Source organism: Bidens hawaiensis, unplaced genomic scaffold (assembly GCF_021521415.1).
Source record: "Bidens hawaiensis isolate Kalapana, Puna unplaced genomic scaffold, B.hawaiensis_p1.1 tig00014142_1, whole genome shotgun sequence".
In the NCBI taxonomy this organism is placed as follows: domain Eukaryota; kingdom Viridiplantae; phylum Streptophyta; class Magnoliopsida; order Asterales; family Asteraceae; genus Bidens; species Bidens hawaiensis.
The window spans coordinates 389,312-461,400 of record NW_027492218.1 but is presented as its reverse complement, the minus strand read 5'-3'; the positions used below and the strand labels follow the sequence as shown (position 1 = coordinate 461,400).

Sequence of the window (72,089 nt, the reverse complement as noted above, 5' to 3'; positions counted from 1 at the left end):
TAACCATCAAATCTTTCACCTATCTCGCTGCCTTACTTCTTTTCTTGTCTCCTTGAGATTCTCAAGAAAAATTTCTTTAAATAGGTGAGGAACTCTATTATGGTTGAGAGATTGTTAGAGATTATTTGATTTTGATTCATCATTCAAATGGTTTGTTTGATCTATGTTGAAGTTACTGATGGTTGGTTTTAGTCATTGATTGTAGTTACAGGTTTGGTCATTAATGGTGAATAGTGGCATGTTGAAGATGATGAACAGTGCTATGAGGTTTTCGGCATGGACTGACCAGATTCTTCTGGTCAATCAGAGAGATCTTTGTTTTGAAGAGTTGTTAAAGCATTCTTGGTCAAACCTTGACCGAGGATTTGTTGGTCCTACCAAAGATACATCGTGTTTGACTTTTCTGAGTCAATCAAGCCTAACATTCGTTGCTCTCCGTGATGACGAACATCATGTTTATCTATTTCATATGGATAGTAGCCTGACTTGTGCTGGACTCCAAGCCAGGTTTTTAAATTAAGGCGCTAAATATGACACTAAACCTCCAAGTGTCTATTTCGAAGCCACAGTATATACACCGAATGGCCTAAATAAAAGTATAGATGGACGATGATTGTCTACCGCCAAAGCAGTTTTGATCAAGCAATAAACCAAGGGGGAGAATGTAGGGCTATATTTGTGGTTTATGCTTGTAGGTTGGGCTTAGGTAGGGTATATTATGTAAACAGAGAACTTTATGGTTCTCGGTGGGCTTTGAGCTTTTGTTGGGCCAGTATGCTGGTACCCTATATATATAGATGTCTTTGTATAGGGTTATGGTTGTTCATTCACGTGTGATTTTGGACGTCTAAGGGTTATCATAGACGAGTATTGTACTGTTAGTGCTTAAGCACCCGACGTTAATATTAACGTGTGTTTTGAAGCCATTTGTGTGTTTTACGTGTTTATGTTTGTTAGTGTTCTTGAATCATCTAGCGTTGGATTTCCGCACCAACACCTAGATTGTTGATATCATATTTGTAGTGATCCAGATTCGGGACTTACATCTAGTTTAATGGATATGGCAACTCCCGAGAAACATACACACTCTACATGCTGAAAATCCTTAAACCAAAAAATTAGCGGGCGTTACACCTGTATCACCATGACTTTTTGAATTTTCAATTTAAAACACACGAGATAATGAATATTGAAAAATCGACTATTCATGTATCACCATAACCTTTCGAATTTTTAAAATTATAATAATAACTGAATTTATAAAGTAAGAACATGGGTTGAAATTCAACAACATATGTACTAGCATGACTTTTAGAAATTTCAATGAATATAAACACAGAAAATGAATTGAAACTCGAGTATTCACATATCCCAATGACTTGTCAAAACCACAATATAATCGATTGAGTATTCGGAATCACACGTTGTATAAATCATAATAATTTGTATGTTCCAAAAAAATAATAATAATAAAAATGTGTAATCAAATCGAACCGAAAGTTGAGTATTCGTGTATCACCACGACTTGACAGTCTTTCAGTTAAAATGTATAAATCAAAATTCGTAATCAAATCGAACCAAAATCTGATTATTCGTGTATCACCACGACTTATCAGACTTTTAGTTAAAACACATTGTAAAACATTGAGGGTCGGAGTCACACGTCGCATAAACCACCATGACTTGTGTGACATCCTAAGGAGTGCAACCATATCCTTATCATAAAGAGGACATGATCACGGTTGAAAACATAAAGTTGTGATTCGTATGACGTTTGGTGTGGTACGTTTTGGCCTAATAAGTTTCATGCCCTTCCCGAACTCTCCAGGTAAGCAACCAGGTCCGACGTCTGATTGGATACATGCGCATTGCTTATCCTTAGGTTTCAATAACCTTGGTGTCAAGAGTTCGGAAAACAAGCACGTCCCCCTTCCAGTTACTACATACCCGCCACGTAGAATGATGTGCTAAAAGTAGTTTAATAATTATTAACTAAATTAACTAAAAATAAACACTAAGTAATACTCTAGACTCTCTAAATCTCGACTAAACTACTATGTAACATTCGAAACTTTTGAAACACGAAAACCCGACCCATTTTGAATTTTCGGTTTTGTATATACACACACACACACACACATACATATATTATAACGTTATTATTAAATTTTCATTGCATATATTTATTCGCCATTGCCTTACATATATCGAATTCGTTAAACCGGCCCGTTTGGTCGTTTCAATATAGTTTTGTTACTCGTTCATTATTAATATTATATTCCCAACGATTTACGATCATCGTTCATTCATTTTCTATTGTTTTCGATCAATAAACGAAACTCCGGGAATTTGCGTTTTAAGCAATTCGCAAACTTATCGAGTAATATATAAAAAGTATATAAGAATTATAACTTTTTATTTTCAAATACTTTCCAAAGTTAAAGGACTAACTTGTAATTATATAATATTCTGAATTAAATAAATCTTGAAACTTAGAGGGCCTAATTGCAAATTTGAATTATATATTTTTTTCCCAACCCTCCAGCCCACCGTCACCCCGTATTTCAAATCAACTTCCGGCTGCCGGCCTAAATTTCCGGCGATAATCAAAACCACATTCAACGAGCATTTTAACCCAATTAAATATTATAACGGCCATAGACTATGACGTAAAACCAATAATCAACAATCTCAGCGAGTATAACAGCCATAATCAGCGCGTATTAATCTCGTAAGTTCCGTAGTTACCATCCGGATTAGTTTAAAACAAAATTACAATCATTTAATCCTTTAACGGACTAATTAGTAGTATAAGTAGCTTCTAAATCTTCGTCTAAACTCGCCTCAAACATCCATTACATCTAAACCCGTTTTCCGGCGAGAGATGGTTCTTTTGTGTAGAAAATGAACTTTAGTAATATTATAAATATCTATGTTCTTATTGTTTAACAAAACAGGTAGTTAGTTCAGTTGGTTAAACACCTTGGTTTGGTCGTGAAGACCCGGGTTCGAACCCAGGTCAGTGTACTTATTTTTGCAAACTTTTTTTTTAAAAAACATTGACTTTTATCTTTAAAACCAATATAAATATCTAATAATTTATAATAAATCAAACAAAGTCTTTTTTTAAGACAAATAAATTAAGTTACCAATCTTTCTCATTTTCGTAAAGTTCGTAAAATTTCGATTATTATGTTATTCATCTTTTCGTTAACATATTATTTTTGCTATAATAAATCGTTTTCAAGATAAAACCCGTCAAAGTTTGTACTTCGAAATTAATTCTTGTATCTATAATAAATTATTAGTTGAAATAACCCTTAAACAATATTATATTGTACTCCATTTTCGTTAACTTTATAATCGTTTTCGTAACCCTTATAATCCATTACCATAGTCTTTTTCCAAGTTAAACTATAATTAAAATTCGTAATTCGCAAATACTATATTTCTTATAATAATGTTAAAATTGTTAAATAAATATTAGTTAAAATAATTAAAACGTTAAATTTCCGTTAGGACTTAAAAATAATGTTATATTATAAATGCTTTGTCAGAATAAAAGAACATTAAAAAATGCAATATTCCGTTAACCAAATTATTTAACTCTTATTATTCCGTTAGCTAGCCTTTACATTTTCGTACTTTATTTTATTTATAGTTCGAGATGTTCGGTTGCTTCGCTTTCGTTATTGTGCCTTCGATTTATATTTCAAGTTATCTTCGATTTCAAGGTTAGTTTTTCACAACCCCTTTTTAACGTTTTCATATTTTGGGGTAGCATATGTATCTTATTATAAATTCAAAGTATTATGATTTCGCTTACAAACTACAATTCACTATATGGACCTGTGTGTTACTTGATTACTTGCTCGAATTTACTTGCACGTGGTAGCCTCAATAAGTCTGATCATACCCCTTTGCACTCAGGTCCGTTTGTATCGAGTGGAAAAGGGCCTCATTATCCGAGTACGTTGGTTGTTACCAATTGGAAATGACCTTACTTGCGCGATTACCCGAGAACGTTGGTTAATACCTACTGGAAAGGACTTTACTTGCTCGTTTATCACTTGTCCATGAATTGTATGATTTTTACATATTATATCAAACTGTGGGAATCTCACCAGCTATGTTCATAGCTGACTTTATTTTATACATATGTTACAGGTGTATAGATACGAGGATGAAAGTTAGAAGACACATAGCATGCCTATAGGATATTCAAAGAACAACTTATTATTTGTTTATTTATTTGTTACATCTTGTATTATTTGATAAACTTGTGTTACATGAAGATTTAAACGAAATAATGTTATTATGTTAGTCTAATAGTGTCATGTGTGTTTGAGCAATCTGTACGTCACACTCAGGCATTTCCTCTTTAGCCGGGGTATTACAGATTGGTATCAGAGCCGTGGTTATAAGACAGGACATTAGACGTAGTGTTATAGGTAGCTATAGCTTATTTGTTTATTTGTTATGGTTGCATGATAGAATTATGTGAGCCTTTACTTGATTGTTTAAACGCACTTACTATTACTTTATTACTGTACTGCTGATTTCATTAACGCCTTATGAACACAAGTACACACATACACAAGTCCAAGGCTTAGGCCTAAAACAAGTTTTCTCAAAAGCAATTTCAACCAATTTTCAAATTCGGTGTTCCGATATTTCATCTTGTTAATGACCATGTCCCCTTTGTGATAAGGATATGGTTACACTCCTTAGGATGTCACACAAGTCATGGTGGTTCATGCGACGCGTGACTCCGACCCTCAATGTTTTACAATGTATTTAACTAAAAGTCTGACAAGTCGTGGTGATACACGAATAACCAGCTTTTGGTTCGATTTGATTATGCATTTTGATTTATACGTTTTAATTGAAAGTCTGTCAAGTCGTGGTGATACACGAATACCCAACTTTCGGTTCGATTTGATTACACATTTTAATTTTTATTGGAACATACAAATTATGATGATTCATACAACGTGTGATTCCAAAGAGTTAATTGTTCATATTACGGTTTTGAAAAGTCAATGGGTTATGTGAATAGTCAAGTTTTTAATCCGTTTTCGGTGGTTATATATTCACTGAAATTTCTAAAGGTCGTGCTATTACAAGAATTGTCGAATTTCAAGTTGTTTTCTTTATTTATATATTCATTTACTGTTTCGGGTTTAAAATTTAAGATTTGAGAAGTCATGGTGATACATGAATAGTCGATTTTCAATACTCATTTTCTCGTGTGTTTTAAAATTGAGAATTCGAAAAGTCATGGTGATCATGAATTTTCGATTTTCAGTTCGTTTTCTTTATATAATTCGTTTATTATTATGGTTTTAGTTGAAAATTCGAAAAGTTATGGTGGTACATCAACACTCGATTTTCAATTCGATTTCATTACTCATATTAAGTTTGTATTAATTCCGTATTTTTATTTCAAAATTTGATATATTTTTTTGATAATTTACGAGATCAGTGCTGACTCATGAGCACTTCGATTTCAAATCTTGTTTCATTCGATTGTATTTATTTATTTATTTACATATTTATAGATGGATTTCGATTTTATGAATCTTTTATGTAAAGTTTCTTTTGATTTTTTGATAAAAATATCATATTTATGTTTCGTGTCATATAAATTCTTCACGCTTCTTATCATGTCTTCTCGCTTTCCTCGATGTTGCCCTCGAAACTCAAACCACAAAACGACAACCCAAACTATCAAGCAATTGACCATAGCAATCCCGACCACGACAAACTGATACTCATTACAAACCACAATAATACATTCAAACCTCAAAGCTATACCTAAGTAAATCCAAACCCAACATAACTGTTGGATACTCAATCCCAACCCAACGAAAATACTTACACGGAAACCCACCCTTTGGTGTAACACGTACAATCCCACCACTCCGCTCCCGCAACTGTGATAATTTCGACCACCTTCTCAACTCTTGCCACGTAACTCAACACCACACATTTATTCCCAAGACCCACTACCCAACCATTTATCCCAATCATATGCCTTACCATATGCTCCTTCTTCAAGAGTGGTATCATTTGAGTATCCCGAGCACACCTGTCATACTCAGAAAGGCCTAACCTGTTTCCGCCAAGCAATACCTTACCCCGCATCCTTGTCCACCAAAAGTCTATTCATTCTCCGACCATCAATACTTTAATTTTTTTTTTCAAAATCATCAAACATGCTTAAATCTTTAAATAAATAAATTTTCCATGTATATTCTTACACACTCATTCTCTTATAAACATCTCTTACTTGAATTTAAAATCTCAATTATTTTAATATAAATTAATAAATATATATATTTATATATTCAGGAAATATTCTGTTATACGAAATATATTCAAGTTGGTTTTCTTCAAAACAACACTACGACAATTCAAATAGTTCATTATTATTATTATTATTATTATTGTTATTATTATTACTACTATTATTGCTATCAATACCTTTATTATAATTATTATTACTATTACCATTAATTTTATTATTATTTTTTTACCATTAATATTATTATTATTACTATTCCAATAAAACCCTTAAAATAAAATAAAATATTTTGATTTAAACAATTCATAAGTCGTGAGGCTATTATATTATCATCAACGAGTTAGTTTATCTAGCGACATCTATTTTACTAAAACATCGACCTAAATAATAATAATAATAATAAATCTTTTACACTAAATTTTTTTTCCTCTAAGTTTCCCAGCTTTAGCACTAGCTAAGGATATATTTTTATCATACAAATTATTATTATAATTTTCTTTAAGTTATAAAAGCATCACATTTTTTACAACCGATTTTCAAAAACTTGAACGAATCTCAAACGATCATTTATTTTCTTTGCCAATGCCAACGAGTTTTAGGTTAAGAAATGTAACGCCCGTTAATTTCCGACAAAATGTTTAATCTTGTAGTGTTATATACACCTTTCGGGCTTGACCCGGCATTCTCCCGAGAGCTCCTGCAAACCTCGTAAACGTTCTCACTTAACTTTCCACCCAAGTTGCTACACACTTCATACTGGAGGGACAAGAGTGTAATTTATTTTATATCATAATATTAAAAAAGAAAAACCCTATCCCTAACTCTATTCCCAGCAGCCGATCGGCCTCAAGACCCCCCCTGCTCGTTTTTCTTCTGCCCAGTTAAGTTTCAGCCGTGAAAACTTCTATTCAAGGTCGGTTTTATGATGCCCCATGTCTTTTACACCTTAATTGATCATGTTAACGCGCTTATTGGTCGTTAAGGTTGAGTTTTGATGATAACAGTTTGCTGACAGATTCGTATACGTTTATTGTAGGGTCTGTAACGCGATGATAATCCATTGTTTTTTATGGATTCTTGATTCCATGATGTTCTACTTTGAGTCTAGTTTCCAGAAAGGTATAATACGTAATTTTTGGACGAGATTTGAATGTTTTTATGAATTTATAAAATCGAGTGTCAAAGCTGATGCGGGATGATGGGTTCTGGTCTGTCTTCCCGACGTCATAACCTTTTTTCGACAGGCCCAAATTGGTTGGTTCCACTTCTTGAAGTTAGTATTTTGAGTTAGGAACCAAACCCAATTGGAATCGTTTAATTTGGTTCGGTAATTAATTTTATAAAAATAAAACCATTTAGTTGCGCACTGAAATAGCTGCACCTACCTTGCTGTGTTGGAGGAATTTTTATAATTTTTGTGCCCAATAGAAAAATATAATAAAAATATTTTTATAAACCTAAGACATTTATTAAAGTCTGTTAAAAATTTAATAATTTATTTCAATGGTTATCCTATGTAATTAAATGCATCTTCGCATGCTAAAATCTACACGTTTTACTCGTTATTAATCGATAAGTTCGTTTTAGGCTTAACCGGTAGATTTGGTTAGTTGAAAGGTTTTAGGGGCTGAAGTAAAGTAATTGGGTATGGGTTGGGCCTTGGGCCAAGTGTTGGCTCTTGGGCCAAAGTGTTGGGCTTGAACGGCCCATTAGGCAAGAGTGTTCTTACGGTCTAGTTTAGTAACGCGTTGTGTACTATTTACAGGCCCTTACTTGTGAGTGTGCACTTAGGGATTTCCTAGCTCGTTGCAGGTGTTCGATCGATTCCAGGTGAGTTCATGATGCCCTTTTTACTCTTTTTTACTTTTGGGCTAGCATACACACCGTAATACAATTTTACACGATTTTACTCGTTACAACTATTTGGATGGTATTACATAGCCTTATTTATATTTGTGCATTTATGAAACCATTTGTGAACTATATTTTATGCCTTAGGATATTGTAGACTCGCTTATGGTCTTATATTCCTTAAGGTTATACATATTACATGTGGTCTAGGCTCGGGGTTGCTATTAGGCCTAGTACTAATTCCTAGTATTAAACGATTTTTCCTGATGAAACGTTTAAACTGTTTTATATAGGCTTGCTAGTATATAGTTTACCTTGGAATGTTATAGTATGTATATATATATAAATTATTGTATGGCCTATATTTGGCGAATGTTGTAGTTGTCTCGACTACTGAATGTTGCGTATGCCTACTTTGTGTTTGCATGCGCTGAATGTTACGTGTTTGGGTTGTATGTTTTCTCGGCCCTGAATGTTATTATTGAATAGTGATCTTGGCCGGGCCAAACTATACGACTCAGGTTCTTAAATCCTGTGGCGGGCCCTGAAAAGCCCGTGAGGGGGGAGGCTCGTGTGGCATGATCATCATCGGAATGTTATGTGTTTGGGTTGTACGTGTGCTCGGCCCTGAATGTTATTATTGAATGTTATATATATATATATATTTATATATATAGGAATGCACGTATAAAGATGTTCATACGTAAGGATGATTATTTATTCAATGTGATGACCTAACTGGTGTATTTCCGTTTACAGTTTTAAGACCGTTGGAAAGATTATTAAGACTTTTGTTATAAATATATGGATGTACATAGATGTCTATGTACGAATACTTAGTGTTGATGATGGCCTAACTGTTCGTATCCCATTTTATATTTAAACTCTTGGAATGTTTTATAATCCCGTTTTATATTTAAACTCTTGGAATGTTTTATAATCCCGTTTTATATATAAACTCTTGGAATGCTTTATAATCCTGTTTTATATTTAAACTCTTGGAATGTTTTATAATCCCGTTTTATATTTAAACTCTTAGAGTGTTTTATAATCCCGTTTATATTTAAACTCTTGGAGTGTTTTATAATCCCGTTTTATATTTAAACTCTTGTAGTGTTTTATAATCCTGTTTTATATTTAAACTCTTGTAGTGTTTTATAATCCTGTTTTATATTTAAACTCTTGGAATGTTTTATAATCCCGTTTTATATTTAAACTCTTAGAATGTTTTATAATCCCGTTTTTATATTTTAACAATTGGAATGATTTATTTAACTATCTATTATTAAAACTTGAACTCACTCAGCTCAAGCTGACTTTGTGTGTATGTTAGATTGACTTTCAGGTTAAGAAGTGGATGCTAACGCTTGGACGTGCTGGATGCTACTCGGGAGGTTGAAGGCATTTCTGGTCAAGGATTTCAAATAAAACGGATATTTTATTTACATTCGATTTTGGACACTTGTACCCGTGTTTGGGATTTTCTTTAAATAATTACACTTTTTCCGCTGTTATTTACTCTGAACTTGTTTTAAATAGAAACGAATCGTTTGGTTTTAAATTTTTGTGAAATTGTGGATGTGATTACCAACTGTAGGATTCCCAGGATTCGGGGTCTTACAAGAAATCATACTACCACCCCCATAATAACTACCATACCCCAAACCCCTTTTCGAGAAGACAAGCACCACAAACTACCTTTTGATTTCCTTTCTTGTTTCTTTATATAGATATATGGTTATACATATTATTCTGTTTGAACATTTTCAAGATAAATTTTATGTATCAATTTTCCTTCAAAGGTTGTTTATGAAGTTAGTATCGAGTTTGGTTATTCGTTAAATAGTTAGCTATTTATATATATCATTCATAGTTGTATTTTCGAATCGGTTTACTTTTGTCATCTCAACTTTGTGGCCTACAACTGATTTCCCATAAACATAACCGTTTAGTGGAAATTGGGACTATGCACATACTGAGTCTATTATCGTTTTAATTGTTTGATTAGTTCTGTTGCCGCTCAATGTTTTATTCGAGTTATTTTATTATTCTTAATTTTAACGGTTTATTAATTTGAGACAAATGTTTCACTTTGATCTTTAAGTTTCAATTGTTTGCCTTTATTCACAATGATATTTTATTGAAAATTTTGATTTGTTTAACTAGTCATTATTGACTCCAAGAATTTACTCTATTCGATTATTTAAGTTTCGTTTATTTACTCTGTAAGACCCCGAATCCCGGGAATCCTACAGTTGGTAATCATACCCGAAATTATCAAAAATTTAAAACCAAACAAGTTCATCTTATTAAAATCAGTTCAGAGTAATTAAACTGAGGAATAATAAACATCAAAATTCCCAAAAACCAGGAAAAGTGTCCAAAACCAAAATTTAAATGCTTATAGTAATAAATTAAAAGAAACAGTTTGTATTATTAATTCATCAACTAGATGTGCCTTCAACCGTCCGAGTAGTCTTTAGCACGTCCAAGCAGTAATCTCCAATCCTCAACCTGAAAGTCAATCTAACATACACACAAAGTCAGCTTGAGCTGAGTGAGTTCAAGTTTTCAATAAGTAACATTCATTAAATAATTTAATTCCATAGGTATAAAAATGTAGGAGAAAATCATAAGTAAATAGATATATAACTTTCCTTGGTCAAATCATAAGTCAATAAAATCATAAATAACTCTTTTTAATCAAATCATAAATAAATAAAATAATAAGTATCTTTTCTTGATCAAACACGCAACACGGGCCTCCTCACCCCGGGTCTTCCCCGAGTAATACATTTGACTCAGCCGCGGTTTAACAAAAACCAACAAAATCATGCAACACGAGCCTCCTCACCTTCCCCAAGTAATATGTTTGACTCGATTACAGTTTAATAAAACAACAATCACGCAACACAAGCCTCCTCACCTCGGGTCATCCCCAAGTAATATATTTGACTCGGTCACGGTTTAACATACCTAAACACGTGATACGGGCCTCCTTACCCCGGGTCTTCCCCAAGTAATATATTTGACCTGACCACGGTTTAACAGAACGGCGGGCCTCCTCACCCCGGTTCATCCCCAAATAATATATTTGACCCACCGGGACATAAACATGCAACACGGGCCTCCTCACCCCGGGTCTTCCCCGAGTAATATATTTGACCCGGTCACAGTTTACCCACACATACACATTCACATACACACTTACCAACATCAAATTCAAACATTCAACCCATCCATATCATCACATTCAATCCATAAATAATGGATGATCTAGGAATTAATACTAGGCCTAATAGTATCCTCAAGCCTAGACCACAAATAATATTTATAACCTTAAGGAATATAAGACCATAAACGAGTCTAAAATATTCTAAGGCATAAAATAAATCACACGTATTTGCATAAATCCACATATACGAAAGAGGCTATGTAATACCATCCAAATAGTTGTAACAAGTAAAATCGGGTAAAATTGTAATACGGTGTGTATGCTAGCCCAAAACGTAAAAAGATTAAAAAGGGGCATCATGAACTCACCTGACACAAGGCACGAATTCACCACATGCTAGAGGGCCCCTAAGTATCCCCACAACTCAAACGTCTGTCGGTTAACATACAATCAATACTAACGACACCGAAAGGACTCGCTTATCCTACGAGACGTTCTAACACGGTTCGAGTTACCTAAAGCCTCGACCTCATCAAACTCAATCATAACAGCCCCCGGGGCCTTACATTTACTAACACGACCTTTAGATACTCCCGGGAATAAAGAATTCCCAAATTACCCCCGGAAGCACTAGGTGATACTAACACGCGCGTTTAAGAGTTGTTTAGGAGATTAACATCCAACTCAGCCCCGTGTGGACCCATTATAATAAATTCATAGCCAACGAGTCCACACAACGCTACACGAGTCGAATGGGTCGGCAATTCGCAAGTACAACGCATTAACTATTCAATAAACGCGAATACGCGTTGTACCGACCCATTTGAGTAACCGACAACCAATTCAGCCCCATTACTTATAAAAAAAATTTTCCAACAGCCCGTACATCAAACCGAGGTCCCCCCGAACTGAATTGGTCATTAATTACTTCAACACTCGTGTTAAACGCGACAATTCACTATTCTAGACAACCGAATCCTAACTTTCAATCTACCACTAGTTGACCAATCAAACGAGCACCAAAGTGCACGATACAAAAGTATATTATATTTGACATACCTAGGAAGATTATGGAGCAAAACCTCACTTAAAACAGCCCCAAAAGGTACTCGAATGGAAAGCCACCGGTTAAGCCTAAAACGAACGAATAGATAAATAACGAGTATAACGTGCAGATTTTAGCATGTAAAGATGTATTTTATTACATAGGAAAACCATAGAAATAAATTATGTAATTTTTACCAGAGTTGGATAAATGTATTAGATTTATAAAAATATTTTTATTATATTTTTCCAGTGGACAGAAAAATCATAAAAATTCTTCTAACACAGAAAGGTGTGTGCAGCTATTTCAGTGGGCAACAAAATGGTTTTATTTTTATAAAAAGAAGTACCCAACCAAATTAAACGATTCCAATTGGGTTTGATTCCTAACTCAAAATAATAAGTTTCAGAAGTGGAACCAACCAATTTGGACTTGTCAAAAAAGAGTTATGATGTCGAGAATACAAACCAGAATCCGTCATCCCGATTCAGCTTTGACACTTGATCTTATAAAATCATAAAAACCATTCAAATCTTGTCCAAAAATAACATATCATACCTTTCTGGAAACTAGACTCAAAGTAGAATATCATAGAAACAAGAATCGATCAAAAAAATTAAATTTTCATCGAGTTACAGACCGAACGATAAACGTGTACGAATCTGTCAGAAACTGCTATAATCAAAACTCAACCCTAACGTGTTCAACAAAGGGTTTAATGGTGAAAAATAGTTATATTAACATTATACTAACCTTGAATTGGAGTTTGGCACCTCGGGAATGGCTGGAAAAAGGAAAAAATGCAGGTGTGGGGCTGGTAGAGAAGAGAGGCAAGGTTAGGGTAATTATTATAAAATGTTACACTTAGACCCTCGAACTTGTAAAACGAGTTGTCTTGAGCCAAAAGGTGTAAAGCCCCGTTCTCGGAAGCCCTACTTTGGTGTTGGATTTACTCATAAACATAGTTCTTAAAAATCAGAGTTAATTAAAAAAACTTTTCGCGGAATACATAATATTAAACATTCTTACATAACATAAGTGCTTGTTTTTAAACAAAATACATTTAGTCTTAAAAGGTAACGTAAACGACACGTGAATTCTTCTTTTCTTCTATGCAGTCTTCACTTTGTTGTCACGTGTCTTCCCTCAAGTAACCCATCGCATTCTATTCACCTGCGTGCATACTAATAGTCAGCGAGTGAGTTCTAATTTAACAATTTACAGGATTATTCTTACACATTCTTTCATTTCCATACAAGTATTATTTGTACTACTCTTACACATTCTTACAAACATACAATTATATATACATTCTTGGACAGATATTATAAGGGTCTGCCACCCGACTTCTTGCACCGATATCGTAGAGTTGGTCACTCTATTCTTGCCCAGGTATTAGAAGGGCCTGCCACCCTGACTCTTACTATTTTTGCCCAGGTATTAGAAGGGCCTGCCACCCTGACTCTTACTTCACATTCCTTCTAGATTCTTACAAACATGTTAAGTTAAACAACTAACATATGCAAGTTCTAACCTCTTTCTTTCATTCTTACATTAATCAGTTATGTTAATCATATAGATATATATCTTTCTTTCATTCTTGCATTAATCATTCACGTTAAGCGCATAAGTATATATATTACTATTCTTACAAGTATGCACATAGCCCCGAAACCATCTCAAAGAGAAATGGGGCTAGAACTCACCTGGAGACGATTTCTCTCACCGTCAATGGTAATGCCCTTTCTTAGCTGTGCACGGCTAACTGTACAATACATTACGCGAGTCAACTAACCATTACTACTACTTCTTACATCTAAGTTAATGAAACCCTCAACTAACGGGGGTCCGGGGGCAGCGCCCCTGGTAGTGGGGTCTAGGGGCGACAACCCCTAGCAGGGTCTAAGGGGCAGAGCCCATGGCTGGGGTTGAGCTGCCAGGTCAGCTCGGAAAATTTTTATTTTCATTTATTTAGGTCCTTTAGCAAAGACACACCAGAAAATGAATCGGGTCACAACTTAAACAATTTCGCATGGGAGGTTTCGTTTCGCTTCACATGGCAGCGTTTCGCTTCACATGGGAAGGTTTCGCTTCGCATGGGAGCGTTTCGCTTCACATGGCCCGTTTCGCTTCGCATGGGAGCGTTTCGCTTTGCATGGCCATGCGATGCGAAATTTCTGCCTTTCTTCATTTTTACCATTTTAAAGCCATTTTCCTCCGAGACTCATCCTTAGGACCCGATTTTACCCTTTTTATGGGTTTTGGGTTGTACCAACTTTGTGTACCCGCGTTTATGAGGTCCGGACAGCACCTTTTTGTCATTCGACACACCCGTGAGGTTATAACTCACCAAGTTTATGCTGTTCTTACATTTCACAACCCGGTCTATCATCATAACTGGTTGCATGCCGGTTCTAACCATAAAACTTAAACATTTGAACCGAAACCTACCTTTTTGCTTCGGGTTCGAGTTCAGATCTGGATAACACGCATGATCTTCCAAGCGTTTCTTGTTGCTTGATGACGTTGAACACGAGATTCACCTTTCTTTTGCTCAGATTTGGATCCGGGTGTTTGAGAGAAGAAGTGTGTGTGTTTCTATTGTATGGGGAGGGAGACAAAATGGTGAAATGGTGGGTGGGTTGGGTTTATATAGTGGGTTATGGGTCCCACCACCCACTCTCCATTCCCATTCCAATCCTTATCCAAACATTTGCACACACAATTAAACTAACGCCACACGATTAATAGTAAACTCTCTGTTATTTATTACTTTCAGAAATGCGGATGTTACAAAAGGTTAATTAAAATGACTTTCGAGGATGTCTAGAAGGTCCTTTAAGATGCCAAATCGGGTCTCGGTTAATGCACAAACTCTACAAGGCTTACTTTCTTATTAACGAAATTTAATTGGCGTTACATACTCTCGGACCCAATGCTTCATTGACTTACACGTTTATACTTTGTTAGCTCAACGCTACATTTAGTTACCATGTTATTTTCAACCTCATTATTTCATTTTTTGAGATGTTCATGACTTCAATTGCTTTCATTCATTATTCTAATTATTTGGTGTTACTCAAGAGTTTCACTAATTTCATTTTAAGTTTGATAACATCGTTTATGTCATCTAAAACTTCAACGAGTTCATTTGGACCTAATATTTTTGCTTATCCTTGATCTTAAGGATTTGTTTATACATTTAGTTAATTTTGATTTCTATAGTTTATTGTTCTTGATTTCCAAGTTTTCACATAAAAAAAATATTGTTTATATCTTAAAACCCACACAATGGGACGGATTGTGTGGACCATTCGACGTTAAAGGTAATTATGGGTCGACACGTAATTATCCAAGTCCTCGCATGGAAGACATAATAAGCCCGGTTGTGTGTAATAACTCGAAACCTGGAATGATTTTTAAAGACAGGACAAAAGCAGTATGATAAGGGCATGGTGGATACGCCGCTGGTACATCCTATATATAAGTGTCCTTACCATATTTCCCATTTGTGGCGTCTTTCGGGCCATTCAAAGATCGACATTATTGTTTTATTTAATTATATATTTGTAAAATTGTTAAAATCTTTAAACAATTCCATGTAGTAGTTATTTTCTTTTAAAAATTTTATTTTTATTTTAATTTCGGGACGAAATTTCTAAAAGTTGTAATCCTGTAACATTCGTAACTTTTGAAACCCGAAAACCCGACCCATTTTGAATTTTCAGTTTTGTGTATATATATATATCTAATAAAACAATGGATTTTTAAAACAATCTCCACTTTTTTGGTTTAACCAGGTTTCTTCAAAATGCCACATGGCATTTTCAATTTTTTTTAATTTTTAAATTATTTTATTCCAATATTATACCAATTCAACTTCAGTATTTCAGAATAAATGAATCGCTAACGCTGTCATCTTCTCCATACCTTCCCATTGACATCTTCTAACCCTAGCAAACACCTAAATAGGTAACTATCAAACCTTTGTAATCCAGTTCATTCAATCATCTCATCTAAACAGATTCAATCTGACTCGCAGTTTCAATTAGATTCAATCGTGGACCTTCACATCACAGGTTAAACCAGGTTCTATCGATCAATCTTTCAATTCTATTGATATGTTTAATTAATAAATTCTCCAATCAGATTACATATATAATTCTCCAATTCTATTGACATGTTCATCATTTGAATTATTGAGGTTAATACGTATATATATTGGTCAATAATGCTTCTTTTTTCCTAACTTAGCAGATTACGTATATATATGTTTGTCAATATATATTAAAATTACTTTTTGATTAAAAAGGTGTTCTATTTTATGTTTATGCACCCCTAATGTATATTGAGACATTAGGCAGAGACTATTAATTCAAAACATAATATCCTCGATATTGACAGGAGAGAAAGAAGTCAATCAGGTTTTATTTTATTTTATTATTAATGGCTTTTTAACTAAGACTTATGGAGTGTTTTTGGTGCTAAGGAGATGATGTCCATCAACGTTTATATAGGTTTCACCAATCACAATTTGGCCTCTACATAACAAATAGCACAACGAATATTGACCAAAATTTGTAAGTTTACTTTTTTTGTTATATATTTTTTTAATATCACCCATGTTAGAATCACTATTATATTAAGTTTTTTAACTTTAGATATCTGTAAGGAAAACCGACGGCTAAGAAAACTCATTCGTGATAACAAAAAGAAGAACCCGGGCTATATAACTTCAAACCTCAGACATATAGTTAATTGTAAGTAATTTTTTGTTTTTATTCATTATTCATATTCAAAATACATCTCATACTTCTGATAATTTTTTTATTTTAGCCATGGCTTTTGATAGAATGTATTGTAAAGAGAGAAGAAAGTTTCGAAAACAACGTTTGGATAGCAAAAGAAAACACTACTATATTGCTGATAACTATTTATTAATATAACTTGTGTGGTATTATCTCTTTTGCTTTTTATTATCACCATTTATTATCTTTGCTTTCAGGTCACCAAAGTGTTACTAATTTCTTTCCTTCTTATGATCAACAAAATGTCAATCGTCAAACACCAACGTCATATCAAACACACATTGGAAATGCTTTCAATTTTTCATCTCCATTGTATGACATCACAAATCGTGGTAACTTTTGTGATAAATTATTCTTTTTTATATATTATATTTCCATCAATATATATTAAAAATACTAACTACGTTAACAAAATTCTAGCTATGTGTCAAACCTAGACTACAACACCCACACCAACTTTGAAATCAGTTTCATTGTTGACCAGTGTCCCATGCTTATCAAATGCATCTATATGTAAGTATTGACGCTAATACTTTTTAGTCCCGTTTTGAATCGATCTTAATAAATGTTTTGTTCAGTATCTAACTTTTTTTGTTTTTTTATTTCAGGTCCTAAAAATGTAGGCGTGTGTCACATATCAGCCGCTACTAATCTCATGTCTTCTTATGATCAAGAAAATGTCAACCCTCAAACACCTACACCATATCAAGCATCTATATGTAAGTATTTACACAATTTATGATTGTGAATTTCAACTGTAAACTTTGTCAATCCAATGTATTAAAGCACACGTCAGGGGTACTTTGGGCTTCTAAAATACTGCAATATAGAGTTGTTTTGTGATTTTTTACCGTCAAGGTTACTTTCGTCATTTTCATAAATTTGCAGTATGTAGTTGTTTTGTTATTTTTTACCGTCAAGTGTCCTTTGGGGATTAGCACAGTAAACTATTTCAAAAAATAATGTGTGTCTGTTTGTATACACACACAATATTTCAAAAATTAACACAGTAAACTATTTCAAAAATTAATGTGTGTCTGTTTGTATACACACACACTATCTTAGAACCTGTGTGTTGGTAAAAATAAAAAAAACTTCATACCTTTACCAAGCACATTGAACCATTTGGACTTTGACTTTCATACTAACCAACTGTACTTTGACTATTTGGTTAATTTTTACCAAAAAGTCATCTGTAAGTTGGTGTATCAAAAATCCATTACACAATGCACTTTATTACAGTATTTAATAATAAAATTTTAGATAGATAAAATACACCAAAAATTGTTCTTCTAAGAACAACAAATTTAAGTCAAATTGACAAAAAACGGGTCTGTATCTATTTCAAAATTTAACACAGTAAACTAATTAAACATTTCTAAAACTATTTTTTAACCGTAAAGTGTACTTTGGGGATTATCTAAAATCTGCAGTATGAAGTTGTTTTTTTTTATTTTTTTACCGCAAAGTGTACTTTCAGTGTTGACATTTTTAAATATGGTCAACATTTTAACTTTGTATGGATAAATCGATCTTAATAAAAGTTCTGTTCAGTATCTTTTTTTTTGTTCTTTTTTTTTTCAGGTCCTAAAAAGCTACATCACATATCTTTTTTTTTCACGTCCTAAAAAGCTACATCACATGTCATATGTTACTAATCTCATGTCTTCTTATGAAAAAGAAAATGTCAACCCTCAAACACCTACACCATATCAAGCATCTATATGTAAGTATTTACACTAATTCTTTTTAGTCACGCTTTAAATCGATCTTAATAAAAGTTGTGTTCGGTATCTATTTTTTTTCTTTTCAAGTCCTAAAAATGTAGGCTTGCGTCAAATATCATCCGTCACTAATCTCATGTCTTCTTATGATCAAGAAAATGTCAACCCTCAAACACCTACACCATATCAAGCATCTATATTTAAGTATTTACACTAATTCGTTTTAGTCACGCTTTAAATCGATCTTAATAAAGGCTGTGTTCGGTATCTATTTTTTTTCTTTTCAAGTCCTAAAAATGTAGGCTTGCGTCAAATATCATCCGTCACTAATCTCATGTCTTCTTATGATAAAGAAAATGTCAACCCTCAAACACCTACACCATATCAAACAAACATTGCCAATAATACAAATCTACCATTAAATATTTCAACGCCATTAGCTAATATCACAAATGGTAATACTTATTCTTCTAACATATCTACATTTAACTTATGAAAATGATGCAATATTTGTTTATAAAATGCGCTTCTATATTTACAGGTATGCATCAAAGTTGCTATACAACTCCTACACCACCAAATGTCCCATCGTCATCAAATACATTTAATTTGCGTACAAAGGGATCTTTTGTGAAGCCATGTAAACAAAAACAACGTTAAAAAACAACAAATGTGAACCCACGTGAGTTACATATGCATGACTTCACACATGATGAATTAAATGATGACCAAGAGATTGAAATGGCGTTAAAGGAATTTCTAAGGGTAAGTTGTAATTTAATATAATATTTGTTAACAAGTTTTCTTTTTTTTTTTTAATTTTTTTTTATATTTCTATATTCAAACAGATTACTTGGATCATAGTGATCAATCAGTTATATGTTTAGCATGTCAAGCTAAATTATGGAAGGATGAATCAAGAAGGGGAACGAAAAGGTTGGATCTGGAGTCTATTCAATGTGTTGTGCCAAAGGGAAGGTTCAGCTTCCAAAATTGAAGGAGCCATCATATTATTATAAAAGTTTATTTCTTTCATCTGATGATAAAAGCAAGTTCTTTTTGAAGAACATCCGTCGATATAATTCCATGTTTAGCTTTACATCAATGGGTGGTAAAATCGATCGCTTATTTAATAAAGGAAGTGCTCCATTTGTTTTCAGACTTAGTGGACAAAATTATCATAGTATTGGCAATCTTCTACCAGGTAACGGCTCGAAACCAAAATTTGCACAACTCTACATATATGATACCGACAACGAAGTATCTAACAGACAAGGAATATTTTGGTAATTTTTATTAAATCCACAAGTAGCTGTTTTTTACATATGCTTTTGTCCTTCCATTTTCGCAAGATATTAATAATACTTTTGTTCTTTTGTAGTGAATCCAGTTCTTCATCAAATTCAGCTTCAAATACCTTAGATTTGACCATTATTAGTGAATTAAAGCAAATGTTAGATTCACAAAATCACTTGGTTAAATCGTATAGAATGGCAAGAGATTGTATTAAACATAATCCAGGTATTGAACTGAAGCTTAGAATCATCGGTAACAGGCAAAAAGATGGTCGTACTTATAACTAACCCACCGCTTTTGAAGTAGCTGCGTTAATAGTTGGTGACATTCATGAACAGCTAGACACTAGAGACATTGTTGTAAAAAGTCAAGACGGAAATCTTATAACAATTAGCGATCTGCATCCGTCTTTCCTTCCACTTCAATATTCGTTGCTACATGTGTATGGTGAAGATGGATATAGGATTGACATATCTCATAGAGGTATAACACTAGAATTTGAATCTACAAAGAAACGAAAAACAACAACGATGCGCCAATGGTTTTGTTACATGATTCAAGACAGGGTCAATCACTTTTCAATAATTCTAAATGGAAGAAGATTATGTAAACAATATTTAGTTGACGCTTATACGATGATTGAAAGCGAAAGACTTTTTTACATACGTTGCAAGCAGAGTGTTCTTAGATCTGAGACCTATGAGAATCTTTGCAAATTAAAAAACAAAGGAAACAGAGATATATCAAGAGCTAGCCAATGTGTTATATTACCCTCATCTTTTACCGGCGGTTCGCGATATATGATGCAGAATTATTTGGACGCAATGTCTCTTTGTAAGTAGTTTGGCTACCCGGACTTTTTCATTACTTTTACATGTAATCCGAATTGGCCGGAAATTAAACGGTTTTTAAAAGACACCAGCCTAAGAGCGGAAGACAGGCCTGACATATCATGTCGAATATTTAAAATGAAGCTGGACTCTTTGATTAAGGACTTGAAAGATAAACAACTTTTGGGTAAAGTGCAAGCAGGTATTCTTAAAGCCCTGTTTATCTCTGTTTTTTATATATATTTTTACGTAACATTTACTAATTCTAATTTCTTTGATTTTATATGTAGTTGTTTACACAGTTGAGTATCAAAAAAGGGGTTTACCGCATGCACATATATGCATATTTTTATATCCTGATAGCAAACTATCATCAGTTGAAGATATTGACCCCAAAATTTTTGCTGAGATCCCTAACAAGGACGAAGATCCGGTATTGTACTCATTTGTAAAGGATTTCATGATACACGGCCCGTGCGGAGCTTATAATCCAAAATGTTCTTGCATGATAGATAACAAATGCTCCAAAAACTTTCCTAAAAGATTCAGTGAAAACACTTGTGTTGATACAGATGGTTTTCCTATATACAAAAGACCAGATAATCGAAGGTATGTTGACAAATCTGGTTTTGATCTAGATAACGGGTATGTGGTGCCATATAGTAAATATCTTTTGAAAAGATATCAGGGACATATTAATGTGGAATGGTGTAACCAAAGTGGTTCAATAAAGTATCTCTTTAAATATATTAACAACGGTCCGGATAGGGCAACGATATCTGTTGGGAAAGATAACAACCATGATGAACAAGAAGACGTTGATGAAATCAAAGAATACTATGATTGTAGATATCTATCAGCGTGTGAAGCAACATGGAGAATATTGGCGTATGATGTTCATTATAGAATACCTTCGGTCACAAGACTTCCTTTTCATCTTCCTGGCAAGCAATCAGTTGTATATGGTGCAGACGAAGATGTTGACAATGTTCTTGAAAAAGAGTCAGTTTCCTCTTCTATGTTTACATCATGGATGAAATGTAACCAACTATATGAAGAAGCAAGACAATTAACTTACGTTGAATTCCCAACCAAATTTACTTGGAAACTTGAACAAAAACATTGGGAACGAAGGAAATCCGGATGTTCCATAGGAAGGATTCATGCCATATCTCTAGCACTTGGTGATGCATATTTCTTAAGGGTTCTATTAAACAAAGTTAAAGGCCCACAATCATTTGAGGACATTAGAACTGTTAATGGAAAATTGCATGAAACCTTTAGAGATGCATGTTTCGAGCTTGGCCTTTTAGATGATGACTCAGAGTATATTGAAGCAATCAAAGAAGTGAGCCATTCTGGTACTGGTTTTTATATAAGGTCTTTATTTGTTACAATGTTAACATCCCACAGTTTGTCTCGACCCGATGTTGTTTGGAACAATACATGGGAACTTTTATCTGATGGTATTCTTTACAATCAACGCCGTATGCTTAACTCTCCAGGTACTTCGAGTTTGTTTATATATTAATGTGTGTGTCTGTTTGTATACACACATACTATCTTAGAACCTGTGTGTTGGTAAAAATAAAAAAAACTTCATACCTTTACCAAGCACATTGAACCATTTGGACGTTGACTTTCATACTAACCAACTGTAGGCTGTTTGGTTAATTTTTATCAAAAAGTGATATGAAAGTTGTTGTATCAAAAATCCATTAAAGAATGCACTTTATTACAGTATTTAATAACAACATTTTAGATAAATTAAAATACACCAAAAATTGTTCTTCTAAGAACAACAAATTTAAGTCAAATTGACAAAAAACGTGCCTGTAACTATTTAAACAATTAACACAGTATACTATTTAACAAAACCATAAATTTGCATATTAAACACACTTAAATATCTACAAAAAAGTTAACATTTTGACCAAAATTGTTAAGTCAACCAAAGCAAAAGAACACACAACAAAAGGTAGGAGATCAAACTTGATACTGATAAAAGTACTTCCGAATTAGTCTCACAAGTATTTATATATGTTTACATTATTATTTACACATTTAGCTCTTCCTGATGAAGAAATCAAAAATCTTACTTTATGTGAGATTGAAAAAATATTGCTTCGCAATGCAAACACCCTAAAAAACTTTGAAACGATGCCTTTTCCTGATTATGAATTTGTCGCTTCATCGAATAATCCTCTCATTAATGAGGAGCTGAGTTATGACAAAGAAGTTCAAAACACTGAATACAATATTCTGCTATCTTCATTAACTGACGAGCAACGAATTGTTTTTGAAGAAATCATGAATGTCATAACACTCAATAAGGGAGGTAGTTTTTTTGTTTATGGTTATGGTGGTACCGGTAAAACATTTTTGTGGAAAAATTTGGTTGCAACTATAAGATCAAAAGGTGAAATCGTTATAAATGTTGCTTCAAGTGGTATTGCATCATTACTATTGTCTAGTAGGACAGCACACTCTAGGTTTCATATTCCAATTAATTTAAATGAGACTTCCTCTTGCAACATAAAGCCATTTACAGATGAATCACATTTGTTAACCAAGACTTCATTGATTATATGGGATGAAGCTCCAATGACACATAAACATGCTTTTGAATCATTAGATAGAACTTTGAGGGATATATTGGGATGTAGGAACCAACCTTTTGGTGGGAAAGTAATAGTTTTTGGAGGTGATTTTAGACAGATTTTACCTGTGGTTCAGCACGGTACAAGACAAGATGTGGTAAATGCATCAATAAGTTCGTCTTATTTATGGCCTAAATATCAAGGTCCTACGCCTAACAAAAAAAATGAGGTTAACAATAGGATGCGACTCATCCAATATTGAACAAGCAAGGTTGTTTGCTAAGTGGTTTTTGGATTTGGGTGAAGAAAAAGTTGGTGGTCCCAGTGATGGTGAGACAGAAATTGAAATTCCTGACGATCTACTTATCAAAGATTCATTAGATCCACTATCTGATCTTATTGAATTTGTATACCCAGATATTCTATCAAATTACAAAAACAAAGAATTTTTTGAACAAAGAGCGGTTCTTGCACCCACGAATGAAGTTGTAGAACAAATCAATAATCGATTGCTTGAGATGCTTCCGGGATCTGAATATGAGTATTTAAGTTCAGACAGTGTATGTTTCGACGAGTCTTTTAGTGACAGCTTTGATGAAAGATTATACGCGCCTGATATATTAAATGGTCTCAACATATCTGTAGGTTCCTGGAAGGATCGTACACGGGATGTCGCTATCTTCGCAGGTGCGGAATCCCTGCGTAGGTAGATACGAGTGCAGAATATGTATAAATCAAACACACGAGCAATGAACGAACACGTTATATTGATAACCGAACACGTGACTCGAGGTCACTATTACAGACTCTAAAACACGTGAAATGATCTCACCCTGAAACTAGCTCAAAACGGCTAACCCTAAGTCCAACTCTAAACTGTTACGGTGAACAGTTTAAATAAGCACGACAACTTCGCCTCAGGCGAAGTTGTCTATAACTTCGCTTGTTCAACAAGTTCGCCTAAGCGAACTTGTTGACAACTTCGCACATACAAAAACATAAACATAATCATAAACATAATTACATTACAGACTCGATTACAAATGCTAGACTATGAACTACTGACACACATGTACCAACAGACTCCCCCTTGGCAGTAGCTTCATATCTTGATCTTCAAATCTTGAGTCTTGTAATCTTGCATCTCTACGCGTGCGCTCCCTCTCTAACACACACCGACACCACCCCTTGATATTTCCTAGCTTGATCCTTCCAAGCAGGAATGTAGAAGATCTTCTTCTCGTTGAGCATCTTCAGATCAGCCTGCGATAGATTAACAAGATGTATCGGGTCGTAAACCCTAAGCACTTCTTGTTCATCCACATCTTCCATTACCGCCTCCGCTGTCTCACAGTCCACGAACCACCATTTTAGATCTTTGAGCACGTCCTTGGGCATGAGCTTCATCGGTACTTCTTTAAGGCACCGGATCGGTTTATACTTCATTATCATCCAAGGCTTTCCATCAGCTCTCAGACCTCTATCCTTGTCTTCGACAAGTTTCCCCTTTTGTGGTCTCATCAGCTCAAACTTCTTCTCCTTAATACACTCCTTCCACACGATCTTCCCGATGATTCTAGCCATGTTGTCTTCACTTCGGTTTATCAATCCCAATCTGGCTAAATCTTTTACCTCACATTCAGGCAGTGTGTTTAAAGATCTCAATGTTCTCCTGAAGTACTGAATTCCATCGTATCTTTTGATCACGAAGAGCCGCAGCTGCTCATCATATATCCAGCAGATAATACCTTTCTTTGCTTCTGCGTATCCCTTAATATTGTAACTTTTTTTGAACATTTTAGGGATCGCCGGCTTCTTCGTCTTTATGAACCAGTGAGCACAACCTTCTTTCCAATTCGGTTGTTCCTCCCATTCAGTATCTTCCTCAACAGTCTTATCACCCATCTCTGGCATCTCAACCTCCGGAATCTCGTTTTCCACGGAGTCATCTACAATCTCCCCTTCCTCTATCACATTCTCAACAGTAATTTGCTCACCGATCTTCTCAATCTCATCAACCGGCAGCACATCTTCTTCCATCATAAAATCATCATCATCCTCATCCAGCTCTTTTAATGCTTCGATTACGTCTTCGACATCATCATCAACCGCTACCACCTCGTCACCAGCTGCACTTGTAGACTCCCCCTCAGCTGTGGAAGCCCCAAGAGCCTGAGAGGTTCTTGGCAGCTCACCACCTGCACCTTCCGGTGCATTGGGATCATCGTCTTGATCTTCTCTCCGTTTTGTCCTCAACTCATCTCCCCTACAAGTCTTCTCCCCCTGAGATGCCAAGAACTCTTTGAAGGCATCTATTACTTTCCCGTGCGCAACCAGGAGGGATGCTTGCAGGCGATTGGATTCCACTAGGCTTTGTATGGTCTTTGACTGTTCAGCTACAATCCGCTCTAGCGAAGCAATCCTTTCGGAGTCTGAAGTAGACGTTGGAGTCGGCGGGACATCAGCAGCAGAAGTGACCGCAGGTGGTACACTTGGTAACCCTGCAGTAGTAGTAACTGTGGACTCAACAAATCGTGCAACTACCACCGGTGGAGTAAGCGATTGGGGTGGTAGAGACACAACTGCTGGAGCCGACGTCTCGACGGCAGTAACCTGTGCTGTAGAAGGAATAAGAGACATACCAGACAAGGCAGGTGGAGCAAAACGTACCAGCCTTGAAGATTCTCCAGCTCCCGAACCCATACCTGTCCGTTCTCTTCTTGAACGCCTGAGCACTAGTTGAACTGCTTCTTCTTCATCAACTTCCTCATCATCATCGTCAACAGTTCTCGGCCTCTTTCCAGTCGTTCTCTCCCGAGACACCATTAGTCGTCTCGCTTCAGCAAATGTTTCGTCAAGATCGGAGTCAGCTACCGAAGTAACTGCTCTAGTAACCTCCATGACCTGAGAACCTGAGACATCCATATCAAACAATCCATGGCCGCCAAAAGCAGCATCAAGATCTACTTCTTCAGCAGTAGGCACAGCAGGAGATGCAGCAGCTGGCACAGCAGCAGAGGCAACAGTAGATACAACAGGAGCAGCCGATACAGCCTGGGGTTCTGCCGCCTGATGTGGTCTTGGGTCTCTGAACTCGTCCCCACCAGCAGGAACATACTCCGGGTTGACAAGATACCCGAACAGTGGAGTATGCCTGGGACGCAGCTCAGGCTTGCTTCGTGCGCTAGAAGTGCGACACTGAGCAAAGATACGCTTCGTCACACATTCAACGTATCTAATGGGGCGTCTCTGAGGTAGCAACGGAGCCACATGATTGAGAATCATTTGTAAGAACCGAGGATACATAATAAATCGCTCGCGCGCCACAGCCTTCCTCTGACGATCAATCTCGTAAAATATCAGCTGACTAAATGAATATCTTCTGTTGTAAGTCAGGGCAGTCATGGCAGACTGCATCGTCGCGCCCATTCCATCAGTTCCTGCCTTCCTCCCAGACATGCACACGATCAAGACGTGCATTAGGAAGCGCCACTGATCTAGCAAAAATCCTTTTCTCCTCTGCGTGTCCCCCAACGGACCTGAATAACCCATCCTGAGATATGCCCCATCACGAAAAGGAGTGACGAACTCCGTTGGGTCATCCCTAGTTTCTTCTCCAAACTGCAAAGCCAACCGTATATCTTCTGAAGAGAACTGCACAACGTGACCATTTACGGTTGCTCGCATCACCGGTGGATCAACCCGGCAATCATACTCTACCGACTGCCAAAAGTCTTCAATGTTAGGTATTGATATAGGCAGGGTATTCGTGATCGCATGGAAGATCCTTGAGCGCAGGAGAAATGTGATTATCTCCCTGTAGTCCTCCACGCCACTTGAGTCTGGATCTAACATGATGTACTGGTTATGCGCTGGAAAGAACTGTCTTTGATCATTACCGTCATCACCACCAGCACCGCCAACAGCAGCCATATCTGCACTAAACAAACCAAGTTAGATAACTGTTAAGCAACTCACAAGTTCGCGTTATACCATGAGCGAAGTTGTGATTAAAACTGTATAGGCGAACTTAAAGGTGAGGCGAAGTTGGGAACAACTTCGCTTCATCTGTAACTTCGTCTAAATAACTGTTAAACAAATTGGTTTAGGCGAAGTTGAAGATAACTTCGCCTTATCACAACATCGCCTCAGGCGAAGATAAGTGTTAGGCGAAATTAAGCTTCAGGCGAAGTTGTGGAAAACTTCGCCTCAAGCGAAATTAAGCCCCAGGCGAAGTTGCGGATAACTTCGCCTAAACCCTAACTTCGCCTGAATCTGAAACGGCGACTGTTCAGATTCAGAGGCCAAGATCCGATGATTTCGCAACGATTTGACTATCCAGGACTGAAGAACAACACATAATAACTGTGACATCTGCCCCGATCCGACCCGACCCAGGTACCCGTTTCTCTGATCCGATCTCTTTCTTTTATGATTTATTTATTTATTTATACTTATATTTTACTTTTAATAATAATAATATACATTTTCCTTCCCGCCTCTTTCTCTCTTTTCCTTCCCGCCGTCCCGTCCCTCTTCTTTATTTCCGCCTTCTTTTCCCTCTTGTCGCCGTCCCGCCCTTAAGCCTTGAACCTCTGTCCTTTGTTCCTTCCCGCCTAAGGTTGTCTGCGCAGCTCCACGCGCCAGACTCTTTACAAGGAAGCCTGCGTGAAGACCACCTGTTACTGCGATACGCGAGACGAACTGTCCCCGCAGCGCGCTAAGGATTTTAGTTCTTCCCGCGGCGCGCTATGGATACTGTTCTTCCCGCGACGCGCTAAGGAATATAGTTCTTCTCGCGACGCGCTTAGAATTGAAGTTCTTCCCGCGGCGCGCTTAGAAATATAATTCTTCCCGCGACGCGTTAAGGTTGGTTCTGTCTGCCTTCGCGCTCGCGCGCTTTTTGCCTTCGCGCTCGATGCCTTCTCGCGTTTAACCCTTGAGTCTTTTCTCCTGTTTAAACTAGCCGTTTGCTTTTGTGATGTCTTATCTTCTGAGCTGTTAACCTAACCTGTCTTATGTCTGAAAAGTTACTTTCGGCGCAGCATGCGCACCAACCCCATTGGTTGGCAGAAAAAGTGACTTACATTATCTTTTGAGATCTGCTTTTCCATGCTTGACCAGTACCTTTATCTGAACCGCCCATGCTTTTTACTGTTCCCTGCCAGCTTTTCCCTTGTCCCCTGCAGCTGCCATATCTTTTGATATCTTTTGCTTTTGGAACCTTTTTGCTTTTGATATCTTTTGCTTTTTGAGATCTTTTCCCCTTTTCTAGGGATTGTGTTCCCTAGGGGTTCTCTATAAATAATAATGTTAATTTCCTAACACTACACACACAAAGCACTTAATCTCTCCTGTTCTCTCTTCTCCTTGCCGTTGTTCTTCCTCTGCCGTCTCCTCTCTCTTTGCCTTCGTCTTCTATCCTGTTCTGCCCTGCTTTTCCGGTAATATAATAATTTGTTTAATTTACTTATTAATTATGCTAACTTATAATCAAGACTTAAATCAAATCATTAAAACAATAATCTTATTCATAGGTTAACTTGTGCTTGTTAAAGTTGGTTCTTGCTTTATCTTACACCGCACCATTTATCAAGTGAGTAATCTCGTACCCAATCCCTTTTTATTTTTAATGTTTTGGGATGTTCATGTGTTCATACAAACTTAGAGTCTTAAACTTGTTTATGAACTTTAGTCGCGCAGTATCCCATGTGTTGAGGACGTTTACTTGGCTGTTTATTTGTATGTGTGTATCATTAACCGCTTTGTTTGGCCTATTCCGAAGTTTTCATGGATCCATTAGATGAACACGGGAGACCTATCGTTTACGGTTTTCTTTGTTTACACTTGCACAGATGTTTTCTTGTTTTTGTGCTCAATTGGGAGCACGGATTGAACTATGAACTATGAGCTATGATCTATTTAGGCTTGATCACAATCTGATTGCACCCTTGTTAAACACCAGACATACACGTGTTGCGCGCAGATTTATTGTTATCTATGTATTGTATTAAACTTGATTTCTCACCAACACGCAAGTGTTTGACGTTTATTTTAACACATGTTCAGGTTTGCTGTAGCTACATTTGGAGCTTGCGGACACGTAGGACGTTTTTACTTTTGGACCTAGATTAAAATGTATCAAGACAAGTTATTGTTGTTCGAATATTTTGAGTTATAATATATTGATTTATGTGATTTATGTTATCTTGTGTATACCTTGCGCGTGCGCGAATGAATGTATTTATTAAATATTGACACCCAATAGTGTCACGAGTAATGAAACAATATGTGGCGCCCCGATGTATAATCCGCCATTGGTCGGGGTGTTACAATAATGGTTTTAAGACGAAAAGCTCGTCCATGAACACGTATTACAAGGTCGAAAAACTAGGTTTTGAAGGTCCGATGACCCGAGGTCTCGAACCGGGTAAAAACTATAAAGAACGAGTATGTTTATGAAGGATATCGACAACACATACCCTCAATGAATAATAGAAACTGGAATCAAAGATCGAAATCGGAAAGAAAATCAAGTTCGCCGGAAAATACGCTCTGATTATAAGTTCGCCGTAGGTTGTAAATAATGAACTTTTTACACTGTTTGACTTCTTTTATAGGGCCAGAGTTGATCAGGCGAAGTTACGCTTAACTTCGCCTAGGCGAAGTTAGGCACAAGTTCGCCTGATTCAACAACTTTAAGTTTGAACAATTTTCAATTAACATTAGAATCTTCTAAAAAGAGTTTAAACAAATATGATCATGACCCAGTAACCAGCTATAAAATAATATAACTACAAAAATAGAAAAACTTATAAAAATTTAACGAAATAAGGGATCAAATTTCAGTCTAGTCAGGGACCACTACGTTTTAGAAAAGATCCTAACAGGAATCATACTAACTACGTGACTGTCACTTGGATCCGTGTTTAGCTGTATTATGACATATAGTGACAGCTTGTAAGCAGGTAAAAACTTAAAGCGGTTTTCATAGTTTCTGTGATACGAGTTAGATTAAGACTTAAAATTTTAAATGGAAAATAACTCAGAGAATTCGATGTCTCCTATCTATCCACGAGGCGTATTTAGTTTTCCCCAAGTCACCCCGAGTTGACTTCGACCCATAGTGTCTGATTAACTTGTAAGTATTCTTGATCTGTTTCCCGTTCATCACTTTTACTCAATGATAGAGAAGTCTTGAAATCTTGAAATCTTGAATGTAACAGTATCTCATAAGTACGAATTTTAATATTTTTTTTCTTTTTCTTTTTCTTTTTCTTCCCCCTTTTTTTTTATTAACAAACTTATTGACTCCAGAGTAATAAGCATCTGCAAGTCCCGAATCTGGATCACTGCAGTGTCTTGGAACGCCTTCTTCACGGGAATCAGAACACTTATGGGCTCGTGTATGACTGGGAAAAACGCTTTTCTGCCAATCATGCGGAAAGATATATACGGACACATGGAAAACTCTTAAGTAGTTTCCACGTAAAATCAAGTACAATTAATTTGTATCACATAGACTTTTACACACCATTAAAAAAAAAATTACCTTGACATACAATGACTGTTCTAATGCCTTATCTTCTGAGCTGTTGACCTAACCTGTCTTATGTCTGAAAAGTTACTTTCGGCGCAGCATGACCCCATTGGTTGGCAGAAAAAGTGACTGACATTATCTTTTGAGATCTGCTTTTTCCATGCTTGACCAGTACCTTTATCTGAACCGCCCATGCTTTTTACTGTTCCCTGCCAGCTTTTCCCTTGTCCCCTGCAGCTGCCATATCTTTTGATATCTTTTGCTTTTGGAACCTTTTTGCTTTTGATATCTTTTGCTTTTTGAGATCTTTTCCCCTTTTCTAGGGATTGTGTTCCCTAGGGGTTCTCTATAAATAATAATGTTAATTTCCTAACACTACACACACAAAGCACTTAATCTCTCCTGTTCTCTCTTCTCCTTGCCGTTGTTCTTCCTCTGCCGTCTCCTCTCTCTTTGCCTTCGTCTTCTATCCTGTTCTGCCCTGCTTTTCCGGTAATATAATAATTTGTTTAATTTACTTATTAATTATGCTAACTTATAATCAAGACTTAAATCAAATCATTAAAACAATAATCTTATTCATAGGTTAACTTGTGCTTGTTAAAGTTGGTTCTTGCTTTATCTTACACCGCACCATTTATCAAGTGAGTAATCTCGTACCCAATCCCTTTTTATTTTTAATTTTTTGGGATGTTCATGTGTTCATACAAACTTAGAGTCTTAAACTTGTTTATGAACTTTAGTCGCGCAGTATCCCATGTGTTGAGGACGTTTACTTGGCTGTTTATTTGTATGTGTGTATCATTAACCGCTTTGTTCGGCCTATTCCGAAGTTTTCATGGATCCATTAGATGAACACGGGAGACCTATCGTTTACGGTTTTCTTTGTTTACACTTGCACAGATGTTTTCTTGTTTTTGTGCTCAATTGGGAGCACGGATTGAACTATGAACTATGAGCTATGATCTATTTAGGCTTGATCACAATCTGATTGCACCCTTGTTAAACACCAGACATACACGTGTTGCGCGCAGATTTATTGTTATCTATGTATTGTATTAAACTTGATTTCTCACCAACACGCAAGTGTTTGACGTTTATTTTAACACATGTTCAGGTTTGCTGTAGCTACATTTGGAGCTTGCGGACACGTAGGACGTTTTTACTTTTGGACCTAGATTAAAATGTATCAAGACAAGTTATTGTTGTTCGAATATTTTGAGTTATAATATATTGATTTATGTGATTTATGTTATCTTGTGTATACCTTGCGCGTGCGCGAATGAATGTATTTATTAAATATTGACACCCAATAGTGTCACGAGTAATGAAACAATATGTGGCGCCCCGATGTATAATCCGCCTTTGGTCGGGGTGTTACAGATTGGTATCAGAGCTCGTTGACTTTAGGATAGGTGGTTAGACGTAACGGCCTAGAATACCTAAGAGTCCCTTCTCGCGCATGAGAGAAATCTCATGTTTGCGCGCTTATTGTTAATTACTCGTTATTTATGAATATGCTCGCGCCTGCGCAGTATATGATTTTATGTTTTATTCCGCGATATTTCGATTTTTATTGATTTTACTTACATATTTGTTTGTTGGGATTGAAAATCTGAAAAGTCATGGTGATACATGAATAGTTGATTTTCAATTTTCAATTACGATTATGTTCTGAGGTTGGAGACTTGAAAAGTCATGGTGATACATGAATTGTCAACCTCCAATACTCATTTTCTTGTATATTTTATATTTAGGATTGAAAAGTCATGGTGATACATGAATCGTCAATCTCCAATACCCGTTTGCTCGTACATCTTAAATTGAGAATTTGGAAGGTCATGGTGATACATGAATTGTCGATTCTCGATTCGGATTTGTTACCTTTATTAAGTCTGCATTTAAAGTCATTTCTTTTACTTTAACTTTTGATAGTATCTAACTCTGCGAAACCAAGCTTTATAAAGTTATACTTTGCGATAAAACCAAGATATTAACTAAAATTAAAACTTTTATAGAATGCCTCCACTATCAGCTCGCCATCTTAGGAAGAAAGAAGCCGCGCGCAGGCGATCGCTGCAACGTTCCCAGGAAATGGCCACCGCAATAGCCCAAGCTTTGAGCCAAAACAATACCAATACCTCCAGTTATAACATTAAGTCCTTTAATGCGGGTAACCCTCCAAAGTTCACAGGTCTTGAAGGAGCCACCGTGATGCTCCAATGGCTCGAGAAGATTGAAAACACTTTCCTCCACACCCAATGCCCCTCAGACAGACGAACCCTATATGCTTCCAGTGTCCTGGAATCCAGAGCGCTTACATGGTGGAATGGAGTAGCTCATGCGCGTGGCGCAGAGGCTGCTACCAGCATGCTCTGGGAGGAATTTAAGGATCTCTTGACGCGAGAATTCTGCCCTCCCAACGAAGTTAAGCGCCTGGAGGAGGAATTTTGGAATCTTAAGCAATACAGCGGTGAAGCGCGCGAGTACGCGACGCGCTTCCATGAACTAAGCCTGCTTGTCCCTCACCTTGTTACCCCTTCCCGCCGAGCCATAGAGAAATTCCTTGGGGGTCTCCCCATGGAAATTCAAGATTCTGTATGGGCCAGAAACCCAGCAACCCTCTCTGACGCCATCGAGTTGGCCGCTGTGCTCAGCGACAACCATGTCAGAGCAGGAACCCTGTTCCTGCGGGGAACTAAGAAGACCAAATCTACCAAATCTGCCCCTGAACCAACAGAAACCAAGCCAGAACCCTCAAACCGTAACAACCTCAAGCGCAGGCGCAAAGCCTATGCGCTTACCAACCCGCCCATTGTCCAGCAACCCGCCTACCAACCTCCAGTTTACGCGCCTACCCCACTGTCAGCCTACCCAACGCCTCCTATAGTCCATAACTATGCCTTAACCAATCCCGCACTCCCTACCCCGCCAACTAAGAAACCTTACACAGGAAACCAACCCTTTTGCCCAACCTGTAGACTTCACCACCCAACTCAGACTCCGTGTCGACAATGTAACCGATGTGGCCGCATTGGTCACTCAGCCGAATACTGTAGAGTCCCTCCCGCCAATCCAATTGCGCCAATACCACCAGTCTACCCGCAGAACCCACAACCAACCTACCAAAACCCACGACCCAGATCGTGCTTTAACTGCGGTGATCCCAGTCATTTCCGGAACGCGTGCCCGAGACTACAAGTTCAGATTACGCAAGCGAATCCGGTGAACCAGATTTCGAACCAAGTGACGCGTGGCCGAGCTTTTAACATAACCGCGCACCAAGCGCAAGCGAATAATGACGTAGTTAATGGTACATTTTTGCTTAACGGATTTTATGCTTCTGTACTTTTTGATACTGGCGCCGATCGAAGTTTTATCTCTCGCGCCTTTGAGTAGAAGCTTGCGCGACCGCGCGATAACTTAAAAGAAGATCTTTCAGTTGAATTGGCTAATGGTGAAACTATTTTAATTAACTCTGTGATTAAGGATTGTACGCTTAACCTTAACGAAAACGATTTTCTGATCGACCTCATCCCCATGCCTCTTGGAAGTTTTGATGTTATCATTGGTATGGACTGGCTCTCGAAGAATCGCGTCGAAGTTATTTGCGCCAAGAAGTTGATTCGCATACCTCGAGAAAATGGTGATCTTCACATCTACGGCGAAAAACCCTCCTGTGGTCTTAAACTTATGTCTTGCGCCGAAGCCCGAAGGCTCATGCGGAAAAGGTGTATTGCATTCTTAGCCCATGTGGTCAAACCTGCTGAAGAAAAGAAGCTTCGCGATATCCCTGTTGTGCGTGATTTCCCTGAAGTTTTTCCTGATGATCTTCCTGGTATCCCTCCCGCTCGTGAAGTCGAGTTTCGTGTTGATCTTGTCCCTGGTGCTTCCCCTGTAGCTAAATCTCCTTATCGTCTTGCACCCGCTGAGATGCAAGAATTGGCCAGCCAACTTCAAGAGTTGACTGCTAAAGGATTCATCCGCCCTAGCTCTTCGCCTTGGGGTGCTCCGGTGTTGTTCGTTAAAAAGAAAGATGGATCGTTTCGCATGTGTATCGATTACCGCGAGTTGAACAAACTCACCATTAAGAACCGGTATCCCTTACCGCGTATTGACGACCTCTTTGATCAACTCCAAGGTGCCTCCTGTTTCTCCAAGATTGATCTCCGCTCTGGCTATCACCAGTTGCGCATCCGCGATGAAGATGTTCCGAAGACTGCTTTTCGAACTCGTTATGGCCATTTTGAATTCTTGGTCATGTCCTTCGGTTTAACCAACGCACCCGCCGTTTTCATGGATCTAATGAATCGGGTGTGTAGACCTTTCTTGGACCGTTTTGTGATCGTGTTTATCGATGATGTTCTGGTGTATTCTAAGACCAAGGCCGAGCATGAGCAACATCTTCGGTTGGTGTTGCAGAAGCTTAGAGCTGAGCAACTCTATGCTAAGCTTTCCAAGTGTGAATTTTGGTCTGATGAAGTACAGTTTCTTGGTCATGTTGTAAACAAGATGGGTATTCATGTCGACCCATCCAAGATTGAAGCAATCAAGAACTGGTTGACGCCATCTTCTCCTACCGAAATCCGTTCCTTTCTGGGCTTAGCTGGTTACTACCGGCGATTCATTTCGAACTTCTCAAAGATCGCTTTGCCTTTAACAGCTCTAACGCACAAAGGTAAACCGTATATTTGGGGCTCGAAGCAAGAAGAAGCCTTTCTGACGCTCAAGCGTCTGTTGTGTGAAGCTCCTGTTCTTGCGCTACCTGAGGGTAATGATGATTTTGTCGTGTATTGCGATGCATCCAACCAAGGTCTCGGTTGTGTTCTTATGCAACGAGGCAAGGTTATCGCTTACGCATCAAGGCAACTCAAGATTCATGAAAAGAATTATACAACTCACGATCTCGAACTTGGTGCAGTTGTATTTGCCTTGAAGATCTGGAGACACTACCTCTATGGTACTAAGTGTATCCTCTACACTGACCATAAAAGCCTTCAGCATATCTTTGATCAGAAGGAACTTAACATGAGACAACGCCGATGGAACGAACTCATCAGTGATTACGATTGTGAGATCCGGTATCATCCTGGTAAGGCTAATGTGGTAGCCGATGCGCTCAGTCGCAAACCCTGCCAGCTTAACTGTATCTTGCCGCGCACGCAGCTTCACTTTGCGCCGATTCAGAGCAATCTTGAATCACGCATTCGCGACGCGCAGCGCGCATCCATCAGTAATGGTAACCTTCGCGCCGAGTTAGCGTGTGGCGCGGAAGCTCACTTTGTCCCTAATCTGAGTGGAATTCTCTGCTATCTCAATCGCATCTGGATTCCCTTTGATGAGAATCTTCGCGCTGATATCCTGAGTGAAGCGCATAAATCTCGGTATTCTATTCATCCTGGCGCTGATAAAATGTACAAGGATTTGCGCATTACTTATTGGTGGCCCGGTATGAAGAAGGATATTGCTGTGTTCGTAGCTAAATGCCTGACTTGTTCTAAGGTAAAAGCTGAACACCAACGCCCATCTGGTTTGCTCGAACAACCAGAAATTCCTACATGGAAATGGGAATGTGTAGCGATGGACTTTATTACCAAGTTACCTTTGACAGCAAGCAAACATGATAGCATTTGGGTAATAGTGGATCGTTTGACTAAGTCTGCTCACTTTCTACCCATTCGTGAAAACTACCGTGTTGAGCAACTCGCGCAGCTTTATGTCAAGGAAATTGTCTGCCGCCATGGCACTCCTTTGAGCATCATATCCGATCGCGATGGCCGTTTTATATCCCGCTTTTGGAAATCTCTCCAATCTGCGTTAGGAACTCGCTTGGACATGAGTACGGCATATCATCCTCAGACTGACGGACAGTCTGAGCGAACTATTCAAACTCTTGAGGATATGCTCCGATCTTGTGTTCTTGATTTTGGAGGTAATTGGGATTCGCACCTGCCTTTGATCGAGTTCTCTTATAATAACAGCTATCATTCCAGTATTGGTATGGCCCCATTTGAAGCACTTTACGGTCGTAAGTGCCGCTCCCCGATTTAATGGAGCGAAGCGGGTGAAACTCAAATCACAGGACCCGAACTTGTTCAAGAGACAACCGATAAAATCGCCAAGATCCGTGATCATCTGCTGACTGCTAGAAGCCGACAGAAGAGTTACGCAGATCGCAGGCGAAAGCCTCTCGAATTTCAAGTTGGTGATCTTGTTCTCCTCAAAGTGTCGCCCTGGAGGGGTGTTGTCCGCTTTGGGAAGAAAGGTAAGCTTGCTCCTCGATATGTTGGACCATTTAAGATTCTCGCGCGTGTGGGAAAAGTTGCCTACAGACTTGACCTGCCGCCCGCGCTCAGTAATGTGCATCCAACGTTCCATGTATCCAATCTCAAGAAATGTTTAGCTGACGAGAACCTTCACATACCACTTGATGAAGTTCAAGTTGATGAATCCATGCATTTCGTTGAGAAGCCTGTTGAGATTTTGGATCGCGAGGTAAAGCAAACCAAGCGCAGTCGTATCCCTATTGTTAAAGTTCGATGGGAGTCCAAGCGCGGAGCCGAGTTTACATGGGAAAGGGAAGATCAAATGAAGATCAAGTACCCGCACCTGTTCTCTGCGCAACCTACTTCGAGATAAATTTCGGGACGAAATTTCTTAAAGTAGGGGAGACTGTGACATCTGCCCCGATCCGACCCGACCCAGGTACCCGTTTCTCTGATCCGATCTCTTTCTTTTATGATTTATTTATTTATTTATACTTATATTTTACTTTTAATAATAATAATATACATTTTCCTTCCCGCCTCTTTCTCTCTTTTCCTTCCCGCCGTCCCGTCCCTCTTCTTTATTTCCGCCTTCTTTTCCCTCTTGTCGCCGTCCCGCCCTTAAGCCTTGAACCTCTGTCCTTTGTTCCTTCCCGCCTAAGGTTGTCTGCGCAGCTCCACGCGCCAGACTCTTTACAAGGAAGCCTGCGTGAAGACCACCTGTTACTGCGATACGCGAGACGAACTGTCCCCGCAGCGCGCTAAGGATTTTAGTTCTTCCCGCGGCGCGCTATGGATACTGTTCTTCCCGCGACGCGCTAAGGAATATAGTTCTTCTCGCGACGCGCTTAGAATTGAAGTTCTTCCCGCGGCGCGCTTAGAAATATAATTCTTCCCGCGACGCGTTAAGGTTGGTTCTGTCTGCCTTCGCGCTCGCGCGCTTTTTGCCTTCGCGCTCGATGCCTTCTCGCGTTTAACCCTTGAGTCTTTTCTCCTGTTTAAACTAGCCGTTTGCTTTTGTGATGTCTTATCTTCTGAGCTGTTAACCTAACCTGTCTTATGTCTGAAAAGTTACTTTCGGCGCAGCATGCGCACCAACCCCATTGGTTGGCAGAAAAAGTGACTTACATTATCTTTTGAGATCTGGTTTTCCATGCTTGACCAGTACCTTTATCTGAACCGCCCATGCTTTTTACTGTTCCCTGCCAGCTTTTCCCTTGTCCCCTGCAGCTGCCATATCTTTTGATATCTTTTGCTTTTGGAACCTTTTTGCTTTTGATATCTTTTGCTTTTTGAGATCTTTTCCCCTTTTCTAGGGATTGTGTTCCCTAGGGGTTCTCTATAAATAATAATGTTAATTTCCTAACACTACACACACAAAGCACTTAATCTCTCCTGTTCTCTCTTCTCCTTGCCGTTGTTCTTCCTCTGCCGTCTCCTCTCTCTTTGCCTTCGTCTTCTATCCTGTTCTGCCCTGCTTTTCCGGTAATATAATAATTTGTTTAATTTACTTATTAATTATGCTAACTTATAATCAAGACTTAAATCAAATCATTAAAACAATAATCTTATTCATAGGTTAACTTGTGCTTGTTAAAGTTGGTTCTTGCTTTATCTTACACCGCACCATTTATCAAGTGAGTAATCTCGTACCCAATCCCTTTTTATTTTTAATGTTTTGGGATGTTCATGTGTTCATACAAACTTAGAGTCTTAAACTTGTTTATGAACTTTAGTCGCGCAGTATCCCATGTGTTGAGGACGTTTACTTGGCTGTTTATTTGTATGTGTGTATCATTAACCGCTTTGTTTGGCCTATTCCGAAGTTTTCATGGATCCATTAGATGAACACGGGAGACCTATCGTTTACGGTTTTCTTTGTTTACACTTGCACAGATGTTTTCTTGTTTTTGTGCTCAATTGGGAGCACGGATTGAACTATGAACTATGAGCTATGATCTATTTAGGCTTGATCACAATCTGATTGCACCCTTGTTAAACACCAGACATACACGTGTTGCGCGCAGATTTATTGTTATCTATGTATTGTATTAAACTTGATTTCTCACCAACACGCAAGTGTTTGACGTTTATTTTAACACATGTTCAGGTTTGCTGTAGCTACATTTGGAGCTTGCGGACACGTAGGACGTTTTTACTTTTGGACCTAGATTAAAATGTATCAAGACAAGTTATTGTTGTTCGAATATTTTGAGTTATAATATATTGATTTATGTGATTTATGTTATCTTGTGTATACCTTGCGCGTGCGCGAATGAATGTATTTATTAAATATTGACACCCAATAGTGTCACGAGTAATGAAACAATATGTGGCGCCCCGATGTATAATCCGCCATTGGTCGGGGTGTTACAATAATGGTTTTAAGACGAAAAGCTCGTCCATGAACACGTATTACAAGGTCGAAAAACTAGGTTTTGAAGGTCCGATGACCCGAGGTCTCGAACCGGGTAAAAACTATAAAGAACGAGTATGTTTATGAAGGATATCGACAACACATACCCTCAATGAATAATAGAAACTGGAATCAAAGATCGAAATCGGAAAGAAAATCAAGTTCGCCGGAAAATACGCTCTGATTATAAGTTCGCCGTAGGTTGTAAATAATGAACTTTTTACACTGTTTGACTTCTTTTATAGGGCCAGAGTTGATCAGGCGAAGTTACGCTTAACTTCGCCTAGGCGAAGTTAGGCACAAGTTCGCCTGATTCAACAACTTTAAGTTTGAACAATTTTCAATTAACATTAGAATCTTCTAAAAAGAGTTTAAACAAATATGATCATGACCCAGTAACCAGCTATAAAATAATATAACTACAAAAATAGAAAAACTTATAAAAATTTAACGAAATAAGGGATCAAATTTCAGTCTAGTCAGGGACCACTACGTTTTAGAAAAGATCCTAACAGGAATCATACTAACTACGTGACTGTCACTTGGATCCGTGTTTAGCTGTATTATGACATATAGTGACAGCTTGTAAGCAGGTAAAAACTTAAAGCGGTTTTCATAGTTTCTGTGATACGAGTTAGATTAAGACTTAAAATTTTAAATGGAAAATAACTCAGAGAATTCGATGTCTCCTATCTATCCACGAGGCGTATTTAGTTTTCCCCAAGTCACCCCGAGTTGACTTCGACCCATAGTGTCTGATTAACTTGTAAGTATTCTTGATCTGTTTCCCGTTCATCACTTTTACTCAATGATAGAGAAGTCTTGAAATCTTGAAATCTTGAATGTAACAGTATCTCATAAGTACGAATTTTAATATTTTTTTTCTTTTTCTTTTTCTTTTTCTTCCCCCTTTTTTTTTATTAACAAACTTATTGACTCCAGAGTAATAAGCATCTGCAAGTCCCGAATCTGGATCACTGCAGTGTCTTGGAACGCCTTCTTCACGGGAATCAGAACACTTATGGGCTCGTGTATGACTGGGAAAAACGCTTTTCTGCCAATCATGCGGAAAGATATATACGGACACATGGAAAACTCTTAAGTAGTTTCCACGTAAAATCAAGTACAATTAATTTGTATCACATAGACTTTTACACACCATTAAAAAAAAAATTACCTTGACATACAATGACTGTTCTAATGCCTTTTAAGCTTAAAAACTTCACTAGTTAAGCACACACAATCAGTATATATATCATTTTCCAAGGTTGGATCAATTTTCTGTTAAACATAGCAAAGAACTTCTTACGAAGTATTAGACTTGAAAAGTAATTTCATTTCCCTTTAAAATATTTTGATTTCAATCGCCCCGATCACGTCAAAGTATTCAGGTAAACGGCAATCCTGAAGATCCAATGGATCAACTGGACCGACCACATACAAGTATGTGTCCTTCTCACTAAGAATGACCGACTAATTTTCAGCGACTAAAAGAACACACATCATAACTGCCCCGGTCACTTTCAGTCTTCTGGTTAATGGCGATCCTCATTCTCTAAGTAGAGACGATGACCAAAACATATCCGAGGATATGTCCATCAAACTGAGGTAACCGACTAATTTTAAGCAATAATGATTTTTTTTTTTTTTTTTTTTTTAAAAAAAAAACAAAGACATGGTTACTCGGGATTGATCATCCCGTTCAGCTCAATTAGGTTTTGAAATCTGGATTTATCAAATGCTTTTGTAAACAAATCAGCAAAATTTTCCAGTGTATCAACTTTTTCGATCTTGATCAGTTTCTTCTCAGCACAATCCCGTATGAAGTGATGACGAATGTCAATATGCTTAGTTTTACTATGCTTCACGGGATTGTTAATTACTGAGATGGCGGCAGTGTTATCAATTAAAATAGGAGTGAGTAAGAAATTCAGACCATAGTCGCGTAATTGTTGCTGAATCCACAAAACCTGAGAGCAGCAGTTGGATGCTGCCATATATTCAGCTTCGCATGTTGAAATTGCAACCGATGTCTGTTTCTTGCACTGCCAGGAAACTAATCTTCCTCCAAGAAACTGACAGCCTCCTGTTGTCGACTTCCGACTCTGATTGCATCCTCCATAATCAGAATCTGTATATGCCACCAGTTCAACGTCTCCTCCCTTTGGGTACCACAACCCTAGCTTCGGCTTGCCTTTGAGATACCGCAAAATCCTCTTCACACCTTTCATGTGAGATTCCTTTGGGTTTGCCTGAAAACGAGCACAAAGACAAACAGCAAACATTATATCAGGCCTAGAAGCAGTTAAATACATTAATGAACCTATTATCGCCCGATACAGAGTTGGGTCCACATCTATGTCACCATCTGATTCAGCGCCCAATTTGTGATTGACGCAGATTGGAGTGTCATATGGAGAACTGTCCTCCATCTTGAATCTCTTGAGCACATCATGAACGTACTTCGTCTGATGAATGAACATCCCGTCCTTCTTCTGATCAACCTGCAATCCTAGAAAGAAGGTTAGTTCACCCATAGCACTCATCTCGAACCTCTTCTTCATGACAGCCTCAAAATCCTGACACATGGATACTCTTGATGCAGCAAATATGATGTCATCCACGTAGACTTGAACTAGTAGAAAGTCGCTTCCTTCTCTCTTCACAAACAACGTACTGTCGATCAAACCTCTTTCAAAACCATTTTCCAGCAAGTAGTCTGATAACGTTGAATACCAGGCACGAGGTGCCTGATGTAATCCATACAGCGCCTTGCTCAACTTGTATACGTGATCAGGAAAGTCTGGGTCAGGAAAACCCGGAGGTTGCTCAACATACACAACCTCATCAACTTTCCCATTTAGGAACGCGCTCTTCACGTCCAACTGAAATACCTTCATCTTTTCAAAAGAAGCAAATGCCAAAAACAATCTAATCGCCTCCAACCGGGCGACAGGAGCGAACACCTCATTGTAATCAATACCCTCTTGCTGATTAAAACCTTTAACAACCAGCCTCGCCTTATTTCTTATGATAATCCCCTTATCATCTCTCTTGCACTTGAAGAAGTACCTCCTAGACTTTTTACATTCACGGGACCGAAGAGATCCATATGAAGTAGTTCTAGAGTACCGGCAATTGAATTGATCTTCTTGGTGAGATGAGATTTCTTGTGTTGTTTTCCCTTCTTGCATGCTATGCATTTGTCTTCAAAGTTAAAACTTTTTAAGGGAACGCCCATCACAAGCCCATTCTTGACAATGAAGTTCATCTTCCGAAGATGAATGTGTCCCATTCTCCTGTGCCATAATTCTGATTCTGATTCGCTTGCTTTTGTCATTAAACAAGATTCTCCGGTGGCAATTTCAGTAGACCTCATATCCATCACATATGTATTCGTTTCACGTGGAGCTTTCATAACTATCCATTCGTCTGGTATCTGAAAACCAGGCTTTAATACGATCGCTTCGTTCTTCGTGAAATGGACAGTGTAATCTTTATCACAAATCTGCGACACACTCAGCAGATTGTGCTTTAATTCCTCCACAAAATTCACATTCTCAAGTGTCATCCTTCCATTTGACACTGTTCCTCTACCAGTAATCCTTCCTCCGCTTTCACCAGCAAAACTAACTCTCGCTCCCTGAACAGGTTTTAAGTCGTGCAACAAGTGTTTGTTGCCCGTCATGTGCCGGGAACAGCCGCTATCTACAATCCAAAGATTGTTGGCAACCCTGTTCAACTGTTCCTGCATAATAAAACAAAGAATTAGAATCTTGGGACCCAAGACCAATTGGTCTTGGATCGATACGTCCCGTACCCTGGCTTTCTCAAGTTAGCATCAGGATAATTCCTGTAAGTCCTGTTAGGAAATCTCCTTGCAGATGGAGTGTAATGCCTTCCAAACCTATGTGAATTGAAAGTGTTATATCTTGTGGTTTGGTTGAAAAGCTGAGGTTTGTTTTTATGAAAACTTGAAGTAGTTACATTTTGGCATTTTGAAAAGTTTTCATTTTTTGCAGTATCAAAATGATGCTTATGCTCAGTTTTATTTGGCTTCACGCCTCTGAATCTCGGCTTCAGAGGGCAATCTGCAACTAGATGTCCTAATTTGTTACATCTAAAGCAACACCTACTCTCTATTTTCTTGTCGAATGTTGTTTTGGATGTAGAGGCAGTGTTACCAGCCGTTCGTCTCACATAAGGTGGGACGTACGGGTTAAGTGGAGTACTCTTTTTAGAGGTTTTATTTTTATCTCCACTAGTGGGTATTACTACCTTCTCTTTCGTCTTACCTGATTCGGACAACTTATCCGAATCCGATGAGACTGGACTCGAAACAGAAATACTAGAAACAGGCGAACTCGTTTCGCCACAGCTAACACTTGGTTCTACACTTGTAATCTTGATTGGAGTTGTCTTTGGAACTTCGAAATCAACAGATTTCTGAACACTCGGATTATAAGTATAGTTGTGGTTAAAAGGTGGTGGAACCTCGTGAAAACCAATTCCTCCCCTCTTCGCAGAGGTACCTTGATCACTAACGAGGTGATCAAGAATTGCCGAGGAATTCCTGAACTGCTCAAGTTTGCGATTCAGTTCCACCACTTTCACCTGGTGGTCAGCAATCTGTTTTTCCCGATCAGCAATCAATTTAGTCTTTTCCTCTAAAACTACATAACTAAGATCAATTATTTCGATTTTCTCAGCAAGTTTTGTTTTTAAGCTTTGAATGTCTTTTTCACATGCTTTTATTTTGATTTTATAACTGTTTTCTCTTGCTTTCGTAAAATGGTGATCTTCTTTAATTGTTTTAAAATCAGCATCTAAACGGACGTACTGATCAGTTATCGTTGTAAGTTGCTCAGACAAATTCTCACAACTAGTACAAATATTCTTAGTACTTACCTCGGAGCGATTATCCTTGTCATCTGCCATGAAAGCGGTTTCTTCTTCAGTAGCTTTCTCATTTCCATCAACCTTCTCACATTCTTCAACCTCAGCCTCAGCCATGTTCGCCTGCTCACCAGATTCATTTGAATGCAGGTTCCAGTTGTATTCACCTGCCTCTCTGGTCAACATGGCATTAATCTCTCTATTAACTCCAGAGTGTTGTGTAGGCCGACCTTGTCCACGTTCAACTCTTTCATTTCTGCATTCTTTGGCAAAGTGCCCGTATTGCTGACAATTATAGCACCTTACCTTAGATTTATCGAATCCAGGCCTACCACCAACAAACTTTCTCCCAGTTTTCTTCATAAACCGTTTTACTCGCCTCACAATCATTGCTATTTGCCATTGCAAATCCATCTCCTCCAGATCATCAGCATCGATCTGGTCATAATCCTCATCCAGAACAGCAGGGTCCACAATCTTCCCCTGGATGTAGTTTTCGTAGGAAGCAATAAATGATGCATAGACTGCAAACTGCTCTTCAGCAGATTTTACACTCATAGGCATCTTGAAATAATTATTGCTTGAGGCATTTGCAGAGAAACCACTTGTGGATGCTTGAGGCTTTGAAGTACTTGATCCTCCAGCAACAAAACAGACATCACCGTTCAAGTTTACAGAAACGTTTCCTTCATGAGAAGAGTCAGAACCTGACTCCCCTTTTCAGTAATAAGCAGCTGATTCAGGCCTCGAACTTGAGCCTGAGTTAACTTTTGCACCATACATACCAGGGTCTTGTATCTGATCTGTTGGTGTTTCTTTTCGAACCATATTAAGCTCATAAGTTCTGAGCTTGTTTACTGCCGTTTCCAAATCATAATTAGGAAAGTCTCTGTCTTCCCTCATAAGAACGGTGTACATTTCCCACTTCGGTGGGAGAGCATCGAGAAGCTTTTCAACGATCTCTTCTTCTCGGTAAGCAATCGAATAATTGTTAAGCTCTGTCATTAGATGATAGTATCTGGTGATAATATCATCCAGTGATTCGTTCTTCAAATATTTGAAAACGGAGAACTGGGTCTTTAAAAGTTTGATCTTTGATGCACGGATACCCACGTTCCCCTCGAATCTATTTTCAAGAGCATCCCAAAGCTCTCTCGCAGAAGTGTACTTTCGGAACGTATGGAGAACCTCTTGAGGAAGTGCCATTGTTATAGCAGCATGGGCCTTGCTCTCGGCCTCATACATTTTCTTTTCTTCGTCCTCCATTTTGCTATACTTCTTAACCACATCACGACCTTCGTATTGCATAGTTGGAGGGATATATCCATCCTGGATGCACACCCACATTTTTGCATCCTGATATTTAATGTATTGGATGAATCTGTCCTTCCATGCCACGAAGTCAGTTCCTTTCATCAACCTCGGGGCCTTAGTGGCTGACCCCGCTTCTACTTCCATCTTGACTAAATCGGAGATGTTAATTGACGACATCTTTGCGAAAACCCGAAAACCCGAAAATTAAAAAAAATCTTCCAAACAGTACAGTAGGCGAAGTTAAGAATAACTTCGCTTGAAAGTTAACTTCGCTGGAAAGTGTAACTTCGCTGGGCCTTAAATTCGCTTGACTGGGCGAAGTTAAGAATAACTTCGCTTAGGATGAGCGAACTTAGGAGGTAAGCGAACTTGGGAGGTAAGCGAAGTTGAGGATAACTTCGCTTAGGCGAACTTAGGAGGTAGGCGAAGTTGTGGTTAACTTCGCTTAATCCTTATATCTTCGCCGAAACCCTACTTCCAGTGACGGCAACTTCGCCTGAAGAACGGTAACTTCGCCCGATGAACAAGGAAACTGTTCAGATCTGATTTCGTCAATCTAGCAGTTTCCGATCAATGTTATGGCTTGCAAATGACTGTCAAACACGAGTAAAACACAATCCCAATAAAAACACGTCCCGCGAATAGGTCAAACGAGACGTATTCTACACCCGCGTGAAATCCCGAACCTCACAATCGAGCCGATGGCTCTGATACCAATTGTAGGTTCCTGGACGGATCGTACACGGGATGTCGCTATCTGCGCAGGTGCGGAATCCCTGCGTAGTTAGATACGAGCGTAGAATATGTATAAATCAAACACACGAGCAATGAACGAACACGTTATATTGATAACCGAACACGTGACTCGAGGTCACTATTACAGACTCTAAAACACGTGAAATGATCTCACCCTGAAACTAGCTCAAAACGGCTAACCCTAAGTCCAACTCTAAACTGTTACGGTGAACAGTTTAAATAAGCACGACAACTTCGCCTCAGGCGAAGTTGTCTATAACTTCGCTTGTTCAACAAGTTCGCCTAAGCGAACTTGTTGACAACTTCGCACATACAAAAACATAAACATAATCATAAACATAATTACATTACAGACTCGATTACAAATGCTAGACTATGAACTACTGACACACATGTACCAACAATATCGGGTTTGCCAAAGCATAAGTTGGTGTTGAAAGTTGGTGTCCCCGTCATGCTATTAAGAAATATTAATCAAAAAGACGGCTTATGTAATGGAACAAGACTACAAATTACATCTCTAGGAGAACGTGTTATTAAGGCACAAATTATATCAGGAACTAACATCGGTGATATGGTATTTATTCCTAGAATTCCATTGACACCTACCGACAAAAACATTCCTTTCAAATTTCAACGAAGACAATATCCGGTTTTTGTATGTTTTGCAATGACGGTAAACAAAAGTCAAGGACAATCTCTATCAAAAGTAGGGTCGTTTTTAAAAGAGCGGGTATTCTCGCATGGTCAGTTATATGTAACTTTATCCAGAGTCAGAAGTAGAGAAGGTCTTAAACTTTTAATATTGGATAAGGATGGTAAAGTCACCAATAAGACAACAAACGTCGTTTATAAAGAAATATTTAGAGATTTGTAATTTTTTTTGGTGCCTTTGTAATTCTTGAAACGTTAGATTTGTAATCCCATTATCTATCTTATTATTTATATTAACAATTAACTTTTGAGTTAATGTATTTTGTTTAAGTTTTGTTATAAGCCACTGTGTTATGTTAGTTTGGAATACAATCTAATTTCGATATTTGTCCAAGTAGATACTCCACTTTTGTAAATTATTCATTCCATCAAAGGTTAACATGTAGTTGCAAATCAACAACTTTTTAGCTCACTTGACTTGGTTGACCAACAGGGACGTTATGGTACAAGAAGCATGCATGCACTAAGTATTAGAGACGCTAAAGAAGCATGTTTTCATGAGACATACATTTAAAATGAATTATGGTGGGAGAAAACCATTGATTATTATATCAATTCGAAAGTTGGAATAAAAGATGCTTTTATATAAATATAGTATACAAAAAATTAGTAATAATCTACCTATCATTACAAGCTAAAATAATCCCGATATCAATATGTGACATCATATATTATTATTGTTTTTTTTGTTTTTTTATTTTTAAAAAATAACACTATACAAGCATACTAATCATTTAAAGATTTGTTTTCATCATACCAAAATTTAAGGCCTACTTTTTTGGTAATCGTATTATTTATTATTTAAATTTTTCTTTATTTAATAATCCTTCGTTTCAAAAACTAATTTTAATCACAATTGATCTATCTAATTTCAAAATTTGAATTTTAAAATTTCAAATTATCTACAATTACAATTTATTTATTTTTTTTAACTTCAAAAATTTTCAACCCTCAAACCTATTAATAACTAATTCACGAATTTTATTGTTTCATATTTTACATTCAAATTAATCCTTAAATGCTATGAAAGAAAGAAGTTTCACCACAACACGTTATGTCTTCTTCAAAGTCCATTAATAGTTCTTCTTCAAAGTCCATTAATAGTTCATCTGAAAATGAAAATAACATGTCATTTTTTAATCAATTATATTTTTAATCGTTTCTTTCATTCCAGATTTACCTTTTCAAAAAGTTTTACGGTATATATAATGAAGCAAATTTTTCTGTTAACTATAGATATCCGTTTATATATACAATCACTTTCATGAACTATTTGGAACATTTTAAGATGCTATATTTGTTTTACTGATTCGAACAAAATGTTAACACGATATATATATATATATATATATATATATATATATATATATATATATATATATATATATATATATATATATATATATTGTGTCTATGCATATGTATATGTGTATGTGTATGTGTATGTATGTATGTATAAGTATACGTATATTTCTACACATATTTTATTATTCAAATATTATAGTAACATGCTTTAAACTCTTCCTAAATCATATTTATATGTAATTATAATTAATTTGATAATTTTGGTTTATAGTGCTTCATCATGATTTGAATATTATAAATCTATGTTATTTTCAGCTTGCTTGGTAACAAGGAAATAACTTATCATAATGAACTTAACAATTCAAAAGAATTTTCAATTATTAAGGTCAAAATTATTAGGCTTTAGGAAAATAGAGACCCTAAGCCCCCACATAACCTCTGGACAATGGAAATGGTGTTGGTGGATGAAAAGGTACTTTCGACGTCTTATTATTGTTGTTGTTGTTAATTTTTTTTACTAACTTATGATCCTTTTTATTTAAAGTCACAATATAATAAATTTTCTAATTGTTGTATGGTAATAAAATGAGGGCTAGCATGCTTACAAAAATCTTCTTGAAGTTCGAGACCAAAGTTAAACTTAACTCAACTTTATTGATTACAAATACATTCCTTGCATACCTCAAGCCTTACCAAAGGATACTCGGCCACAAAAATAAAATAAGTTTTAATTTAAGTACCCAGATGTTTTCAGTTGATGATTTTATTGGTAAGCCATTTGCATTCTCTTTTGAGAGCTTTGAAGATATCAATGCAAACAAATTTAAAGAATTTGATACAGTTGGTTAGTAACTATTTCATTTATTAAACTTAAGTAAAATTTATATTTATTTCCATAAGAATGGTTTTACTTATTTACTTATTTTTATGTAGATGTTATCGGTTGCGTTACTAGCTGGGAACCCATTTCTTCTTTTGGAAAAAAAGGTCTGAATGATGTGAAAATGACTTAAGATGATCAGTGAGTATCCGTATTACAATTTTTTTTTATTTTTCATCTTTAAATATCATTAATATAGAAACATATATTATTAAACGATTAAAGTTAAATATATATTATTATATTAATGTTATTTTATTTAATCTTCTACAGTAACCGGGAAATTAATGTAACCTTTTTTGGTGATTATGCAAAACAAATGGACACATTTATCACCAAACACCCTGATGCTTATAACGTTGTTATCGTATTGCAGTTTGGCAAGTTTTCTTTATATGGTCGTAAGTATCTATATTATTATATTTTATGACAAATTTATTTTAATTTTAATTCAATATTTATATTGTTAGTTATTTAGGTGAACCATCGGCCTCTAACAACTACTATGTGTCTAAGCTATTTATCGACGAAGACATTCCTGCCATTAATGTTTTTAAACAGAGGTTTAACTTTATACTTTTTTTTTTATATATTGCATGTTTGTCTTGCAATACTGTTTATTTGATCTTAATTCTGTTTTTAATATCATTATATTTAAAAGCAACATTGAAAATGGAGGTGCGCTTTCCTCCTCAAGTCAAAGGTCAATTTCATCATCATCCGTCTGCATGGTGAATGAGGATTTCCTAGAGCGAACACCATTTAACTTAATAGCAGAGATAGAAATTGATAAGGTTATTATTATTTCCATTTTTTAACACACACACACACACATATATATATATCTAATTTTTAATATAGCTTAATTAGATTTTAATACTAATTATTGAAACAGATAAAATCAGTCATTATCCTTGCAACCATTGTGTACATTCCACCCATTCAGGAGTGGCATTATTTTGCATGTGGAGGTGTTTGAAATCATTAAAGCTGAAATCAGATGAGTCTAATGATGACAATCTTTACAAGTGTTTGACTGAAGGATGTAAAGACAAGAGCTTATTACCAGTTTCCAGGTAATTAACATATAATTTCTGTTTTCTAATTTATAATAATTTTGTTTTGTTTTGTTTTATTTAACTATATAACTTAAGTTATACAGGTTTAGAATTCATATTCGAGTTCGAGATACAACCGGTACTGTTTCATTAACATATGGGACAAGGAGGCTTTCAAGATATTAAATGTCACTGCAGAAAGCTTAGTGGAGGAAACCAAGGGTGTAAGTTTATCAACATTTTCTTAATTAATAATCGAATATCAATTATTATTATGAACATCTATTTTTTTAATTTTTCTTTTGCAGAGTTTTAACATACCAACGGTCTTTAACATAATGCTTCAAAGAAAATATGCATTTAAAATTGATATAAAGGAATACTATATTCTGAAAAACTCAATGAATTTTAATATTGCCAAGCTTTCTGAAGATTCATTCATAGTGAATTGTTTAGAAAAAAAGTCTAACACCGACATGGTATTTCTATTTATCTTAAATTTATATTTATATTTTATTTTATTTGAATTATACTTTTATCTTTTTTTTTGTTTATTTCTTGAAAGGTTGAGATTTCAGAACAAAACCCGCTTACCGGTGGAGATTGTCGATCCGAAGACACTGTTAATAACAACGTAAATTTTGAAACATTTTAACACTATTTTTAATATCTATGTAATCCAACAACCATAACATCTTTATTATACATTTAAATTTCACAGGAACTTATATCAATTACTGGTGAGAATAGCATAACTCCAATTTCAAATGGAGACACAAACCGTCAAAGTTCTCCACCATCTGATTTAAAGAGGAAACTTGGAGATATCTATGACATTGATGATGATGCTGTGGCAAATTCAACTAATAAATCCAAGGAAAAACAGGTTTCATGTGACATTTCAGGAGATAACAATCTATTAATTCCAAAAAAGGAAAAATAGATAGGTTGTCATAACTTTTAAAACAATATTTGTGTTTCTTTGGTTTTGATTTTTCCGGTCATGTTTTACCGGTAAATACATTTACATTTGTGTTTTTCTTTATTATGTTTCATGATTGGTACTTTGGTTGGTTTGACATTAGAGATCTTTTATTTGTTTATAAACAAAATTAGACTTTGTTTTCTTTTTGCTTTTTCCAGCAAGGCTTTACGGGAAACACATTTGCATTGGTAGTTGTTATTGTTGTTGTTATTATTATTATTATTATTATTATTCCTTTTGTTGTTTGTGTTTGCAATTATAAACTTTGTTATTTTTTTTTATTAATAATACATTTGTTTGTCTTATATTTCTTATTTTTTTCACCTAACCCGTGTTTTACACAGGTTCTAACCTAGTATATATATATACATACACACACACATACATATATTATAACGTTATTATTAAATTTTCGTTGCATATATTTATTCGCAATTGCCTTACGTATATCGAATTCGTTAAACCGACCCGTTTGGTCATTTCGATATAGTTTTATTACTCGTTCATTATTAATATTATATTCCCAATGATTTACGATCATCGTTCATTCATTTTCTATTGTTTTCGATCAATAAACGAAACTCCGGGAATTTGCGTTTTAAGTAATTCGCAAACTTATCGAGTAATATATAAAAAGTATATAAGAATTATAACTTTTTATTTTCAAATACTTTCCAAAGTTAAATGACTAACTTGTAATTATATAATATTCTGAATTAAATAAATCTTGAAACTTAGAGGGCCTAATTGTAAATTTGAATTATATATTTTTTCCCAACCCTCCAGCCCACCGTCACCCCGTATTTCAGATCAATTTCCGGCTGCCGGCCTAAATTTCCGGCGATAATCAAAACCACATTCAACGAGCATTTTAAGCCAATTAAATATTGTAACGGCCATAGGCTATGACGTAAAACCAATAATCAACAATCTCAACGAGTATAACGGCCATAATCAGCACGTATTAATCTCGTAAGTTCCGTAGTTACTGGCCGAATTAGTTTAAAACACAATTACAATCATTTAATCGTTTAACGCACTAATTAGTAGTATAAATAGCTTCTAAATCTTCGTCTAAACTCGCCTCAAACATCCATTACATCTAAAGCACCCTCTGTAATAACCAATTGATCCGTCTAAACCCGTTTTCCGGCGAGAGATGGTTCTTCGTCAATCAGAGGCAATTTCAGGTAATGTTTATATGTATTTGATTCGTCACAAGCCTATAAACAAAATCCCTAAATCAATCTAAACGAACAATGAACAGAATAATGGATTAAAAATCTAAGGTTCTTTTGTGTAGAAGATGAACTTTAGTAATATTATAAATATCTATGTTCTTATTGTTTAACAAAACAGGTAGTTAGTTCAGTTGGTTAAACACCTTGATTTGGTCGTGAAGACCCGGGTTCGGACCCAGGTCAGTGTACTTTTTTTTGCAAATTTTTTTTAAAAAAACATTGTCTTTTATCTTTAAAACTAATATAAATATCTAATAATTTATAATAAATCAAACAAAGTCTTTTTTTAAGACAAATAAATTAAGTTACCAATCTTTCTCATTTTCGTAAAGTTCGTAAAATTTCGATTATTATATTATTCATCTTTTCGTTAACATATTATTTTTGCTATAATAAATCATTTTCAAGATAAAACCCGTCAAAGTTTGTACTTCGAAATTAATTCCTGTATCTATAATAAATTATTAGTTGAAATAACCCTTAAACAATATTATATTGTACTCCATTTTCGTTAACTTTATAATCGTTTTCGTAACCCTTATAATCCGTTACCATAGTCTTTTTCCAAGCTAAACTATAATTAAAATTCGTAATTCGCAAATACTATATTTCTTATAATAATGTTAAAATTGTTAAATAAATATTAGTTAAAATAATAAAAATGTTAAATTCCCGTTAAGACTTAAAAATAATATTATATTATAAAATGCTTTGTCATAATAAAAGAACATTAAAATAATGCAATATTCCGTTAACCAAATTATTTAACTCTTATTATTCCATTAGCTAGCCTTTACATTTTCGTACTTTATTTTATTTATAGTTCTAGATGTTCGGTTGCTTCGCTTTCGTTATTGTGCCTTCGATTTATATTTCAAGTTATCTTCGATTTCAATGCGAGTTTCTCACAACCCCTTTTTAACGTTTTCATATTTTGGGGTAGCATATGTATCTTATTATAAATTCAAAGTATTACGATTTCGCTTACAAACTACAATTCACTATATGGACCTGTGTGTTACTTGATTACTTGCTCGAATTTACTTGCACGTGGTAGCCTCAATAAGTATGATCATACGCCCCCCTTTGCACTTAGGTCCATTTGTTCGAGTGGAAAAGGGCCTCATTATTCGAGTACGTTGGTTGTTACCAATTGGAAAGGACCTTACTTGCGCGATTACCCGAGTACGTTGATTGATACCTACTGGAAAGGACTTTACTTGCTCGTTTATCACTTGTACTTGAATTGTATGATTTTTACGTATTATATCAAACTATGGGAATCTCACTAGCTATGTTCATAGCTAACTTTATTTTATACATATGTTACACGTGTAAAGATACGAGGATGAAAGTTAGAAGACACATAACATGCCTATAGGATATTCAAAGAACAACTTATTCTTTGTTACAGCTTGTATTATTTGATAAACTTGTGTTACATGAAGATTTAAATGAAATAATGTTATTATGTTAACCTAATAGTGTCACGTGTGTTTGAGCAATCTGTACGTCACACTCAGGCGTTTCTGCTTTAGCCGGGGTGTTACATACTAATCGGCAAGTGAACCGATCGACTCTAGTAAAGCTAAGTAAGTCCGGTTATCGAACCCACGAGACTCTCTAAATTATATTTATTAGCTAATTAGACTCGACTACAAATACGACTTATTAATTTATATTTGTTTGGGAGGTTTTTATTTAAAATACTAGTTTAATACTATAATTTTAAAAAAATTACGAAAACAAGTAATTTCAACAAAAGCAAAAGTTTGATTTAAATAAGACGATAATAAGGAAACTACCTAGGCTAGAATCCCCTAAATTTCAGTAATGAATTAACCCGGGAAAATATTTAGTAATGTACTGGGATCGTAAAATAGACACTTAAGAAAACCCGAACAGGACCCCTGACCTTTCTTAAGAGACACCTATGGATTTCTAACAAGTTTTAACACACACCAGTATTGAAAATCAAGTTCCCTTACGGTCACCTAATTAATTATAATTTAGTTCCTTTATATGAAATCCTACCTTACAGCGCGAAAATCAAAGGCAATTTATTATATTTAATTGATTTGATAGACAATAATATATAATCAACTCTAGACGGACTCCTTACGAAGAACTAAATCTAGCAAGATTAAATAATAAAGATCTATTAATAACTTAGCACTTTACAGATTTTAGGTTAGCAGCACACTTAGGTTTATTTGACAATATTATTCCTATGATCTTATCATGAAATCAACCATAAAATAATCAAGAACACAAAGTAATTGATCTAATAGCACCCTATCATATGACAAACAATAATCAAGGAAAGCTATGGAATGAAACTCATCAAACAATCCTAAGTATCCATATGCATCAATTTAATATAAATAAATCTTTTACTAAACCATAAAAACCATAACAATAAATAATCCCATGTTAAATCAACACACCAAAGTAGGTTCATCATAAGCCTAGGCTGTCTAAGGGTTTAGCCAACAATCATACTCAAGAACAAAAGATAATAAATAGGTTAAAATAATAAATTCATAACAAAAACAATAAATTCAAACCAAATAATAAGGATGTTTGGATGAGTAGGTCTATCTGCTCGAACCAACGGCCTTTTCTTTTCTCTTTTCTCTCCTTGCGTTCACAGTTGCTAGCTCCAAAAATCTGTCTCCTTCTTTCGTCTGTGTCCTGCTGTTCCCTCCTACCTTGTATGTTCTATTATTCTTAGTGATGACCTCTTATATTATTCCTTGTAGCCGACATTCGATTCCCGAAACTAAACCCTCCAGATTCCTTCACGTGGGCCTTAATTGAATTTATTCATCCAACATAATAACAATTAACATGGGCCTCATATAATTCCACTAACACTTTATTTGGTTCTTTAATATTATGTCTTCATGTTTGAAATCAAGTTCCTTTAATTTTCTACATATCAACAAATCAACGTGAAAGAAGTTAATATTTAAAATCAACATCAAATAAATATAAATATGTATATAAAAACTTAATTTCAATCGAGTAAACATGGTTTACTTAATTAAACGTCTTTCTTTTACTCATTAACTTTCAAAACTTAAAGATGTAAATGTGAGCCCATTAAATGCTTTATCCAATAAAAAGTGACCAAAGCCATTTAAAAGTGTTAAGAATATATAAATAATATATGTCTACTTTATATCATATCAAATATCCCCACACTTATCTTTTTTCGTCCCTAAAAAAGTCTAGTTGCAATGGGATCAGAATCGGAGAAATACAGTCTTAAAAACATATAGGTTATCTTAAAATTTTAGAACAACGCAAAAACTGTCATCACCAATATTGTTGTCCACTTAAACCTATGCCTTTGTATTTACCGGGACAATTAAGATCCAACTGTTATTATTATTATTATTATTATTATGTATATAATCTAGTGGAACCCACAGTCAAGACCCGCTTTATTTTAGATTTTACCGGATCAAACCACCCCAACTTGACTTAAACCTCATAAAAGGAAATTAAAAACATTGTTGCACATTTATCATGAACAGCTAAGATGATCAAGGATATTGTTTATCCACCTAAATTTAAACATCAAAGTATACCAAGCAGCCATCAGATATGATTAAGGTTCAATTATTCAACTAACTAGCTAGTGTTCCCCACTACATGACATACCCCCGTTATCAAGTAACACCTCAGACCCATTACCACACATAATTTTACAAGTTTCCATCTGTCAGTTTACATACGTCGTGTCTCTAGTTGATCCTGTTCTTAATGGTATGGGACGCAAGTAAGAGGACCACGTACGACTAACAGCGGGATGATCACTGGATCATCAAGATTTTACTTCACTGTAATTGATGCTAGTGAGTGTAATGATTGCAGTAAAGTGCGGGTTTATGCTTAAAAGCTTTTATTTATTTAAATATCCGAAGATACCCAGATGAACGACCGTAAAAAGACCCGTGATCTCCGAACCCGAGGCATCCCATCAATACAAGATTTAAGGCTATAAAACCATAGGCCTATTGTAACACCCCGGCTAAAGCGGAATCGTCTGAGTGTGACGTACAGATTGCTCAAACACACGTGACACTATTAGGTGACCATAATAATATTATTTCATTTAAATCATCACGTAACACCAGTTTATCAAATAATACAAGTTGAAACAATAAATAAATAAATGTTAAGTTGTTCTTTGAATATCCTATAGGCATGCTACGTGTCTTCTAACTTTCATCCTCGTATCTTTACACCTGTAACATATGTATAAAATAAAGTCAGCTATGAACATAGCTGGTGAGAATCCCACAGTTTGATATATATATACGTAAAAATCATACAATTCCATGAAACTTGTGAAATGAGCACATAAGGGTTCTTTACACTCGATGCAATGGACCTGAGTGTAAAGAACAAACGAAGGTCCTTTCCAGTTGGGGCTACCAACGTACTCGGATATGAGGTCCCTTTTCCACTTGATACAAATGGACCTAAGTGCAAAGTGGGCATATGATCATACTTATTGAGGCAACCACTGAGCAAGTAATTCTGAGCAAGTAATCAAGTAAACACACAAGTCCATGTAATGAATTGTAGTTTGTATATGACTTGATAAATCATTGAGTAAACAGGATACATATGCTACCCCAAAAATAAAAGCGTTAAAAAGGGGGTGTAAGAAACTCACCTAGAATGCGAAGACAAACTTGCAATAAAAGCCGATAGCACGATAATGAAACCGAAGCAATCGAAAATGCGTTTAAAGAATCCGAAACGTTTGAACTCCTTGAACTATAAATAAATACAAATATTTAAAGAATAACTAACGGAATTGAAAAAGTTATTTATGATTGGTCAACGGGATATTGCATTATCTTAATATATTTATTAACATTTGATGACATCTTATAATATAATATTAGTTTTAGATTTTGACGAAACTTAACGATTTGGTAACATTCTAACTAAATACTAGTACGAAAGTTACGGTATTTACGGGTCATCTTTCAAAAAAATACTTATGTTGTTGAACCAAAGTTAACATTTAACGAATTAAAAGCTTAATAGTAACGGAATTGTAAATTAATTTTAATGGCGTAACGAAATATATTATTTAAATATTATTTAGTTAATAATTTATTATTAAGACAACTTTAATAATTAGGGGATTTAGTTATATTAACGAAGTATGAATTTTGACGAGATTTTATCTTTAAACGATTACGTTAGTGTTTTATTAATATTAACGAAATGCAATAATAATAACAATATAATATTATATTAACGGGTCTAAGCATAACGAATATGAAACGGGTGGTTTTTGAAACTGACAAAGTTAATTTATTATTAATTCATTTTAATTAAAAAGATTTTATTTGATATATTAAGATTTTTACCAATTAAGATTATAATTAGAAAATGGTTAAAAACAATACAAATATAAATAAAAGCTTGAAACGGCCTAACCCGGGTTCGAACCCGGGTCTTTATGTTGACAAACAAGAGAAGCAACCAACTGATCTAGCGTGTGAATCTGTTAAAGATTTAGAATAGAATAAATAAATAGTATAGCTTAAGTTCATCATGTTCACCTTAAACCCTAGATCTTAAATTTGTTAATTGGCTCCATGTATGTTTTAATTAGGTTAGGTGTCTTATTAATTGATTAAAAATGAATCAAAACCATGTAAAAATTACCTGTGAAAGTTCTTGTTTGTTCCAGAACCATGACTCGCTAGAAAACGAATTTGGATCAATGATTACGGGAAGTATATAGTAAAATAGCTGGATTAGAGGTTGTGGATGATTTTAGACTGATGCTTGGGTCCTATTTATAGTCCTAATTGCAACGTTCGTTCGTTAATTGGTGTTGAATGTGTAGGCCGGTTATCTGGCGGTTGTTACGGAGATAATTGGCGTTATTAGGACGTTATAACACAATTAAAATGACGATTAATGATGGTCGTTGGTGTCTAAGTTCGTTATGCTAATTTAAAGGGTCAAAGGAGCGGAAATCGCGGGGTTTTGAGGGTGGTCGGAGCCGTTTTCCGGTGGCCGGAAAATCGGGCCGGAAAAACGTGGGTGGGGGGTGGCTGTAATGTTTTTATTATTAAAATATTATAATTTAAATCACAATTACAACTTTGGTCCCTGCAGTTTTTGTATTAGTTTAATGTAGAATTAAAATAGAATTTCAATTTGAACCTTTAACTTTTGGAAAGTTATAAATTTGTTAAAAGTAAGTATGATTGGAATTATTAACATATAACACCCGATAGTTTGCGAATTGATTAAATTTAAATAACTTTGAATCCCGGAGTCTTACATTAATTGGTCAAGAGGAAAAGGAACGAACGTATGATAAACGTAAATCCTCATGAATAACATTAACGATGAACGTTGAATACAAATAAAATTGAAATGGTTTGGTTTAACGAAGACGTATAAAAATAACGAATGTCACGAAAAACATAAGAAACGAAACTAGAGATACATTATAATATTATTATATGTATGTATGTATGTATGTATTTAAACAAAACCGAAAATTTATAATGGGTCGGGTTTTTGGGTTTGAAATGTAACAAATGTTACAGGATTCACAACTTTTAAAAATTTTGTCCCGAAATAAAAATAAAAATAAAATTTTAAAAGAAACAGCTAATACAAGGAGTGGTTTAAAAAGTTTTAACAATATTTTATTCACATAATTAAATAAAGACAATAACGTCGATCTTTGAATGACCCGAAAGACGCCATAAATGGGAATATGGCAAGGACACTTATATATAGGATGTACCAGCAGCGTATCCACCATGCCCTTATCATATTGCATTTGTCCTGTCTTTCAAAATCATTCCAGGTTTCGAGTTATTGCACACAACCGGACTTATTATGTCTTCCATGCAAGGACTTGGATAATTACATGTCGACCCATAATTATCTTTATCGTCGGATGGTCCACATAATCTGCCAGAATTGTGTGGGTTTTAAAATGAATTCTTATAAGAAAGATTTTAAATCAAGGATAGTAAACTATAAGGATTGAAAAATAACGAGAACATATAACCAAGTCCTTAAGGTCAATGATAAGCGAAACGTTAGGTTAAAACGAATGGAATCGTTGAAGTTTAAACGAAATAACCGATGTAATTAAAGTTTAAACGAAATAAGCGTAATTTAAAATAATAATGAATGTAAACATCAGGGTCATGAACATCCTTGTAATTAAACGAATAGTGGATTCGAGAATAACATAATGAATAAACGTGGCATTGAGCAACAAATAGATATGCGAAAGTCGGTAAAGCATTGGGTTCAAGAATAAGATAAACGAAACTTAAATAAATAAAAAAGTAGATTAAGTTCTTGAAAATCTTCAATAAAATACCAATGTGAATAAACACCACATTGAGATTAATAATCGCAAAATAAATAATTGAAATTTTGAGATCAAAGTGAAACATTCGTTTCAAATTGATAAACATTGAAATCAAGAATACATAATTGAAATTTAAAAACCAAGATAAAACATTGGTTAAATTGATTAAACAAAATAATAATTCAAATAAAATATTGAGTGAAAATAGAACAATTCACACAATCAAAACGATTCATGTAACAATAATAAACTCAACATGTATATAAACATGTTCATAGTCACCAACTTCCACTAAACGATTATGTTTTTGGGAAATCGGTTATAGGCCACGAGATTGAAATAACAAAGTAAACTGATTCAGGTTGTATCTAGGAATGGGAATAGTTCACTAATTAACGAATAATTACGCTCGATATTAACTCCGTAGATAACCTTTGAAAGAAATCGATAACTAAAATTATTTCGATACTGTCCAAACAGAAAATATATATAATAATATATGTATATAAAGAAGAAAGAAAAGAACTCAAAAGTTATCTTGCGACGCTTGTCTTCTCGAAGATGGATTGGGGTATGAAAATTATTATGGGGGCGATGGTATGACTTATTAACTCGAAACTCATTGGCGTTGAAAAGGAAGAGGAAAAGAAGCGATTCTTGAGCTTCGTTTAAATTTGTGAAAATCAATTGTAAAAACGTGATTTTTTTAACTCAAGAAGGAAAGAAAAATAATTAAAATAATAATAATAATAATAATTTGCAAAGAAACATTTAGTAAGTACTAAAGTTTGCGAAACTTTATAAGACCTTTTAGTGTAAAAGATTTTCTGTCGGCTTGTGTCTTATGAAAATACTATGGAGGATCCTCAAATGTTATAACTGTTATAGTGATAATATTTTTATTAACGGGACTCACGGATGTAACAAGTATGTAGAAGTTGGTTATTGAGTGAAAGGTAATAGGATTAGTTTGTAACAAAAAGAAATAATAATCTTATTTTAAAGATCTTTTTTTTGAATAATAATAATAATAGCAATAATTATAATTTTAATAATAATAATTTTTTTTTAAAAAAAAGATAATAATAATAACAAAAATTATAGTAATAATAATGATAGTAACAATAATGATTGTACGAGTAGTAATAATATTGGGATAACCCATTTGGTTAAGGTTAGATTTATTTTAGAAAATGTAAGGCCCAGAACCCTAGGGACCCCACAGTTGGTATTCATTCAAAACACTTGTAAAAATAATTAAACATAAAAACAATTCTTTTCATTAAAATAAGCATCAAAGAGTATAATTTGGCGGAAAACGTAAATAAGTAAATGAGTTCCCAAAACCCGAGAATTTTGCCCAAAATCAACATAATTATCTTTAAAAAAAACCCTTAAAAATAAATGTTTAATAATAAAATCTTCAATTCCCGATGCCCTTCACCGTCCAAGTAGCTTCGTGCACATCCAAACGATAAGATTTCCTCTTCCTAACCTGAAACTCACTCTAACATGCACACAAAGTCAGCTTAAGCTGAGTGAGTTCAAGTTTTAAATAAATAACAAGAATCTTAATAATCATTCCAACGGTTTTAAAACGGTAAACGGATATACATCGGTTAGGTCACCACATTCAATAAATAGTCATCCTTACGTATGAGCATCTCTATACGTGCATTCCTATATATATCAATATATATATATATATCAATATATATATATATATATAACATTCAATAATAACATTCAGGGCAGAGAAAACGTACAACCCAAACACGTAACATTCAGCGCATGCAAACTCAAAGTAGGCACACGCAACATTCAGTAGTCGAGACGACTACAACATTCGCCAAATATTGCCCATAACATTCAGGGCCGAGAAAACGTACACCCCAAACACGTAACATTCAGCGCATGCAAACACAAAGTAGGCATACGCAACATTCAATAGTCGAAACGACTACAACATTCGCCAAATAGAGGCCAAACAATAATTTATATATGTGTATATATGTTAACATTCCAAGGCCTACCCTATTCTAGCAAGCCTATATAAAATCGTTTAAAACATTTCATCCAGTAGGAAAACACTTAGGTGTGCATGCTAGCCCAAAAGTTAAAAAGAGTTAAAAGGGGACATCATGAACTCACCTGAAATCGATCGAACACCTGCAAGGAGCTAGGAAACCCCTAAGTGCACACTCACAAGTAAGGGCCTGTAAATAGTACACAATGCGTTACTAAACTAGACCGTAAAAACACTCTGGCCTAATGGGCCGTTCAAGCCCAACACTTTGGCCCAAGGCCCAACACCTTGGCCCAAGGCCCCAACACCTTGACCCAAGGCCCCAACACCTTGACCCAAGGCCCAACACTTGGCCCAAGGCCCAACCCATACCCAATTACTTTACCTCAGCCCCAAAAACCTTTCAACTAACCAAATCCACCGGTTAAGCCTAAAACCAACTTATCAATTAATAACGAGTAAAACGTGTAGATTTTAGCATGCGAAGATGCATTTAATTACATAGGATAACCTTTGAAATAAATTATTAATTTTTACCATACTTTAATAAATATCTTAGGTTTATAAAAATATTTTTATTATATTTTTCTATTGGACACAAAAATTATAAAAATTCCTCCAACATAGCAAGGTACGTGCAACTATTTCAGTGCGCAACAAAATGGTTTTATTTTTATAAAATTCATTACCGAACCAAATTAAACGATTCCAATTGGGTTTGGTTTCTAACTCAAAATACTAACTTTCAGAAGTGGAATCAACCAATTTGAACCTGTCGAAAAAAGATTATGACGTCGGGAAGACAGACCAGAATCCGTCATCCGGCATCAGCTTTGACACTCGATTTTATAAATTCATAAAAATCATTCAAATCTCGTCCAAAAATTACGTATTATACATTTCTGGAAACTAGACTGAAAGTAGAACATCATGGAATCAAGAATCGATAAAAAAAAAATGGATTACCATCGTGTTACAGACCCTACAATAAACGTATACGAATCTGTCAGCAAACTGTTATCATCAAAACTCAACCTTAACGACCAATAAACGAGTTAATATGATCAATTAAGGTGTAAAAGACATGGGGAATCATACAACCAACCTTGAATTGAAGTTTTTACGGTTGAAACATGGCTGGACAAAAGATTTTCGAGCAGGGGGGGGGGGGGTCTTGAGGCCGATTGGCTGCACATGGAGTTAGGGTTAGGGTTTTTCTTTTTTTATTATTATGATATAGAATAAATTACACTCTAGTCCCTCCAGTATGAAGTGTGTAGCAACTTGGGTGGAAAGTTACATAATTTTAACGTACCGGGATGACGTAAAGGCTTCCGAGAAACGTCGGTTAAATCCCGAGAATAATACATACTTTTCAAGTTTTACTCTTGGAACCGGAATTAATGGGCGTTACAAGTCCACCCCCCTTACAACGAGATTCGTCCCCGAATCCCAACGCGACAGGAACAACTGCGGATAGAGTTTCATCATCTCGTCCTCGGACTCCCAAGTACCCTCAGAACCCCTGCGGTGCCTCCACTGCACCTTCACCAGCCTAACCATCTTATTCCTCAAGATCCTTTCCTGACGGTCAGGTATAGCAATAGGTTCCTCAACATAGTTCAGCTTACTATCCAGCTCAATAACATCAAGAGGCACATGGGCCTCCTCATCGGCTAAACATTTCCTCAGATGGGACACGTGGAACATAGGATGAATCCTCGTGAGCTCATCGGGCAGCTCCAGTCTATACGCTACCTCACCAACACGGGACAAAATACGGAACGGACCTATGAATCTCGGACTAAGCTTCCCCCTCTTACGAAAACGAATAATACCCTTCTAAGGGGAAACTTTCAACATAACCCGATCCCCAGCCTCAAACACAATAGGCCTTCGCCTTTTATCTGCATAAGACTTCTGACGATCCTGCGCGGCCTTCATAAAAGCCTTAATCTTATCGAGCTTCTCAGTCGTAGCCTCAACCACCTCCAAACTACCCAACTTTTTCTGACCAATGGAACCCTAGCAGACTGGAGTCCTACACCTTCTACCATACAACATCTCAAACGGTGGCATCCCAATCGTGGCGTGATAACTGTTGTTATACGAGAGCTCTACCAACGGTAAGTGACGATCCCAACTACCACCAAAATCGATTACACAGGCCCACAACATATCCTCAAGAGTCTGAATGGTCCTCTCTGACTGACCATCCGTCTGCGGGTGATAGGCAGTACTGATGAGGAGTTTGGTACCCATCTCCTCGTGAAACTTTTTCCAAAACCTGGAGGTAAAACGCGTATCCCTATCCGAAACAATAGATACCGGGACCCCGTGCCTAAAAACGATCTCACGAATAAACACATCGGCCAGCTGCTCTGAAATTAAAATCTCTCGAATCGGCAAGAAATGAGCGCTCTTGGTCAGTCTATCAACGATTACCCATATGGTGTCGAAATTACCCCTAGGAGTACGAGGCAGTTTAGTCACAAAATCCATAGTAAGATGCTCCCATTTCCACTCAAGTATTTCCAACGGCTGAATTTTCCCAAACGGATTCTGATGCTCGGCCTTAACTTGTAGACACGTCAAACACTTACTCACGTACTGAGCCACCTCAAATTTCATTGCAGGCCACCAGTAATTTTTCTTCAAGTCTTGGTACATCTTGGTCACGCCCGGGTGAATAGAATAGCGCGACTTGTGTGCCTCATCCAAAATTTTATCTCTGAATCCCCCACACTTCGGTACCCATAAACGACCATCCTTATACTTCACCCCGTCACCGACGTCCTCCAACAATTTCTCCTGACCCCAAACACACTCTGACATAATCCATTCCACCTGCAAGCCTCATTCTGAACGTTGGCTATTTGCTTTAAAATATCGGGTTTAAGGATAAGCTGGTAAGATTTTACACGAATCGGCTTCGGTCTCTCCTTCCGGCTCAACGCGTCAGCCACCACGTTAGCCATACCTGGATGGTACATAATCTCCAAATCATAATCCTTAATCAACTCCAACCATCGACGTTGGCGCATATTCAGTTCCTTTTGTTTGAAGAAATACCTTAAACTCTTATGATCGGTATAGATAACGCAAGGAACACCGTACAAATAATGCCGCCACAACTTAAGCGCAAACACAACGGCCGCAAGCTCCAAATCGTGAGTAGGATAATTCGCCTCGTGAGGTTTCAACTGCCGTGAGGCATAAGCGATGACTCGACCTCGCTGCATCAAAACATACCCAAGCCCCTGATAAGAGGCATCAGCATACACTACCAAATCATCGGTGCCATCAGGTAAAGCTAAAATCGGGGCATGCGTCAAACGGTTCTTCAACTCGAGAAAAGCCTCCTCCTGCTCAGTACCCCAAACGAACTTAACACTCTTCTTAGCCAACCTGGTCAGCGAAGAAGCAATTTTTGAAAAGTCGGGAATAAAGCGGCGGTAATACCCCGCCAAACCCAGAAAGCTACGGATTTCAGATGGAGACTTTGGAGACTCCCATTCATTCACGGCTTCCACCTTTGCAGGGTCAACCAGAATACCACTCGGGTTAATAACATGACCCAAGAATTGAACCTCACGCAACCAGAAGGAACACTTAGAAAATTTCGCATACAGTTTGTTCTTCCGCAGAGCCTCCAACACTTCCACGAGATGACCGGCGTGATCGGATTCACTTTTAGAGTACACAAGAATGTCGTTGATGAACACAATTACCAAACGATCGAGCATCGGCCTACACACCCGGTTCATAAGATCCATGAACGCAGTCGGGGCGTTGGTCAAACCGAAGACATCACAAGAAATTCATAATGCCCATAACGAGTGCGGAAGGCAGTCTTAGGAATATCTTCCTCCCGAATCTTCAACTGATGATACCCGGACCTAAGGTCGATCTTCGAGAACCAACTAGCTCCTTGGAGCTGATCAAATAAGTCGTCGATCCTTGGGAGAGGGTACCGATTTTTAACAGTGATCTTGTTCAATTCACGATAGTCAATGGACATCCGCATGCCACTGTCCTTCTTTTAACGAACAGGATCGGGGCACCCCAAGGTGAGATGCTTGGTCGAATAAAGCCCTTATCGAGCAAGTCTTCCAACTGAGCCATAAGTTCCTTCATTCATTAGGCGCTAGGCGGTAAGGAGCTCGGGAAACGGGTTTGGCGCTCGGTACAAGGTCTATCTGGAACTCGACCTCGCGATCCGGTGGCACATCTGACAAATCATCTGGAAATACATCCGGGAAATCCCAAACAATAGGAACATCACCGACAGTAGCCACCTCGGTATTCACATTCATAGCATACGCCAGATACGCCCTGCACCCCCGCTGCATCAACTTTCCCGCCTTAAGCATGGATATAATATGTGGCGTCGCAACATTCCGATCACCGAAGATCGTAATTTGAGTCCCATCCGGGGCCCTTAGACGAATCAGTTTCTGACCACAAATAATCTGAGCATCAACATTCGCGAGCCAGTCCATCCCAAGCACCACATCGAAACAACCAAGCGGCATCAAATACAATCCCGCCGGAAATCTATACCCAGACATCTCGATAGAACAACCCTGAATAGCCCTAGACACCGACACGGATTTTCCTACGTCGACCTCAACCTCAACATATCGACTACGCGCTCGGATGATTTATTCAACGAGAAACAAAAAGCGGTAGACACAATACTTCTACTGGTGCCCGAATCAAATAAGACTGACGCCGGTTTTTCATCAAGTAGAAAGGTATCTGGGATAACATCACGCTTCTACTTAGCTAAACAGTTGCACATACATTCTTGAAGGAGCGAGAAATTTAAGCGGTCAAGTACCAAGGAACCCAGAGTGACAGTATGCCACACCTTAGCTAAACAATTACGCGCAAAGCGTTCGAGAGGATGGGAAACGAACAGGAGAATTTAGGGAATAAGATAAACTTTAACGCTAACGACTCGAGAGTTAGCCAAATCCTATCCCTACAAAGACGGAACCTGTTGGTGCAAGATGTCAGTAGTTCAGTGTCAAGTGTCTGTAATCGTGTTAGTTAGATTTATGCTTTGTATGTAAGCGAAGTTGCTAACAAGTTCGCTGATATGGGCGAACTTGTTAGACAAGCGAAGTTAGGGACAACTTCGCCTGAACATGCCAGGCGAAGTTGTCGTGTCTATATAAGCTGTTTAGGTTACGGATTATTGACAATTCCAACGAATTCAGTTCATTATTCAGAGAACGAGTTAGAGAGAGTCTGTATTTGGTGATCTTTGTATCACGTGTTTACAGTTGCAATATAACGTGTTTGTGTTTATTGTAACGTGTTTAATCGTATCGTCTTCTACGCTCGTAACGTCTTACGTAGGGATTCCGCACCTACGTAGAACGCGATCTCTCGTACAGATCCGGCTGGGAACCTACAATTGGTATCAGAGCTTTTTGCTCGTGATTGTGGTTCGGGATTATCACGTGGGTGTAGAAATTGTTCTGTTCGACTATTCGCGGGACAAGTTTACTGTGTTTTTGTGTCCTACTCACCTCCTGCAATCATAAACAACCCTTTACACCGTCACAAACCTCGCAAAATCCAGAAATCAAACCTGCAAAAACCATCGTGTTCATCAGGCGAATTTGCCGTCACTGTTAGTAGGGTTTCAGCGAAGATATAAGGTTAAGCGAAGTTATCCACAACTTCGCCTACCTTCTCAAGTTTGCTTATCTCAAGCGAAGTTACCCACAACTTCGCCTACCTCACAAGTTCGATTACCTCAAGCGAAGTTATTCACAACTTCGCCAAATCAGGCGAATTTAAGAAAGTGAGCGAAGTTCATAATCAGCGAAGTTCAGACTTAAGCGAAGTTATCCACAACTTCGCCTACAGTACTGTTAAGAAGAAAATTTTTATTTTTCGGGTTTCTTTGTGTTTCGTAAAAGATGACTTCAATAAACATTACGGAACTGGTGAAGATGGAAGTGGAAGCGGGTTCAGCTACTAAGGTCCCAAAGATGCTGAAAGGAACCGACTTCGTGGCATGGAAGGATCTGTTTGAACAATATGTCAAGTACCAAGATGCTAAAATGTGGGTGTGTATAAAAGATGGCTACATTCCACCAACTGCTGAATATGAGGGTCGTGATCAGATTAAGAAATACAGCAAGATGGAAGAAGAAGAGAAGAAAATGTATGAGGCCGAAAGCAAAGCTCATGCAGCAATTACAATGGCTCTTCCACAAGAGATTCTGCACACCTTCAAAAAGTACAAAACTGCAGAGAGCTTTGGGAAGCGCTTGAAAACCGTTTTGAGGGTAATGTGGGAATCCGTGCTTCAAAGATTAAACTACTTAAAACCCAGTTCTCGGTCTTCAAGTATCTGAAGAATGAATCACTTGATGATATCATCACTAGATATTATCATCTGATGAGAGAACTCAGCAATTATTCTATTACTTACAAAGAAGATGAGATTGTTGAAAAGCTTCTTGATGCTCTCCCACCGAAATGGGAGATGTACATCGTGTTGATGAGAGAAGACAAAGACTTTGCCGACTATGATTAGGAAACGGAAGTAAACAAGCTACGAACTTTTGAACTAAACATGGTTCGAAAAGAGACATCTACTGATCAGACTTCGAACTTGACCGTCTGCTTACTACTCAAAGGGAGAGTCGGGCGCTAACTCAACACATGACGGTCATGTATCTCTCAACATGAATGGTGATGTGTGCTTTGTAGCTGGTGGATCTAATGCTTCTAGCCCTCAAGCAACCAAGAGTAGTTTTTCCCCAGGTGTTTCAAACAACAACTACTCAAAGATGCCCATGAGTGTTAAATCTGCTGAACAACAGTTTGCTCTCTACGCATCTTTCATTGCTTCGTATGAAAATTACATCAAGGGTAAAATTGTTGATCCAACAACTTTGGATGAAGATTATGATCAGATCGATGCTGATGATCTGGAAGAGATGGATCTGCAGTGGCAGATGGCGATGATTGTGAGAAGGGTTAAGCGGTTTCTGAAGAAGACTGGTAGGAAGTTTGTTGGTGAGAGACCAGGGTTTGACAAGTCGAAGGTTAGGTGTTACAACTGCCAACAGAATGGCCATTTTGCAAAGGAGTGCACAAATGAACGTGTAGAGCGCAGTCAAAACAGGTCTACACAACAGAGTGGGGGTGTCAATGATAATAGAGCCATGATATCCAGACAAAATAGAGAGTACAACTGGAATCTGCATGCTGAAGAAGTGTTCGAACAGGCCAATTTGGCAAACATCGAGACTGCAGATAGTGAGAAAGTGACTGGCGAAAATGAAGCTTACATGGCAGAAGCTCAAAATGAAGCTAACATGGCAGATGTGAAAGACCAGCTCTCCGAGGTAAGTACCAAAATTCATTGTACTAAATGTGAAAATCTGTCTGAACAACTGAAAACTATAACTGATCAGTTTGTTAGTTTGGATGCTGAATTTAAAACGTTAAAAGAAGATCATCATTTCACTAAAGCTAGAGAAAACAGTTATAAAGTAAAAATAAAAGCTAGTGAAAAAGATATTAGAAGTCTGAAAGCAAATTTAGCTGAAAAAATACAAGTTATTGATCTTAGCTATGAAGTCTTAGAAGAGAAAACCAAACTAATAGCTGAAAGGGATAAACAGATAGCTGATCACCAGGTGAAAGTGGTGGAACTGAACAGGAAACTTGAGAAATTTAGAAATTCCTCCGCTATACTTGATCACCTCGTTAGTGATCAAGGTTCCCCAGTTAAAAGGGGAGGAATTGGTTATCATGAAGTTCCACCACCTTACAATCATAATTACACTTATGATCCTAGTAATCAGAAATCTGTCGATGTTGATTTTGGTCAGACAGTTCCGGTTAAGGTTACTATTAAAGAACCATAAGTTAGTAAAGGCGAAACAAGTAAGCCTGTTTTGAGTGTGAAAATTTCTGTGCCTGGTCCTGTCTCATCTAACTCGAACAAGTCTTCCGAGTCGAGTGAGACAAAACAAGAGGCAGTGTTACCAAAAAGTGGGGAGAAACATAAAACAACTGAAAAGAAATCTCCACTAAACCCGTATGTCCCACCTTATGTGAGACAAACGGGCAGTAATACAGCCTCAACATCTAAAACAACAATGGAAAAGAAAGTTGAACACAGGAGTTGTTTCAGATGTAATCAATTAGGACACCTAATTGCTGATTGCCCTCTGAAGCAGAAATTCAGAGGTGTGAGGCCTTCAAAATCTGAGAAAAGAAACAGTAATCAATATAATGGAAAAAATGAAAACCCATCAAAATTCAGAAATTGGTCTAATTCAGGTTTTCAAAGAAATAGATCTCAGTTTTTCACTGCTAACAACCAAACTATAAGTAATAATTCATTTAATTCACGACGGTTTGGATGGCCTCATAGTCAATCTCCAAGAAGGTATCCGCTCAGGACTTACAGAAATTATTCTGATGCTAACTTTGGACAGCCAAGGTACGGGATGTATCGACCCAAGACCAAGAGGTCTTGGGTCCCCAGATTTTAACCCTCTGCTTTAATCGTGCAGGAACAGTTGAACAGGGCTGCAAACAATCTATGGGTTGTGGATAGCGGCTGTTCCCGGCACATGACGGGTAACAAGAATTTGTTACACGAATGGAAACCTGTTCAAGGAGGAAGAGTGAGTTTCGCTGGAGAGAGCTGTGGAAGGATCACAGGAATTGGGACTGTGACGAATGGAAAGATGACTTTAGAGAAAGTGAACTTTGTTGAAGAATTGAAGCACAATCTGCTGAGTGTTTCGCAGATCTGTGACAAGGATTACACCGTGCATTTTACCAAGAATGAGGCGATTGTGTTGCATCCTGGTTTTAAGATACCCGAGGATTGGATTGTTATGAAGGCTCCAAGAGAGAAGAATACGTATATCATGGACATGAGGTCGACTGAAATGGCCACAGAAGAATCGTGTCTTTTGTCGAAAGCGACTGAATCGGAGTCCGAATTATGGCATAGGAGAATGGGGCATATTCATCTTCGGAAGATGAACTACATTGTCAAGAATGGGTTGGTGTTGGGTGTTCCCTTGAAGAATTTCAACTTCGAAGACCAATGCTTATCATGCAAGAAGGGAAAGCAACACAAGAAATCCCATCACACCAAGAAGATTAATTCTATAGTCAGTACCCTAGAACTACTTCACATGGATCTCTTCGGTCCAGTGAATGTAAAAAGTCTAGGAGGAACATCTTACTGCTTGGTGATCACTGATGATTTCTCTCGATATTCATGGGTATATTTCTTGAAGTTAAAGGATGAAACTGTTCAGATGGTAAAGAATTTGATTACCAAGGTTGAGAATATCATGGGAAAAAGGGTTAAGTACATCAGAAGTGACAATGGGACTGAGTTCAAGAACTATGAGATGGAGATCTTCTGCTTACAGAAGGGGATTGAACACCAGTACAGTGCTCCGTATACACCGCAACAAAATGGAGTGGCTAAGAGGAAGAACATAACTTTAATTGAAGGAGCCAGAACCATGCTGGCTGATTCGAAACTTCTCGTGGTGTTCTGGGCTGAAGCAGTTGCAACAGCCTGTTATATCCTTAATAGAGTGTTAACTGTTAAAAGATTAAATAAAACCTATTATGAACTTATGCATGGGAGAAAGCCCAACTTGA

General features: G+C 36.8%; 1 protein-coding gene across 1 annotated transcript; it reads left to right on the top strand.

Annotated features, from left to right (window-relative positions):
- Positions 1–21,174: 21,174 nt before the first annotated feature.
- On the top strand, positions 21,175–51,724 carry LOC143546016 (uncharacterized). Its single transcript, XM_077037772.1, has 13 exons — positions 21,175–21,238; positions 21,327–22,541; positions 23,105–23,793; positions 23,840–24,277; positions 49,777–49,830; positions 50,100–50,107; positions 50,194–50,286; positions 50,385–50,517; positions 50,619–50,696; positions 50,892–51,005; positions 51,090–51,260; positions 51,347–51,415; positions 51,503–51,724. The coding sequence occupies exons 1-13, from the start codon at positions 21,175–21,177 to the stop codon at positions 51,722–51,724; spliced, it is 3,348 nt and encodes a 1,115-aa protein (XP_076893887.1).
- The last annotated feature ends 20,365 nt before the right edge of the window (positions 51,725–72,089 follow it).

Excerpts from the sequence above, each read along its gene's own strand:
- LOC143546016 (XM_077037772.1), top strand. The coding sequence starts at position 21,175 with ATGAAGCTGGACTCTTTGATTAAGGACTTGAAAGATAAACAACTTTTG. Across the intron at positions 24,278-49,776 it reads TAAATGGTCTCAACATATCT|ATGTTATCGGTTGCGTTACT; the intron begins GTAGGTTCCTGG and ends ATTTTTATGTAG. Across the intron at positions 51,416-51,502 it reads AAGACACTGTTAATAACAAC|GAACTTATATCAATTACTGG; the intron begins GTAAATTTTGAA and ends TAAATTTCACAG.